General features: G+C 38.1%; 2 protein-coding genes across 8 annotated transcripts in view; both read left to right on the top strand.

Annotated features, from left to right (window-relative positions):
• The window catches only part of LOC129756427 (DCN1-like protein 3), a 4,052-nt gene extending 2,084 nt beyond the window's left edge, over positions 1-1,968 (top strand). Inside the window, exon 4 of one of the 2 annotated variants that reach the window (XM_055753302.1) lies at positions 102-1,968. In XM_055753302.1, the coding sequence (XP_055609277.1) occupies positions 102-817 (716 nt within the window). In that variant the 3' untranslated portion in view covers positions 818-1,968. Of the gene's footprint in view, positions 1-98 lie in introns of both variants that reach the window. The other variant, XM_055753301.1, reaches the window with a different exon arrangement.
• A 31,190-nt stretch (positions 1,969-33,158) lies between these two features.
• LOC129755528 (uncharacterized) lies at positions 33,159-59,043 on the top strand. Of its 6 annotated transcripts, none has more exons than XM_055752069.1 (6): positions 33,159-33,191; positions 34,238-34,780; positions 57,226-57,464; positions 57,536-57,729; positions 57,797-58,186; positions 58,764-59,043. In XM_055752069.1, the coding sequence occupies exons 2-6, from the start codon at positions 34,420-34,422 to the stop codon at positions 59,041-59,043; spliced, it is 1,464 nt and encodes a 487-aa protein (XP_055608044.1). In that variant the 5' UTR covers positions 33,159-33,191; positions 34,238-34,419. The 6 variants fall into 6 exon arrangements, with proteins under 6 accessions (XP_055608044.1, XP_055608040.1, XP_055608042.1 ...); XM_055752065.1 differs by having other exon boundaries at positions 33,164-33,478; XM_055752067.1 differs by having other exon boundaries at positions 33,164-33,478; positions 34,275-34,780.
• The last annotated feature ends 3,543 nt before the right edge of the window (positions 59,044-62,586 follow it).

The raw sequence follows: 62,586 nt of genomic DNA on the forward strand, positions 1-62,586 counted from the left end.
CTTTCTAGTAAATGGGAAGAGGCTAACCATTATGCTATAATTTTAATCGTCTTGATTTTTCAAGTGTTAAACCCGTCGTTTTTTCCTCCTGCTTTCAGCAGCCGGCAAAGACCTAGCAACGCAAATCTCCGATAACGATCTGAACAAGCTGTTTGAGGAGTACAAGGACGGCCAAGAGGACGCGATACTGTCGGAGGGCATCGAAAGGCTGTGCTGTGATCTAGGATATAAGCCAGACGATTTTGCCATCCTGGTGCTGGCCTGGCGCCTCGATGCCTCCCAGATGTGCCAGTTCACTCGAAGCGAGTTCATTCAGGGGCTGCAGCAGATGAACGCCGCCAGCATCGAGGACATCAAGCTTCGGCTCCGACAGAACGTCGAGAAGCTGAAAGCTGCCGATTCGGAAGACTTTAAACAGCTGTACAGATTCACGTTCCGGTTTGGGCTGGAACCGGGCCACCGGATTCTGTCGCTGGACATGGCGATCAGCCTGTGGCGGTTGGTTTTTACCGTGCACACACCAGACATTCTGCCCCGATGGTTGAACTTCCTGGAGCAGCACCAAAACATCCGGGGGGTTCCGAAGGACACCTGGAACATGTTTCTGAATTTTGTGGAAACCTGTGATATCACACAGTACGACGATACGGAGGCGTGGCCAAGTTTATTCGACGATTTCGTCGAGTACGAACAGGAACGGATTAAACAGGTCGAAGCAAAGGCGGCCGCTGCTCTGGAAGCCGCCGGTTCGGACACAGGAGGACCGGTGCTGGCCGTTGGTGGCGAAGACGATAACAACAACGGTTACAACTCATAGTATTCTGCTGTAGTGCTCCGTTTTAAGCGAACACTTGGTTTACTAATTTATTATCCTTCTTACGTGAGAGAAACCTACCACGGGACACTCCAGTAACCTTATCTCTGTGGTTATACGTTGTAACCTAGAAACGTGCGAATTCTCTAAGAAGTACTGCGAACCCCGATATTCTTAAATGTGCATCCTGTAATGTAAACTGTTAGTACTGCGTTCTGCATGATAACGAATTTTTAATCATAAGAATTTAAATTTCGTTTTACACGCGCTCATTTATTATACTATTTCTCTTAATATACACACAACCACACACCCACACATACAAAGTGAAAAACACTGAACAATTATCGGTGAGGAGAAAATCTTTATCGTTTCATCCAATGACATAGTTGCGAAACTCCGGAACCCGTTCTTTGACCCCGACCTCACGATCGCGACCCAAGTTTAGGCAAAACACAAAAGTAAAGAAATTTTTCATATCAGATGAACTGATAGTAGTCAAATAAAACATGGATTCAAAAGCGAAATATAACAAAACAAAAAACCAAACCTTTATGTACAAGCTTTTTCGTTTTGGCTAGCGCATAGTATTTCCCAGTTTCTGCAATGTTCGCGTCGTGGCAGCTGGTGATCCGAATAGTTTTAATCCATTATCACCAGTGAGTGTGGATCTTAACGCATAAGGCAGCAACTCTGGTTACAAATTGGCGTCTGACCAGTAGCAGAGCAGCAGCAGCAGACTTAAACTGTAATAAACTAGGATACCAGATAGCAAAAACAATTCATTTTCAAAGCAGTTTTAGCTCAATATTGAACAATGACTATTGAAAAAAATAATAAAACTGTTGGCAAAAAAGCAGCGCCCTCTAGCCAGTGTTTCAAGTGACATGTGTTATATATATATTTCGAACGTGTGTGCGTAAGTATTTAGATGTTTTAGCTAAAGAGCTGTGCTTTCGGAACATTTATTGGAATGGTGGAAAAAAATTATCAGTTGTAGTAGAGAATGACGGAATCGTTCGGAAAACAAAAAACAAAAATCTATATAGGCTAAATTTGAATTATTGAAACAAAAAAACACAACTAGTAAAGCTCTATTTAAGATAAACCTAGAAAAATCTTAAAAAAATAAAAAGTATAAAATTTTAAAAATATTTCGCTTGAAGATTTGTTGGAAAGAAAGTTTTATTTTTGAATCATAGAAACGAGTTAGTTTGAAATTACAAAAATGTGTACCTCTACCATCGCCCGCTAACTGTTAATGGGAGAGATTATCGAGCACTAGGCTGAAATGGAGCTGGCGCGACTAACCATTATTGGCCGATATCAACTTCAATACAGAGAAATTCCTCGAAAATTTCAACACAGGTCGAGTCCAGGATCTGAAATAATCTCGATAGGCCAGTGGTATTCGAGAATTAAAAAAGAGAATCCCGGCGGAAAAGCTTCAGGTGAGTGCCTCTTTTCAAATCGATACCCAAATGTCCCATTGGTTCAAAACATTACCAACTTTCTACACATTACAACTTTAAATAAAATATTCTTTATTCTTTATTTTCGCATGATGTGGTTGTACGATGACGTGAGCCTGAGCTTGGAGAACTCATTATAATCCCAGAATAAAACAGGGAAGATTCAGACTTTCCATTTCCATTAAAGCTCTTTTGAAAGTTAACAAAGGTTCTAAATTTAAGAATTGGACTCGAGTGATCCACCCGGAGGGAGATAAATTATTGATGTTCTTGGCAATAGTTCTCTAGTACCTCTAGTACATCGAGTCAGACCACTATCTGGTGATAGTGAAGCTGCGCCCAAAACTCTCCGTAGTGATGGTCGCAGCAGACTACGCGCAATCGCTCGAAGAAGCGCGCCGACAGAGGGCGAGCTTGACGAACCCTCTCGAGAACTGTTGGGATACCATCAAGACAGCCATCAACAGTGCTGCGCAGAACGTCATCCGTCATGTGGAACGAACTCGACGGAACGACTGGTTCGACGAGGAGTGTAGGAGGGTGATGGACAACGTTGCCAGATTAAAACCGCTCTAGTCCGTAGATTTGACGGAAATCTAAAAATGTACTGATCTGCCGTGATATGACGAAGTGACGAATAAACCATTTTGTGTTTTCGTCAATAAAAGCGATTTTCTGTTTTAGCTTAACATTCATTACTCCAGGATTTTCAACGAAATATAATCTGTACAATCTGTTCTAAAATGTATCTAAAATATAGCCTTTCGGATTACAACTTCTTATTTTGCATACATAAGTTTTTAAAACACATTAGTCACTTCGGCGTAAAAACGTGAGTTTTGTTTTGGCGATTATACGCCGAAGTGTCTAATGTCCTTCTTACAATGGTAGTTAGTAGGCTTGTGCCAACTTCCGAACCAAAGAAATTGAACAATTTTTGCTATTTCATTAAAAAAGCCAGGGTGTTGGAACTTATTCAAGCATATTCGAGCGAGGAGGTGAGTATTTTTGAAGATATCGGAGAGTTTGAAGAGATGTTGGGAACAATAAATGAGAATTTAAGCTGCAAAAGCGCGATCAAAATATGCCAAGCCGATGAGTCCTCCACTTAACAACAAAGAATTTTGGGAGATGCTCGACGAAAGAATGTATTTTGAAGAATTTTAACTAATTAAAATTGTGGTTTTATTCAATAAACAAATTTATCGTAATGCACAACATTTGATTTTAATTTTAATTTGAGATTTTTTTCTATATGATATCACTATATCGCACGAATAACTTTAACCATTCATTTCCTAATATTATATATTTTCCATAACAAACTCAATAATAAAATAATATTTAAAAAAAAGTATGTAACTTCCCGCATAAATAAAGATTGTAACCAAACGATTTCTTTAATAGTCAAACGATGATTTGAGAAAGCGTAAAAAAACTTTTAGCAAACGATTATGGAAACTGTAAAATACATTGCTGGAATCGTGAATTTCAAAATGATTGTATTTTAAATATGTTGTTAGGTTATGTAACTGTTTAAAACCGTTAAAACATTTATATGGAGGAACTGTTAAACAAACAGTTTAGATAACGTTCAAAAATCGCTCATGTAAACATATTTTGCTCATCAAACTGTTATTGTTGAAGTAATTCTTGAAGTACGTTTGTAACGAGACATTTACGGTTGAAGTCTTGAAACGACTCGTCATAACGTTCAACAACGCTATGCGTACGTTAATTGCAACCGTGCTTGAATAGCTAGAAATTTCGGATTGAGAGAGAAACAAATGGTTCCTGGATACATAGGTTTTATTTACATCCTCATTTTATTTCGTTGCTTTTTATACATAGCTTCGTTTCTCATATTTGAATGCCATCCAGTGTTAAGAACCCTTACGGCTTGGGCTACGTCGGGAGATGGGATAGTAGCTGGCATCCATAACCTGAAAGAAGCAAAAAAAAGTTCTCAATTTCTCATATTTCTATTGAAATTGTAAAATTCTGTTTTGCTACCTTGTTTCATTGGAATTTTGCAGAATTATAAATTACACCTACCTATTGAAAACAGCAATCCGATTCTCCCACGGCAGTCTTGGTGATAAAATTTCCACGAGCATCGTCACTGCCTTAGCCGGATGTTTAGCTAATTTTATGAGCCTCCTGGCAAATTTGCTTCTTTTATTCCATCATTCTTCCATTTTCTGAAAATAAATAAATTTACATATCCAAATTTGATAAAATTAAAAATGATCGCCTTAAAAAGTTTTAAATTATTTTATATGGGACCACCCCCCATTTCCTAAGGTGGGAGGGGTGTCTTTTCTTTTATAATACCATCATGTCAAGATAGGTATATGTACTAAATTTTATGAAAATCGCTTCAAAATTATTAGAACTGCTGAAGTTTTCCGTATCTCTTCCATGGATTAACGGATATTAGTCACATCGGCGTCAAAATGGCATATTCGTCACTTCGTTTTTCTGAATTTACTCGAAAACTATATGGAATATCCAAAAACTTTTCAGAGCATTTGAAAGCTTTTAGAAAACTGTATAAAATGACGTCAAAAAGTAAAAACCGATAAAAATGGATGATCGTCACATCGTCATATCACGGCAGTGATTCCGGCTAAATAAAACTTGATGATCAATTTTTTTTTGGTCGTCAGGTAGAATTTTCATTTCTCCGCAGAATCCCTTGAATTTTTTCGATAATCCGTAGAAAATCTGTAGGAAATGCTCAAAACTCGTAGATTTCGAGCATCGAAGCGTAGCTCCGTAGAAATGACTTGTAAAGTGGCGTGGAATAAAACTCGTGTAGTTTGGTTGAAGTAAAAACTTAGAGTGAGATTTATTAGCTGCCGAGCACGTTTTTATACCCGACAGAAAAACATTTACATGGATACGGGTTTGTTTATCTTGGCAACGGATTCATAGGTTACCATGATTTGTCTAAAACTCAACACTCCTCCTTAACCTATGATTCCAATTAACTTTTTGAAATCTTGATGCTTTATCCGAGCCAAGGGTTTTGTTAATCCATCTGCTGGTTGATGGCTCGTGGGGATGTAGTTGATCTTGATGTCTCCTTTTTCAACGACGTCCTTAACGAAATGATAACGGATGGAAATGTGTTTGGACCGTGGGTTGAAGCCTTCGTTCTTTGCGGTGCAGATTGCAGATTGATTGTCACACCACAATGTAACCACCTTCTTCCCTTCGGTTTCCTCCAAAAGCTGCTGCCACCAGATTCCCTCCTGGGTCGCTTGGGAAAGGGCCATAAATTCAGCTTCGCAGGATGACAATGCCACGCTCGGTTGACGCGTGACCTTCCAGGATATCGCTCCTCCCATCTTCTTGAAGATGTACCCGGTAGTGGATTTCCGAGTATCTGGATCTCCTCCCCAATCGGCATCCGCATATCCCGAGAGTTGTGGATCTGCGTTTTGTGAGTAAACCAGTCGAGCTTCTTTGGTCCCGCGGAGATACCTCATTATGCGCTTGACTGCTGTCCAGTGCTGTTTCCCGGGATTTTGGTTGAACTGACTAACAAAATTGACCGCAAACGCAATATCCGGTCTCGTCGCTTGAGCTGCGTAGAGAAGAGAACCAACCGCTTCTTGATAAGGAATGGTTCTTATCGTCTCCTTTTCTTCGTTGCTGCTTGGACACATAGACTTGTCGAGCTTCATGCTTCCATCGTATGGAGTGGACACTGCTTTGGACTCGTGCATGTCGAACCGTTTCAGTACGCCTTCGATGTACTGCTGCTGATCGAGGTACAGCTTGCCACCCTGACGATCCCGTGTGATACGCAGTCCCAAGCAAAATTGCGCAACTCCTAGGTCCTTCATTTTGAACCGGTTGTTCAAAAATGACTTCAGCCTCTTCTTCAATTCTTGATCGTTGCTAAATATCAAGAAGTCGTCGACGTAAATTGTCATATACGTCATCTTCGCCTCACGGATAATGTAGTACATACAAGGATCCAGCTTCGAACGGATAAGTCCAAAGCTCCGCAACGCTTCGTCCAGCTGGCTGTTCCACACCCTGCTGGATTGTTTCAGGCCATATAACGCACGCTTCAGTCGGCACACCTTCGAAGAACCATCGTTGAACCCTTCCGGTTGTTCCATGTAGATTTCCTCCGAAAGCTTTCCTTGTAAGAAAGCTGTTACTGCGTCCATCTGCTCGATTTCCAAATCGTGTTGTACTGCAAGGGCCATCAAGTAACGGATTGTGCAATACCGGACCACCGGCGCGTATACCTCGCTGTAGTCAATCCCGGGACGCTGGGAGCAACCTTTTACCACCAGCCTCGCTTTGAATCGCCCCGGTCGACCATCGGATTCTCGCTTGATCTTGAAAACCCACTTATTTCGGATCGCCGTCCTACCGGGTGGAAGATCCGTGAGCTCCCAGGTTTCGTTTTCGGCAAGCGCGTTCATCTCTTCCTGCATGGCCATCTTCCAGCAATCGTGATTCGAGCTCCCCATAGCGTCAGTGTAGCTCGTTGGATCGGCCTCGTCACCAAACTGTAAGGAACCAGGACCAGTAACAGGACTAAAACAGATGAAGTCATTATACTTGCCTGGAAAAACGCGCTCCCTACCGCTGTGCCTCGACCCTTGCTGCTTATCAGCTGGTCTTGTTTTTAGTTGCGGCGGGAGCGCCTCGTCAGGCTCCACCACGTCAGGCTCCACCACATCGGGCTCCACCACAATCGATTCAGCTTCCGGTCGGACTTCAACATGTTGTTCGTTCTGCAGAACAACGCTTCGACTATCTGCTCCTGGATTGACCTCTTCCGGCTGCCTTGGAGTCATATTGTAGAACAATTCCGTTAGTTCTACCGATGATTCCTCTGGAATCGATTTAGCCGGTTTCCCTTCGTTGACGAAAATTACTTGTCTGCTGATGACGATCTGCTTGGTAATTGGGTTGTAGATCCGATATCCTTTAGAATTCATCGGATAGCCAACGAAAATGCCTTCTTCCGATTTCGGATCAAACTTCTTTCGCAACTGCTTGGGAGTTTGATACATCGCCTTGCATCCGAAAACTCTCAAGTTTGTCAGGACCGGCTTCTTCTTGGACCACGCCTCTTCCGGTGTCAGGAATTGCAACGACCTGGTTGGACTGCGATTGACGATATAAGCGGCCGTCGACACGGCCTCCGCCCAAAACGCTTTTGGTAAACCAGCATCGCTCATCATGGACCGCGCCTTTTCCACCACCGTTCGAATCATCCTCTCGGCCGTACCATTCTGCTCGGGGGTGTAAGGACAGGATGTTTGATGTACGACTCCGTCTTTCTCCATGCTTGCTTTCATCTTGGCATTGACGAACTCCGTTCCGTTGTCACTACGGAACACCTTCAGCCTTCGACCCGTCTGCCGTTCTGCCATGGACTTGAACCTTTGGTAAACCTCAGGGACCTCAGATTTTCTTTTTAGGCAGTACAGGAACACCATTTTCGTCGCATCATCAACAAAAATCACGAAAAATCGATTGCCTCCAATCGAGCGAACTTCGATCGGACCACAAACATCAGCGTGCACCAAATCAAGGGGACCTTCTGCTCTGGATGTGCTGGAATGAAACGGATCTTTAGCATGCTTACCCTGAATGCATGCAACGCAATCTTCGAGCTTCTCTCGTGGGTTCAGATTCACGCCGTCAACCATCGATACCAACTTGCGCATTCCCTGTTCGTTAAGATGACCTAGGCGCTTGTGCCAAATTTCCATCGTCACGAATGAACTTTCATTCTTTCCTCGATTGAGCCTGTACAACCCATCCGTCTCGGATCCAGAAGCAATCACGTCACCGTCTTCATTCAGGACCTCGCATCGACCGGCTTGGAATACCACCTGCAACCCTTTGTTGCAGATTTTGCTGATTGATAACAGATTGGTTGCAAGATCGGGAACTAGAAGCACACCGCGTACTTCGATGGGACCTTCTTCCAGCACCATGGTGACGTTGCCCCTGGCAACAGATTGCATCGTCTCGTTGTTTGCCGTGCTGATGGAATGCACGAAATTTTCCTCTTTGATGAAACCATCGTCGCACCTGGTCATGTGAGAACTGGCCGCCGAATCAAAAAACCACTCGTCTGAACTTCTCGCCGTCATCACCGCGCATAATGCCTTGCCTTTCTTCGTTCTGTCTGGATTCGAAGAACCTTGTTTACCGGGACAGTTTGCTGCGTAATGGCCAGGTTGATTACAGTTGAAACAAACGCTCTTTCTTCTAGCACCACCAGACCGAGAAGCACCCTTCGAACGCCGAAACTTTTGCTTCGTGTACAGGGCACCTTCATCACCAGAGCTCGTCAATGGCCACCTAACGTCTTGCAGAATTTTCGTTTTGATGGCATCGGACGTCAGCTCCATTCCCGACGCTTGGATGCCCATTATCATCGGGGCATAGTAAGCCGGAAGACCCTTCAGCAACAAAGATGCCAGCCACTGATCGTTAACCTCGAAATCGATTTCACGCAGGCTGTCGGTTGTCGTAACCAACTCATCGACGTAATCCTCCACGCTCTCGAAGTCTTCTAATTTGACCGACGTCAGCTTGTCCAGTAAACCACACCGTCGGCTCAACCCATCGTCCTGGAATGCCCTCTGCAGCTTGTTCCAGGCCTCTTGAGCTGTTTCCGCATTTCGCACCAGACTAAAGTTGCTCTTCTCGATACTCAGGCAAATGGCAGCTAACGCTCGCTCGTCCATTTCCGGATCCACATCGTCGCCGTCTCTCGGTTTGACAGCACGCCACGACCCTTCTCGGATGAGAATCATCTTCATCGAGAAGGACCAAGAAGAGTAGTTGATTCGTCCTTTCAACTTTTCGATAGCCGGCAGGCTCACTGAGCTTCCGTGAGAACGCGCACCGGCCGCTGGTTGCCTTCCGCCGTCACCTTGACCGGATGGGACACCGCCAGTACCGCTTCTGCTGCTGCTTGGGCCTCTGCCGCTATTCTCGTTGCTTCGGGGACCATCATCTCTGGGGAGAACCATCTTGCGAAAACTTTTCTTCACTTCTTCACTTCCAAACTATTCTGGGCCCATAACCACTTGTAAAGTGGCGTGGAATAAAACTCGTGTAGTTTGGTTGAAGTAAAAACTTAGAGTGAGATTTATTAGCTGCCGAGCACGTTTTTATACCCGACAGAAAAACATTTACATGGATACGGGTTTGTTTATCTTGGCAACGGATTCATAGGTTACCATGATTTGTCTAAAACTCAACAAAATGCTTAAAATCTGTAGAACTACGGAGAAATCCGTAGATCTGGCAAGGCTGGTGATGGACGAAGAGAACGCCGCGAGGATGGCAGTAGTTCAAAGAAGCATCCGTCGAAACGAGGAAAATTTCCCACAGCGGGAGAGGCAGTGAGTACGAATTTTCCAGGAGAAAAAGCGCTGCCTGGAGGAAGCTCGAGGAACTGGAGTAGATGCATTGTTCCCAAGAAACACGAAAGTTCTATGAGAAGCTCAACGCATCCCGCAAAGGCTTCGTGCCGCAAGCCGAAATGTGACGGGATAAGAACAGGGCATCCTGACGGACAATCGTGATCAAAAGGTGGAAGCAGCACTTTGATGAACACCTGAACGCCGCTGATTCTGGCGACTAAGACGGGGGGCGGTACATCGCCAACGTAGTCAACGACGAGGTGGAGCCAATACTGATGTTATGAAATCGTTTGGTACATCTTTGTACCTGAAAATAATCACATTTTCGTAGATGATGGAAAGAATTAAAGAAACATGAGCTATCAAAGAACGAAAGAACATAAGCCGTAAATATCATGAATTTTTCGAAAAAGATACAACGGCTCACCGACAGGACTCGAACCTGCAATCTCCGCTTCAGTACAACGGCGCGTTAGCCAATTTCACCACGGTGAACGTGATGAAACCGGCGAACCCGAGCAATCGAGCTCTGCCGATCATCTGCTGGACTTTAATTCTTTCCATCATCTACGAAAATGTGAGGTGGAGCCATTACCAACGATGAGTGAAGTTAAGGAAACCATACGCCAGCTGAATAGCGTTAAATCGGCTGGGAAGGATGGCATCGCAGCTCAACTCATCAAAATGGTCCCGGACAAGTTGGCCGATTTCCTACACGGGTTTATGGTCCGGATCTGGGACACAGAACAGCTACCGAAGGAGTGAAAGGAGGGGGTAACATGCTCCATCTACAAGAATGGCGATAAATTGGACTCCGAGAACAACCGAGCGATCACTGCCCTAATGCTGCCTTCAAAGTGCTATCCCGAATCCTACTCCGCCGTTTAACATAAGCAAACAGAATCCTACTCCGCCGTTTAATATAAGCAAACAGATTCGTGGGAAGTCATCAGGCCGGCTTCATTGAGGGACGGTCTACGACGGACCAGATCTTCACACTACTGCAAATCCTCCAAAAATGCCGTGAACACCAAGTCCCTACGCTTCATCCACTATTGGCATTCAAAGCGGCCTTTTCGGGAAGCTGATCAGGCTGATCAAGGCGACGATGGATGGAACGCAGTGCTGTGTGCGGATTTCGGGTGAATTGTGGAGTTCATTCCAATCGCGCAGGGGACTTCGACAAGGCGATGGTCTATCCTGCATGATGTTGAACGTGGCGCTAGAAGATATTATTCGACGAGCGGTGGGCGAAATGCGGGGCACGATTCTCAACAGATCCAGTCAACTTAACTGCTTTGCCGATGACATTGATATAGTCGGCAGATCATCTGTGGTGGTGGAGGAGATCTACTGCCAACTGACATGCGAAGCATTAAGGATTGTGTTAATGATTAATACGTCTAAGTCGAAGTATATGCTGGCTTGCAGATCTGAGATCGACGGAACTCGCTTGTCCAGTAATAACAAGGTCACGATCGACGGTGACGAGCTGGAGATAGTCGAGACTTTGTCTATATCGGCGCACTGGTGACCGCAGAGGTCGTGCCTACTATTGACTCCTCAAACAACTGCGATCGAGAAGACTTTAGCCCTCGCACAAAGTGTTACCTGTACATGACGCTTATTGGACCGGTTGTCCTTTACGGGCACGAGACGTGGATATTGCACGATTAAGACCTGCGAACACTCGGAGTATTCGAGCGACTAGTGTTCAGAACCATCTTTGGCGGCGTGCAGGAGAACGGAGTGTGGAGGCGAAGGATGAACCACAAACTCGCGCGACACAACGGCGAACCCAGTATCCAAAAGATGGTGAAGGCTGGATGGATACGCTGGACAGGACATGTTACGAGAATGCCGGACGACTGTCTTGCAAAACAGGCAAACGAATCCGGAGCGTGGATCGTGATCTGGCGAATGTGAGATATCCGAGAAATTGGAGAACGGTTGCCATGGATCGAGTGAATCGGAGAAATATTGTTCATCAGGTTATGCCATGAAACGGAAAACCATGTAAATAGAGGCACAGCTACGTTCCTACCCATTTCTCGTAGTCACCGTGGGTGAGTAAGTCGTATTCGGGTGGCGATTTTAGGTGAGAATTGTCGGAATAAGGCGACAGGAGTCGAGAGGGATGGGATGACTCGACTATCGTAGAATAAGGGTCAATATGTCGAAAAATGACCGGGGCCGATTCTTTTTGCTGTAGAATTCTTCTTTTGACCCTTTTTGAGTTATTGGTTAACGTGAATCGGCTCAATGGTCAAAATCTTAGTATCCCGTCGCGTCGGTAAATAAAAAGCTTTAACAAATTTAATAACAAGCAACGTCAAAAAAAAATTTCCATGATTAAGTTAAGTACTTTTAAAAGTACGGGAACTTGTCTTCACCCTGTATTTTATTTGCCGTTACCTACGCTGCACCAGACCGGGATCAACCGTAGACCACATATTTCAACCATCGCAATCTGAAAACTGTGCTGGCTCGAATTCAAATCCAACTTTTTTTTACGAAATACGATTTAATTTGGCAATCCATTGGGTATTGTTTCCAAGGCGGTTTTTTTCTTGGTAACTCTTGAAAGTTATCGATTGGAAATCGTTCTCGAAAAACAATTGACACACAATACCTTTGCTTTATTTCAACTGCAATTGTGAGGCAACAGCGTGACGCTGTCGGTAGCAGTGAATTTCTCGAAACGAAACAATCAATTCGTTACATCCAGCACCGGTTCTGTTCTCAGCTGCAGCGACCTCCAAAGCAATCGTTTCCTCCCCAAAAGTGCTCAACGGCCGTCCACGAAAATCCGTCCGGATCTCGAAAGCACTCATCATAAAGCCGCATTTTAATCAATACTTTACAGTCCCTGTAACCTTACCGATCTGAAATGGAAATGAAATTAACACGACACGACGCTACAGCACACACAAAATTTGTGCGTCATTCGTTGCTGAGCTGTGAGCGGGTGAGAAAAAAAATAAACAACACAATAATCCGAGGAACGATTTTCATTGCCAAAAAGTGTTACAAAAGAGCCTCTTGTACTTCTTCTGAATGAATAGGCCTAGCTAGGAGGGTGACTAGGCTGCTTGGCCAAGTGCAGTGGACCCGTGAACCACTTGGCAGGCGTCGCGCGGCCTCAGTTAGAGCCTCCGGTCGCTCGCTCATTGATGGGTTTATAAATAATAATAATATTATGCTCAAACCAAACCAACATTTCACGGCCATGGTCCAGGGACCTTGTCGCGGAGACAGAGAAGCAGATCAAAAGAAGAGACAAGACAGTTTTGTCCGGTGATCCGAAATAGTAGGTAAGGCTTTCATATCTGACTAGCGCCTCGGCCTGGGCGCCACAGTCTTTGCGCCGAAAATCCGGTCGACAACATCCTATGGCAGTTGGCCGCCAAAGTCAAAATTTTCTTGTTACATATGTTTTCATGCTAACTGAAATTCATGAAGCTTTTAAAATGCTACGTCGGGCAACCTTATTAAATTCCGTCAAAATATTTTAACTACTAGCTTATCCCACACGAACATGGTTTGGCTTGATGTTTCGATTCATTTTCATGAGACTGTCACACAAAAGTTAAACGATTAGGTATTTATAAGAACGACATTTGTTGTGGCGGAGATTAAAAATGATTGTCAAAATTCCGTTTCATAAAAACTCTGTGAAATATTATCTCGACCCGATCTACAACCCTACAGTGTATAAGAAACCTTTTATTCAAAAATCTTAAACTGAGAAATTGTAGAGCTTCTCATTTTAGGAAAAGTAAAAAAAAAATCATGTATCTAGCTTTAACTGTTCCTGATATATCACATTAAGAAGGTACAGTTCGGGTCATATAGAGCCTAATCGCCAAAGAAGGTGCTCGAATATTTAGCAAAAGCAGTGAGTGAAAAAAGTTTGAAAACAACTGCACATTGGGGACTTTCGAACAGAAAAGTTAGCTAAAGGGTGTCCCACACCAAATTGCATCACTTTGCAAACGCTGTAGAAAATCATTCATTGGGCATTTTTACTTGAAAATTTGCACAAAGAAAAGCTGAAAGTGTGATTTTTTTATTTTTTTTCTGTATTTTGTAAAATAAAAAAAAAGAGCCAATCAAAGAGCCATGAGGCAAATTCATTTTGCGCAAATCTTCAGAAAAATACTCAATTATTTAAACGTGACGTTCGAAATCAACTTTTAGTCTCATGTGCTGAAGCTTATGAGCAGTCTTGGATTGAAAATTCAATTACTGGCCTACGATTCACTGGAATCTATTTTTTTATTGATTCACTGTAAAAGTCTTCTTTTAGAGAACATAAATGTGAAAAAAAATTTGATTTGATTGGAAATCAAAAAGGTTATGTTTGGGAGGGGGAGAAAATAGGTGAAAAACATAGACATGGACTATAGAATAATAACATAGGTTTACAATACTATAGTATTGTAAACCTATGTTATTATTCTTGAGTTTGAAGTAGCATATTTGTAACTAATCATATCTATATTTTTTCAATTCAGTCTGGTTTTTATTTCGTTCTAAGCAGATATATTTTTTATCGATGGAGCCTTGAGTGTAAAATTGAACGCATTTCCGCTTGATACCCTCCATCAATGCCTTTACAGTGTCATCCGGTACCAGTTTCTCAGTTTTTTTTCCATTTTCTTAACATGTCCTTCTCGTCTTTGGCTGTCTCCTTGCTCTTCCGAAGTTCCCGCTTCATTATTGCCCCAGTACTGCTCCACCGGGCGCAACTCCGGACAGTTTGGCGGGTTCATGTCCTTTGGAACAAAATGGACAGAATTGGCCTCATACCACTCCAGGACACTTTTAGAATAGTGGTATGAGGCCAAATCTGGCCAAAATAGCGGAGCTTTGTCATGCTGCTGCAAGAACGGCCAAAGGCGCTTTTCGAGGCACTCAGATTTGTAGATCTCGCCATTTACTGTGCCGCTTGTCACGAAAGGCTCACTCCCCAGTCCGCAAGAGCAGATGGCCTGCCAAACGAGATACTGGAGGCGAACTTCGACATTTTCTTCTTCTTAAATTTGTCTTCCACATCGAACTTGCTCTTGCCGGTGAAAAACTCCAACCGCGGAATTTGCCTGCAATCGGCTTTTATATACGTTTCGTCGTTCATCACACAACAGCCATATTTTGTCGGCATCTTCTCGTAGAGCTTCCGTGCACGAGTTTAGCCGTCGATTGTTGCTGCTCGTCGCAGTTTGAGAAGTTCTGTACCTTCTATGTATGTAGTCCAGTCTTTGCATTCTGGACGTAGCTCTGCGACATGCCGATCTTTTTAGCCAAATCACGGCTTGAGATTTGCTTTAATCATTCGCTTCACCTTTCCCTCCGTCTTTTTGTTCTCCGTGTCCGTGTCCCGGTTTTCTTCCAGCTCCTTTGCCGTGGTCCAATAACAATCGCTCCTGGAACCGCTTCAACACTCTGAAGACGGATGAATGGTGAATGTTCAACATTTTTCCCAACTGCCGGTGCGACAGGTCAGCAAATTCCAGGTGTTTGGAAAGAATTTGTTCTCTCGATTAGCGTTGGTTCACCTCCATTTTCGTTGAATCGAAAAACACGACTTCGAGTTTGACAGCATGTAAACAATACACACCAATGAGAAATTGTGCAAAATTTGGTTGATTTTTACCCAATGGTAAAAAAGTTATGCCCAGTTGAATGTGTCGTAATAATTTCGTGTTCGCCCTTTAAAAAAAAGTTTTGTTAACTAACGAAAAAACAGGCATTCTAAGCTATGATTTTCGTTTGTACAAAGTGCATGAAAATCGTAATGTAGTTTAAAAAATGCTATTGACACATTCCACCGTGTAGAGATCTGATTTATCGGATCACCATCAACTTTACCTCGTCAATTCACGTAACATTTTCTACTTCCTTTTCCGCGCCGGTGTCAACAAAACTCCCGTCCACACGCTCGATCATAACTACCCGTTCCCCAGTCTCATCTAACATGTCGCACGGGCTCATATTCTAATAGCTAGTTACAATACGTTTGGGCACGCCTCTACACACCGTGACGCGAAGTCTGAAAACTTTTTATTTGAAAATGACAAAATTGTAGCAAACTTTCTGCAAAATGAAGCAGTGTTTTTAGGCTTCAAGACGTACTAAAAATTTTTCCAAAACAAATTAATCCATATATTTAAAAAAATTATTTTGGAAAAGTTGTCAAAAACACCTTTTTTTTTTTCAACAAAAAATTCGATTTTCAAAATTATATAAAACATGTTAAAAAAAAATCAAAATTATAGACAAGTTTAAATTTTTTTGATACGCTAACGAATAAAAATCACTTTTGGGCGGTACAAGCGCGTGGAATGTGTCTAATGACTTAAAATGCATATTTTGTTGTGGTCTCATTAACAGACTGCTGAAACAAAATCCGGAATGAATTCATATGTTGCGAAAAAAGTTACAAAGTAGGAGCTTACCAGAAAGCTATCAATTATTTTTTAAGGTCATCTGAACTTTGCTCTCAAAGTAACCAAAGAGACTCGAATCGTTATCGTTTTTTTTTTCTTCTAAAGCCCAGCTTTAGTCGCTCAATTTCAGTCGAATACAGATTATTTCGCAGATAGGCTGCCGACAATTAAACCGTGTGTTATTTTTACGGCAAACATCCGTGTCTTTGCAAGCACGGAACCATAACCAAACAAATTAAGCAACAGATACATTTTTTTTTGGAATCTAAATTCGCCAACTCTCATTGCGGGCTTAAATTACGTACAGTGAAAATCTGACGAGCTCAGTCGGAGAACCAAAAACAAACCTATCTGTACACGGCTTAAATGTTTTCCGGTCATCGACGAAGTTTATCCATTGGAAAATTTGCCAGATCGTGACAACCATTATCAGCCAGTTCCGGAGCGAAGTCATTTTTTTTAAACTTAACCTTGGAATGACGTATACAAGTTTTGCAAAAGTTTCACTCAAAGGTCATGTTTATATTTGAAAATGATCATTTGATTGCAAAACCTTTTTATTAATTGTTATCAAGGGTTTTACGGCGTTATTTTTTGCAGTGATTTTATTTATTTCAATCGAACAATAACATCTTTTAAGAGTACCAAATCGTGACAAATTGATTTCCAGGTAAAACATCCTGAATTTGGGATTCCCGAAAAAAAAAATCTAATAACCATTCAATTTAATTAACGGGAGTCGTTGGCAAAAAGTTTCATACTGCCTGAGGATAATGACAAACGAGAAACTTGACCAGAACTAACTTAGCGCGAAACAAATTGTCTTCGACATGAGGAAAAGTACACTCGCGTGCCCGTTTCGAATTGGGTTGGTTCTGTTCCGTGCCGCCCAACAAACGAAGACAAACGACGCGTCGATCAATCAGCGCAAAATTGGAGGCGATCCCTTCACGCGTAGAGACCTCCGTGGGGCCAACCTGAACCTGGAACGGAGAAGGAAATGAACTCGGGATTGCAAATTTGGTATGGTTTTTTTGGTAGAAAAAGTACCTTAAAATGTGACTGAATAGGGGCTTCTCCCAATTTGCGTCATTTCGTCATGATTGATTAACGGAAAGGTTAAAAAACTAATTGTAGCCGATTTCTGAAGAAAGTTGATTCGACTGATTCGCATTGAACCCGAGTAGATTGACGCAAGCGTTTTAGAAAAGAGACAAGCTTTTTTGATAAAGGAACGTTACGCCGCCAAAAATGTGTTTTCTGAACCATGACTGACATAGGATCAATCTCTCGCAAAAGTTACTCGTTTCCACTCCATACAAACATGTCCAGAAAAATTGTCAACGGGAGAATGAGAATCGAAATCATGACTCCATCTCATCATCGTACAACTGGGTGTCCTGCCAACTGCTCTACAGTGAGCGAAATAAGAATAGCACCACCATGTGTTTTGCTTGTTAAAATATGAATGTTTGAAAACCACCAAAACTTTCTTCTATAAATTGTTTTGAATTGTTTAACGGATAAATCAAGCATAAGTTTACTTTTTTTGGACGGTGCAATTGGCGTTGAGGACCAAAACTATGGAAAAAGGGTGCGAAATAAGAATAGAACCACTTGTGTTTTTTCAACAAAAACAATATTATTTCTAAAAAATTACTATGTAAAAGTTAATAATAATACTTCTACGAATTTTTTGAATAGTTTACTGTATTTTAAGGAGTTTTCTAGAATTACAAAGATTTTCGGAGGTTTTAAAATGGTGTTTTCAGAGATGCTCTTCTAGAACTAAGGAATTTGATATTTGAGCTGTAATTCTTTACGAAACTACTTACTTTATTCATTAAAATGACGTGAAATGATGAATCAAACATTTTCGGTTTATTTTAAATCAGAAAAAAAACAGGTTGGTATTCATAAACTAAGATTTTTTTCAATAAACATCACTTTTTTCCAGTTTCAAGTCATAGATGGCAGCACTATCTTGCCGTTAATACCAAATTAAGTCTCAATATTGATTTTTCAGGTTTATTTAGGCCCATTTTCATCATTTCGATGTAGTTTTCCAACACAGTTTTGTTGGAGTTCACGCTGCAGAAATCTTTTCCGGATTTGCAAAAAAAAAAACACCAGTACAAGAATATAACACCGCCAAAATTCTTACACATCTCAACTTCCGATTCAATTTCAAATCATACCAATAATACTGCTATTTATCTGGTTCATCAAGCTCCATTGGAGAATACAAAATTATTCTGATTATCGGTCCGAAAAATTCACTTTCATGGGTTCATGATGAAATTCTTATTTTTTGATATTATGATCTTAGAATTTCCAAGGCGGTCACACGGTACCAAGTACTTATTTCTTGACCAAAATCATCCAGCACACCTGAATTAATCCCAGATATTCGAAAATCGGCATCAATTTGGTTTAATTGCAAGATTGTGCTGCCATCTATGACTTGAAACTAGAGAAATAGCGTTTTACTATTTCAAAACATTAGTGTTTTTGAATTTGAAGCCTGTTTTTTTATTCAAATTCATCATCAAATCTATGTTTTGTCAATTTGCATCATATTTATGAATGATAATGAAGAAATAAAGCGGTTTGATAAAGTATTATAGCTCAAGTATCGAATTCCTAAACGCTAGAGGAGCATCTCTTGAAACCCCCTTTTAACCCCCCTTTGAAAATCTTTGAAATTCTAGAAAACCCCTTAAAATACAGTTATCTATTCAGATAATTCGTAGATGCATTATTATTCACTTTTACACAGTAAATTTTTAGAAATAATATTGTTTTTGTTGAAAAAACACAAGTGGTTCTATTCTTATTTCGCACCCTTTTTCCATAGTTTTGGTCCTCAACGCCAATTGCAACGTCCGAAAAAAGTAAACTTATGCTTGATTTATCCGTTAAACAATTCAAAACAATTTATAGAACAAAGTTTTGGTGATTTTCAATCATTCATATTTTAACAAGCAAAACACATGGTATTCTTATTTCGCTCACTGTATTTGGGATTTTTGGAGATATGGACGTTTATTTGCGTACTGATTCTGTTTGGAAAACTCCTTTGTACGTTAATATTTGAAAAAAAAATGTGATTTAATATCGTAAATATTTTTTTTTTTTTTTTTTTGATTATTCAAAAGTTATGACTCGAAATGAAAAATATGAAACGTCAAAAATAAGTTGGTAGTTAATCGACAACTACAACAACATTCTAGAATTGGCAGTTCATATTCCGAAAACAAATTCTGGGCCGCAAATAAAATGGTTATTAATATCATTTTTATTAACACGTTTCTCATAAAATTATCGAAGGTCATGGCTATCGATTTCCAGTGCATCAATGAGGCACATTACCGGATGCCCAGAAGAATATACATAAAACTGTTTATTCATTTCGACCAACCAACCAATCAAGCAGCTGCAACGTGAAAGGCACGAAAAACTGATCAAGTGGGTAAAATAATCCGTCCCCATCAGCCGGCTTAGCCTCAGCGCACCTTCTTGGCGTGCGTTGGTTGACAAAAATTAAGTGCACCGTATTTATTTTATTCAATAAAATATACAATCATAGTGAGATTGAGTGAGATCTAGAAGTGAAAAAATAAAACACTCATGACCACGACGCCCTTGAAATTTGAACAGTCTCAGCATCGAGTGGTGTACTTGGTAAAATTTGGCTCCAACAAACAAACCCTTTCAAATTTGCCTACCCCATTTTTGGATGGCTGGCTCTGGAATTGGGGGAAAACGGCATTTAGCGGGTGGTTTAATTTTCGGGCTCATATCAAGAGAGCTGCATGTAAGGTGTAGACTAGTCATATATGTTAGTAGTTTTGATTTTATTGTCTTGTTTGCATGTGCTAACTCTCTTACTGGGATAGGTCAAGGATTTTGCTCAAATCTGAAGCCATGGCACAATGTGCCTTCATGATAGGATAATTCTATTATTGTATGTATATAGCAGTGTATTCGTAAAAAATGAAATACTTTGTTTTGTGAATAACTTTTGAATGCATGAATGGAAACTGATGAAATTTTCAGTGAGGCTACCTAGTTGTGTAGGGGAGAGTGGGGATACTTGATCCCTGTTTCTTATTTTATCATATCTTTTTGGAAAAATTTAGCAACTTGCACTCTTTTACATTTTCTGACAGCGTGTAACTTCAAGTTTCTATGCTCTTAAAATTAGAACGATACTTGAACCCGTAGATGAACTAGAAGCATTTTCGTGGGAGTAAAAAAATTGCGATATTTTTGAAGTTGGGAGACTTGATTCTTTATTCAGGAAGCCCTAATCCATGGAAAAAATCAAACAAAACCCCAAGATAGAATGTTAATTGACTATTTTGGTCATGTTTGTTCTCATTTCACAATCTATAATTGTCAGAAAAAAATTCTATAGCTTATTCTCAACCCTTATGACATTGCATACTAACGGGCGCAATTTTAATAAACAAGAGAAAATCAATTATTTTAGCCCTTTTCTTCAGATAATTGATGGATGAATATTAGCTATTGGATAAATATTAGTAATCTCGTAATCAGCAATGACCACGATCCATTGAGAAGAAGAATATACCGGGATCATTTGTACCCATATATTAGGGATCAATTGTACCCAAAATCAACATTTTAGAAAACTTTTTCTGAAAAAATTTGGGAGTTTTCCATCGCTTTGAAAATGTTGTATTTTGAAGTTCATTTTACACTCGAAAGATTGATGTATTGGAATAAATATTTTTGTTATAATATTTCCATGTTAGGAACATTTTAAAATGATGAAAAAAGATCTTCAAGTCACATTTTGTAAAATTTTTCAAACAAAGTTCAATAACCAAAACTTATTTTGTTAAAATTATTTGAGCTTCAAACATTTGATCTTTGTACGACATTCCAGTTTGGAGATATAGCTAAGGAATCAAGTATCCCCAGGGATCAAGTATCCTCATGCTCCCCTATTGCACAGTGGTTTAAAACTCGAAAAACGTGATCATGGGCTTTTTAATGCCTTAGATGTCAAAATAGCTTAATGACATGTTCTACAATGTTTCATTATTTTGAATTGCGCATATTTTGCCATTATTTTTTTTCTGATCGATCCACCTAAAAGTGAAATATTTTTTTTATTTTTTGAATTTGTCGTCCAATCAAAATGATGTGTTCAGAAAACTTGTAGACAATGCAATTTTAAAAAGCTTTGTAGAAGACTTTGAAGCTCTATCTCTCAAAACAAGAGATTTATAGACATTTTTCTAAAAACTAAACTCAAAAAACGAAATTTTCGTTTAACTTTATTCAAAGCGACTTTCGAGTCTTACTTTATATGAGAGAGTTGTAACAATTGTAAAAATACACAACTTTTTTGAAGGTGTCAAGTTTCTATCTTGACGTTAAATGGTACTTTTTGTGTAATTACGTTTTAAAATTGTATATTTTCATTGTTCCATATCTTTAAAAGTTGCAAACTTATGAAAACAAAATTATATGCATTTGAAGGGCACATTCTTAAGCTTTAATTACCATATAATTTTATTTGTATGTATTAGGTTTTACTACTAAAATCATTTATCTGAAAGATGGTAGTTTTGAAGTTTTTGTTAAGCAAGCCTGGCAATCTCTTGCTATTTTGCAAAAGAAAGGATGAAATCTTCTTTTTTTTTCATTCCTACCATTGACAAGTGAAGACGATAGTTCTTAATTTGTTAACATTGAAGAGTTGGCCCTGTCTAGAAGCGTTAGTTCCATTATAGTTAGTAAATCATTTATCTGAAAGATCTGATGGAAATACAAAAAAGGCGTTTTTTTCAAGAATATGAAAAATCTGCAGAAACCACTGGTAATTAAAGAGTTCGTTTTTTTTCTGTACTCACTTTTAATATTTAAGGTATAGATTTGGAAGTTATATAACGATGCGGTGCTATACTGTAGGTTTTGGCTACTGACCAGAAAATAAATGTGGAAAAATTCGAAGATCATAAATATTTATTTTAATATTTCCTTCTAATTTGCTCTCTTACACAACTATTTAACTACAAATAAAAATCTATAAATAAAGAAAAAACTTAAAAAAAAGTCATGAAAATGAAAGGTTACAAAATCATTCATCTATGCCACTTTCGTATTACAGTGGCAACATTAGTAAAGATGTGTGTTGATAAAATACGCAAAATGCCCATTATTTCAAAACTACCTTCTTTCAGATAAATGGCTTACTAACTATAATGGAGCTAACGCTTCTCAAATTAAGAACTATCGTCTTCACTTGTCAATGGTAGGAATAAAAAAAAAGAAGATTTCATCCTTTCTTTTGCTAAATAGCAAGAGATCGCCAGGCTTGCTTAACAAAAACTTCAAAACTACCATCTTTCAGATAAATGATTTTAGTAGTAAAACCTAATACATACAAATGAAATTATATGTTCATTAAAGCTTAAGAATGTGCCTTTCAAATGCATATAATTTTGTTTTCATAAGTTTGCAACTTTTAGAGATATGGAACAATGAAAATATGCAATTTTAAAACGTAATTACACGAAAAGTACCATTTAACGTCAAGATAGAAACTTGACACCTTCAAAAAAGTTGTGTATTTTTACAATTGTTACAACTCTCTCATATAAAGTAAGACTCGAAAGTCGCTTTGAAAAAAGTTAAACGAAAATTTCGTTTTTTGAGTTTAGTTTTTAGAAAAATGTCTATAAATCTCTTGTTTTGAGAGATAGAGCTTCAAAGTCTTCTACAAAGCTTTTTAAAATTGCATTGTCTACAAGTTTTCTGAACACATCATTTTGATTGGACGACAAATTCAAAAAATAAAAAAAAATCTCACTTTTAGGTGGATCGATCAGAGAAAAAATAATGGCAAAATATGCACACTTAATCTTTTCTCCTGTGGTCGGTGTGGTATCCTGAATGAGCGTGCAGAGCAACTGGTAACGGCAGTGTTTGGGTGAACGTGGAAGGAGTAAGTCAGCATCAGTCGGTAGCCGGATATACGAGGTGTTTAGTATAGTATTGGGACAGAATACCATATTGGCGATCCTTGCCAGTTCGTTTTGACTATTGAGGCAGCATTAGGCATGTAAAAATAGTGATTTGCAAGCCAGAAGGACATGGTGATGACAATTTGTTTTTCAGGAGAAGGAGTTCTTTTTGATTTTTGTTTGTGTTGTGTGTATTGGTGAGAATTCGGAATGCAGTGATACCAGTCAACATGATTTTTCAAAATCGTTTTGAACGGTAGAGAGCATAAAGAAAATTACACAAAGTACAGTCTGGTTTTAGCCAATGGCGTACTTTATTCAGAAAGTCTTTTAGCCGAGTCAAGCTCATGGCGAAAGCAATAATTAGTCTGGGTACGGCCCATGGCAAGATATTTGATTAGTCTGGGTTCGGCCCATGGCAACGAAAAAAAAAAAGAAGAAATTGAACTTTTCGAAAAAAAGCTCAAGGCGAAAGTGAAGTACAGTCGGGTTTTGCCCATGGCGTACTTCTAAGGATGAAAAAAAAAAGAACTTTCAGTCGAGAACAGCTCATGACGAGAGTGATGGATAGTCTTGTTCAACCAAGGCAAATTATAGAAACCCGAAAGAAGAACTGACTGGAAAAAAAAGGGAAAGTAAATGTGTTGTAGTTTGAAAACTGTTGAAAATTCGAGTTTACATCGAGTTAGAGTTGAAAGTTGGAAAATGGATACCGGCTAAAAGTAAAAAAAAGAATTGGCAGCTCTGCCATGAATGTAGATGCATCAACATGCATGCTCAATATTATTGTGTATGTGTGTGTGAATGCTGTGTGTTTACAGAATCTGTCTCCAACCGCCAAAGAACCACACTGGAAAAAGTTTTGGGCAGATTAAAATATTGGAAACATGATAATTTGATTGACAAAAAAAATGACTTAACGAAATTGTAGATACTTTTGATGGTCAAATGCAAAGTGAAAAAAAGATATGATTTGTAATTGATCGTGAGGTACAAAGCAAACTTAATAATTCAATGATGATATCTCTTAAAGATTATTGAAAAAAAGTCATTCATCGAGAAATCAGAAAAAAAGTTAAATTTATTATAATTAAAACAAACTACATTTTCTTTGTTATGTCCGTTCATTAAAAAAAAAACACACACGTGATGCTTTAGGACAATTCTTTCAGCTACCACTAACTAAATTGATTGGTTTTACCCCTCAACGCCATTCAAAGAAGGTTGTTTTTTGTTAAATGTATATTTTTCTTCTTGATTATTATGTTCATGGTTTTTTTATTGTTTTAACAAAGGGAGGATGAAGGTATTGAAGTTTTAAAGATCAGCTGATATAATAATAAGTATCTAATAAACTATTGCTAACAAGGCGTGTACGCTTTCAACGACACATGCAAGTTGTCTTATGCTACGCGAATGACACCGGAATTGATGGGGTTGAAACCAGTATTGGTTATGCAAAACACTAGAATGGCGTTGGTCAAGGGTTAGACTTTTTACAAGAAAGAATATTACATTTATTACGGTTTTATTTCAAATTTAGATTACGGTAAAGTATAACGGATACTTGAACTCGAAAGATCTTTGCAAGGGGAGGATGTGGTATCCTGAATGAGCGTGCAGAGCAACTGGTAACGGCAGTGTTTGGGTGAACGTGGAAGGAGTAAGTCAGCATCAGTCGGTAGCCGGATATACGAGGTGTTTAGTATAGTATTGGGACAGAATACCATAGTCGGAACGATTTCGTCCTGTGTTTTCAACAGCTGAAATTACAGGACGATTTCAGGACAGCAAAATAGCTCAGGAAAGTCCTGTAGGCTCGCAACAGCTTTCTCCTGTGATTTGCAGAAAGTTTTCGGTCTATCCTGTAGGCTGAGGACTGTTTTCTTTCGATGTTTACATTGAAATTGGAATGGAATAATGTAGAAAATTAAAAATTTAATAGTTTTCAAATCAATAAACTTTTATTGTTCTTAATGAGAAGCATATTATTAGTAAAAGTTTTGTTAATAAAATAACGACGTCGCTGCTGGTCGCCTGAAAACAAAAAATGGAAAAATGTTAATTCTCAGTCATTTAAGGTTCATTTTTGAAAACTTACCAGCTCAACCACATGTTTGACGGTGGAATCATGCCACGAACTGGGCTGCGAGTTGAACGACGGAGAACCATTCGGCGGGCAGTTGATTTTTTTGGCGTATAACTGCGCTGGAGGATCCTTCGGGGAGAACTGTTCCTCCAGCCCGGACTTCAGCAACTAACCTTTTTCGGGAAGACGGCTATAAATACCTGACGTACGTTGTTTATAGAAGAAAGGAGACAAATTGGAATCATTATTGTTAGATTAAAACAGTTTAAAACCAAAGCCACATACTTTCACTTCCACGATGAAACCAACAGCGAGCAAATAAAGTCTGCAAAAAACACATTTCGAAACCACCACAACTGTCATTTAGCAACGTCGCGAGATACAGGAGACTTCTATCCTGAATTTGTTCGTTTTCCTGAACACTCGAAAGGAAATTTCCTTTGAATTTCAGGATCAAGGGTTTGTCACGTGATTCGGTTAGCTATCTACCCGTGGCCCAGGAAAACACTTGTTTTTGACAGTTCCAAGTGTCATTATGAGCTGTTTTCCTGTAATTCAGAGGATCATGGTCCCGAGCGGAATAATTGCAATCTTAGTGTGTGCGCAATTAAAAATAATGAAACATTGTAGAACATGTCATTAAGCTATTTTGATATCTAAGGCATTAAAAAGCCCATGATCACGTTTTTCGAGTTTTAAACCACTGTGTATTGGTGTGAATCTGTCAAGTGGTTTTTTAGATAGCATCCTATACTAAAAACCGTTGGCGAAATTATTTTTGGGCAGGATCGAGAAAAATACAGGAAGGAGTCCAGGAGTCCCAGAGGAAGACCCAAAAACAGCTAGAAATCAACTATTAGACCAATGTTCACATGGTAAATCGTTCGGAATGTCTCAGAGGATCCAATAGTGTGCTAGAATTCGAATAAAAGTGAAGATGGTTGATTCCACAAGGTTAAGGAATGTGAGAGGTTTTTCAAGCTGAATCTAAAAATATCAATAGAGGAAGTGATAAAAAAGACAATTTGTTAAGACTGATTCGTCTAGCTGATAATAAACAGGCCTTTATTTCTACAGGATAGAAAAGCTGTCCACCGGTAAAATGAACGAAATACGGTGGTCAAATCGTGCGCAAAATATTTGGACTGCTAGTGAGGAAATATTTCAAAAAATTTCGTAATGGACTGCAAAAAGAATTCTTTAGTGGTCACCTGGCAGGTTTCCAGACAGACACTTTCCGTTAACAAGCCTCGCCTGTATTTTCCGGAGATAAACAAGGAAAAAAATTTAAAAAAAAGATGTCTATAGTACTGAAAGAGGCTAACGATCTGTGGCATCTGAAAATCATTCAGTGTTTCGAAGTCACGAAGAAGAATGATGTTTTGCATCCTCTGAAGTTTGTCCCTGTGAGTTTGTGTGCATTACCTCAACGGAGCGGCATAAAAGATCGCGAGTGATACTATTTGTTTGTAGAAGGCCAGTTTGTTACCCATACAGAGGCGGGATCTACGTTCGATCAGTGGATAGAAATAACAAGTCAAGACAGAGCACTTCACCTGGGTCTTCTCAATATGTGAGCGGAAAATCCTTATGCCATTTATAACTACTATGAACGCAAGATAGAGGAGGGATCCGTTTAGGGGGTTTCCTGTGCATGAACAGTATTGTTTGGGTTTTGGAGGCGTTGATATTTATTTCCCACTTGGTGGCGTATTCAACAAAGGCGTTGAAGTTTGTTCGTCATTTCGCGTGGATTTCTTCCCTTGGTGGTAATTGCAGTGTCATCCGCGAACAGATAAAACACACAGCCATCACCGAGAGGGAGATATAGGCTAGACAGCAGACTGCCCTGTGGGACACCAGTCGGGACTGTAAAAGTTCTTGATAGGGAGCTGTTCAGCGATACCCTGAACGTCCTTTGTTGAAAATAACTACGGATGATTTTTATCAGATGTAGGTACTTGAAAATTGAATGAGCAGAGCCTTTATTTAGTCCAAATGATGACTTAAAATCAATTAAAAAAGAGTACTAATTCTAATTACAGGGTTCTCATTACACTTAAAACTTTACTACGGAAAACATCTCTCGAAACGTCGAAGTCGAAGTGCTCAGAAAAACGGTTGAATGTTTTCATAACACCGATGATAGCGCTATTAGCTCCATAATTGTTCAATCGAATAGGAACATACAATCGAAGATCTTGGTTTCTAAGTACACGGGGTCGCACACTTAGAGGAATAGCTTCTAGGAGCGTGGGGCAGTCAATTCGAAATTTCAAGAGATCGGCGATGAAGGAAGCTCGCGCAGCGTTTCTGCAGGTTTGAAGAGTGCCTATGTCTATAAGACGGCATCGATGTTCATAGCTTGGCAAGTAAAACGGGTCTTGCCAAGGCAGGTGTCTAAGGGCGATTCGCAAGAAGCGCCGCTGTATAGCCTCGACCCGTTCGACTCCATTCTGGGAGAAGGGACACCAAACAGCTGATGCATATTCAAGGATAGAGCGAACGATACTGCAATACAAACTTTTCAGGCAATACACATCCTTGAAGTCCATGGCCACACGAAATAGGAATCCAAGACTTCTCGAGGCTTTGTCGACAACTTAGTTTGTGTGTGTCCTGAACTCCAGCTTCCGGTCTAGAATTACGCCCAGATCGTTGATGTGTTCTACGCGTGCGATTGGCTCATCTCCGAGGAAGTACTGATGACTGCACATTTTATATCACACCAGTGTGCGAAGAGGTTGAATTGATTTTGTAGGAAATCAATATCGTCCTGGCCGTTGATGTTATAAAATAGTTTTAGGTCATCAGCACAGCATACCTTTGGGCCGTCGATGAGTGAGAGCGCATCGTTGAAGTAGATCAAGAAGATAATCGGCCCTAAATGGCTTCCCTGAGACACACAAGAAGAAGCAGAGAATTGTCTGGATGAAAAGTCACCCGTCCAAACTGTTAATTTACGTCCAGATAGGTAGCTCCGAAGCCAGTCAAGAAGAGTTCCACCGAAACCCAGACGTTCCAGCTTTCCAATGGCAATATCGTGGTTGACTTTGTCGAATGCCGCAGATAAATCGGTGTAAATAGCGTCGGTTTGATACTTCGAAGCAAAACTTTCATGCACGTAAGAAGTAAACGTTAGAAGGTTAGTTGTCGTGGAGCGCTTGGGCATAAATCCGTGTTGATCGTCGGAAAAAATATTCTTACAGGACAAACAAATCGGATCCAAGACCACCAATTCGAATAGTTTCGCTACTGCGCATAATGCCGAGATTCCCCGGTAGTTGTTGACATCTCTTCTGTTACCTTTTTTATACACCGGAAACATGTAAGCCTCCTTCCACAGTGCGGGGAAAATAGCCCTGTCAAGCGAAGCTTGGAAAATAAGCCTAACAGGAGTCAGCAAAACAGGCATAAAACTTTTAATAAAAGTAGCAGGTATTCCATCCGGATCCGTAGAGAAAGAATTTTTGAGCTTAGCTGCTGCTTTTGAGATGACTGCATCCTCAACCACAATTTTTTTATAGAGAAGCCCAGTGGCGCATTATTCCTGACTGCACTATCCAAATGTTCAGGATACGTCGACGCTGTATTGTAGATAGACGAGAATTTATCAGCAAAGAGATCACAGACTTCACGATCAGAGTTCGCCGTTTTGTCATCCAGAAACATTTGGGTTGGCAGACCAGGTTCATTCCGCTGACTTTTAACATGTTTCCAAAACGATTTTGGTCTGGACTTGAGATCACGCTGAACTCGAGCTATATAGTTTTGGTGACAACGTTTGCTGACTGTTTTGTTAACAGAATTTAGTCTACGATAAATGTCCTGAGTGTAGGAGGATCTCGATTTGTTATAATTTCTAAGGGCACATCTCTTAGCCGTCTTTAGTCGTCGTAGTTCAGTCGTGAACCAAGGAGTCCGTATATTCTTTTCAGTAGTGTGCTTTGGTACGTGACAATCGATAACGTTATTCAAGATGTGCGAGAAGGTTTCGGCCGCAGCGTTGGGATCAGATAAGTCGAGCTCAGATTCCTAGTCGATGGAAGCCAGGGTACGAGAAATCTCGTCAAAGTCAGCTTTCTTGAAGTCAAGATAAAAGGGTGCTAATTTTGCGACAGGAGCAAGTCTAGTGACATCGAGCGAGACCATTCAAGCAGGATGATAATGTACCGCTTTAACGTACGGAGCAGGAGCCAAAACAACGGGCGGAACACGAGTCCCATCGCTGGCAAAGCAGAGATCAAACATACGACCGTTTTCGTTTGTCACGCTGTCAATCTGCCTCAAAGTCACTTTACTCAGGGAATCTAGTATGATGTTCGATAGGGTCGAAAAAGTTGAGCCTACTGGATCCGGGAAGAGAAAGTTACTATGGTTGGAGCACCACTTCAAACCGGGCAAATTGCAGTCACCAATCACTAGAATGTCATCTTCGGGTGCACAGAGAGAGCTTACTTTAGATAAGCAGCGCGAAAAAGTCTCAGCTAGGGTAACATCTCTCGTGCGGTCAGGAGGCAGATACAGTACGCAGTCATAAACTTTACGGTCACCAAGATCAATGCGGATCAACACAAATTCCAGATCACTCCAGGAACTGTCTTTGATGAGCAACGCTGGGAAATCTGACTTAACGGCAATCAACACTCCGCCACCGATGGTCTTTTTGTCGCAACGAAACACTAAATAGTCCGGTCCAAATATCTGGCTCGAAAGAGTACGGTCGTTCAGCCATGTTTCCGTGAAGGCGACAATGTCGTAACAGCAACATAGGCTTGCGAGCAGATAATCTGCTAGACACGAGTTCATACCTCCGACGTTCTGGTAGTACAATGTTATTGAGTCAAAAGTTTCCTAGGCAGAGCTAGATCCCTGAACACTGGAAAAGAGAGTACTATCAGGCGGAAGAAACCGGTCGGGAGTACCATACTTGCCTGATTGCGCAGGCTGGAGAACCCCTGCGCCACAGACGAACTCAGGGCCGGAACGACTGAAGACGCGGGAAACAGCGCGACTGAGTCGAAGAGCAAAGGGGTCTCCGTTAGGCCTTTTACAAGTTGCTACATTTTCGAGGTTCGGAAAAGAGCGTGTCGAAGAACTAGTGAGCGTAACACGTTGATAGGCTCGCAGTGCACTGGAAAGGGAGAGTCCATCACGAGGAGGAAGGCCAGCAAAAAATGTAGTTGCAGGCTGGTGAACCCCGTCACCAAAATCGAACATAGCGCCGGGACGACTGATGACGCAGGCGGGAATCAGCGCGACTGAGTCGATGGGCTCAGGGGTCTCCCAAGTGCTTTGGTCGTTGCGTCTCGGTGAAGGAGCCCATGAAGAAGCTGTAGTACGATCGTACACGAAGGCAGGCAGCAGGTGATTCAGGACATGTCTGAGTAGCTGGAAACTAAAATTTCGTCACGCAATGGGAAGGTTCTAAAACAACGTTTGTACTTGCCTAAGAATGCAGGCTGGAGAACCTCATCACAACAATCGAACTCAGGGCCGGGACGACTGATGACGCTGGCCGGAATCAGCGCAACTGAGTCGAAGTGCTCCGAGGTCTCCAAAATGCCCAATCCGTTGTGTCCCGGTGAAGAACCATTGTCAGATGTAGGGTCGTTGTCGTGTCGAAGCGGGGTTGGGTGAACTGAGGATCCATCGCTAACAGAAGCTGGGGTTAAAACCCCGGAGTACCGGTTCCCACAGTAGGAGTAAATCGACTGGGTGCAGCTGTCGCTGTAGCTTGGCGGTCAGTTTGGAAATGGCGGTCTTGGAAAGATTGCCTGAACAGGTTTTTTGAGTCAGAATCCTCGAACTCTCGGAATAGCACTCCAGCAGGCCATGTGCTAGCGTCTAATGCCGCGGGTTTAAGGCTTAAATCAACGCCGACTTTAAAAGAGATCGACTTGAGTTGGGATAAGTCGGAGGTACATCATATATTTTCTAGAACGAAGGAAATCGGTCAAGTAACAGCAAAGTTATTAAACATTTGTTTTTTAACTACATAAAATTGAGTTTACAGCAAAATTTCATACTAAGTACACTTAAGTATAATAAATAATGCATCAAATCGCCCTGAAATTCTTCAAGCAACTCAAATATGATGTTTGTTCGATTATATAGAGTCACTGGAAAAAGTTTTTATAACTAAGTATGGCAAATTTCAAAGTTTGATAAAAAATTGTTATTGAAATTTGATATACCTCTGAGGTACATCAGTTTTCGGAAAAAAGTATGTTTTTTGTTTTTTAAAAAGGCGAGATCCTGAAATCGAACCGTCTATTCAGCGGGACAATCGCATAGTTCTATAACTTTGAAACTATTGAGGTACGTTCAATACTGAGAGAAGGTACGCATATGTGCCTTTTTGGTACATGCCGAAAACATGATTTCAGGTCGAAATTCGAAAATTGTCCCGCTGAATGGATTGACGTCCGATGCATTTTTTCAACAATAAACAAAACATCAACTGTTTGAAATCGCCTCTGAGAGGTTTTTCGGAGGCCAAAAAAACGTTTTAAAATCTGTCTATAAGTTTTGATACAAAAAAAATTAATCAATGTGCCCGGATATTTCCCGGATTTATGGTTGTGAATTTTGAAATCAAATTCCCGAATTCTTGCGTGTTTTTCATAAAATTGCCCGGATTTGTTCGGCTCGGATACGTGCTGAAGAAATTCTGACAACCTTAACGTAAACATAATTTGTCGATTTTTTTTTCATTATTTTCCCCACCCTTTATATTTCATCACTTCTACCTTCTACCTTTTTCTCAACAACATATTTTCAGATAGATTTTTTTCTGATTTTTCGATTTTTAAAGCTTTTTTTAGCTGTAGCTTTTGACAACTGCTTGTTAAACAGTTGTCATTAGTATAAATTATTACAGCCTACGTTGGCTACGAGATTTGCACTAACTGCTGTTATCTTGTTCTTTTATCTATTCAGTGGTCCATCAGTTTTGCCCGAGTTTTGAACCAAAACGCAAGCGTTGACAACCCGTAGAGGTTGTCAGTGTTGTGGGTAAACCTTTGAGTGAGTAGTGCAACCATATATTTACATCGTCCTGGGTGACGATCTTGTTTATTTATGGAGTAAACGTTTGCTACTGTGCCAGTGCAAAAAAAAAAACGAAAACTCCAGTAAATTACTTAGGTAACACATTTTGCAAAAATTGTGCGCGAAAAGAAAATGAAAATATCCCAAACATGTTAACAAGTTTTATTTTTCCCATGCTTATTTGGGACACTCTAATCTTTACCCTACCATTACCTAATATGCTGAAATCCTGTTTTTTTTTTTAAATTTTATTCAGCCTGGATTTGTTTTTTTTGTTGCATTTTTGGGCAATAATTTTACATTTTAACCTAGAGGTAGGATAATTCCTCCCTCGAATTGTTTCCCCTTCAACAATAGACCGTGCGTCCCCTTCGATGTCATTAGTCCGTTTGAAAGGGTGGGTCTCTCCCGAAATTTTCCAGAAAGCTTATACGATTCCAAGAGAGAGCGACGATTATCACGTCGGGAGAGAGAAGTTAACGCAAAGCTTTTCAGAGTCGCTCTCCTCGTTCGCAATGTTAAAAGCTCCGTACGCTCTCACTTTTCTATGGGCGCGCAAAACCTACGCTCACTAAACACGTGCTCCCGCCCGCGCACCCAATTCGTTACAATTTCCACCATGTACGATCAATGGAGACCGGCTTTTCGCTACCAGCTCAGCTGAGTGCAGCATCCACTTTTCGAAGGAAAGAACGAAAATAAAAACAAATTGCCTTGACGAACGGGGGATCAGCAGAGCCGTTGTTGCTTGTCAGAGTTCGCTCGTTGTCAATCTTAATGGTTAACAACAAAAAAAACCACCGAACCACGGACCAGATCTCCCGATCGTTGCGTGTTTGGTGGTCAGTTCTTCGTTGCCCGTCAATCGGAGTGGTTCACCGCGGATTCAAAGGTTTCTTCTTTGCTCTGTCTGCTCTCTTCTTCCTCGGGGTGGTGCAGAGTGTTTAATGCGACAGTTCATCACAGTGATTGCGGGTGCGCGTTCGGGTACTCTCTGTCGTGTCTCTATTGGAGGAAATAAAACAATATAACAACGATTTTCAGCGCGACGCAATCGCTCATTCGAAGTTGCGCGTCGGGATCGAGTGGACGTTCGGGTCTTTTTTGTTTGTTGAGTTGCCGCACAGAAGAGGGGTTGCAAAATTTGCTCTCTTTTTCCGAGGAAATTATTTTTAAAAGGTTCAAGGTTACTGGTTTTGGGGGAGTGGCCCGGATAAACGGTTCTGAAGTTTATTTTTATCAAATTTGGGTTGGATGACAATTCGTGCAACCGAACTGAAGTAGTTGAGCCACCCAGAGAGAAAAGTTTTCGAAATTTTAATGAAAAAATAACCACACCACAAAGTGCAGCAAAACTCGGTACAAAAACGTAAAATCACGCGTGTATGTCTCTCATTGACCAACATATATTTTGGCTCCCCCCGTTATGTTGTTGATCTTCATATTTTTTTCTCCTCGTGTTGTGTTGTGAGCTTGACCGCCTTCATCATTTCATTTCGTGTGGATCAGAGTCCGTCGTCCGTCAAGCCCCAGACACACCGAGAAACTTGAAGCTGTGCTCTGCGCCTGGCCTGAGCTGTGTGTTGTCTTGTCGGCTTGGTGAAGTGATAATAAATGTTACGCAACAAAATAAGCCAAATTTCAGTCGGCTGGCAAAATTGGCTGCAGAAGTAATCGAAGGCAGCCACAGCTGAAGAACAACGCGCAAGAAGAGATCGAAGCCGAAGAAAAGCTAAAGAAGAAGCCAAAGGCTCGCACAGCAAGTAAGGCAACATTACTCAATGAAACCTGAGCCTGTTCCGGCTGCCCAGAGTTCGAATTCAAGTTCGGCGATCGGCAAGTGATCTTTATCGCAGGGGTAGTAGTATCTTGTCATCGATCGATTTTTTTGTTATTATTTTTCTTGTTGTTTTTTACTGTCCAACTGGCGTCCGGCAGAAATGTGCAATCGTTATCGTGTGTTTTAAGAGAGCAGTGATTCATCTCAGCGCGCTTCATTGTGTCAGTAGGTGAATTGAGCAAAAGTAGGTGAACGATCTTTTGCTCGAAGGCCAAGTTATCGATCGAAAACCGAAAAAAAGTGTCCATCTTGTTCTGGAACGAACAGAAAAAAAAGCAAAATGTCCCCTCGAGTCCTGCTTCTTGCCTTAGCCCTATTCCTAGTTCCGATTCTTGGAACCGTGGCAGGATCTCGATCACTTAATGCCACAACCAATAGCGGTAAAGTTCATCATCGGCAGCAGCTTCGCAATGAAACCTGTCCGGGAAAGTTCTGTAACGTGGCCGATCGTGCCACAGAAACCGATCGGCTGATCGTCGGATCGAATCGGGCCCTTCGACAGCAGGAAATCCTTCGGCACACTTCGGTCGTGTATGGGCTGATCTCGATGGCCGAACCGGAAGAACTGTCGCAGCGATGCTACGATCAGATGCAGCAGATCTATGAGGGCATCCAGCAGAAGGAGATTTGGGCGATGAAGAGTAAGTGTTGTTCGCGGATATAACACGTTCGTCTCCATGGCACCCATATATGGGTGACGGGTGTGTTTCTTGAAGGGCCCCGTCGCACGCAAGACGGGTGACATTGTCTCAATTTGACCGGAATCCGCCAAATCTAGCGTCTTAAATCTTAATAACTTTTGAACCAATTTTTACAATCTTTACTTCACTTGAAATCTCAAAAATATTAAACAAAATAATTTAAAAACATTTATTTGGATATCAATTCAAATCAAAAACTTAAAAAAAAAATCTTACATAAACATTTTGGAAAACTGACTGCTAACTTCGCATTGTCTTTGCGCGGTCATATTTCATTTAAAAAATCATAAAACCTCCACGAAATTTATATTGGTGTAAACTACAGATGTGTAAGAGCAAGTTCACTCGTGTTGGAAGAAAGTAGTAGGAATTTTGGCCCTTGTAACTTTACAATGCAAAACATTTTTTAAGATCTGCTGCCGTGAAATTTCTTTACAACGTGTCTATTTTAGGCGTATCTGATATAGGTCCAGTTATTTCTGCATCACATCATGTAAAAATAGACATCGTGTCGTAGAGAAAAATGACGGCCGCAGATCTTGAAAAAAAATTGACATTGTAAAATTTTCAAAATGTGCTTGAAGTGTCAAAATTTCGACCACTTCCTTCCAACACGAGTGCACTTGCTCTAAGAATACAGTGGTATGAAATTTATATTATTTATTTATTTATATATGAATGATCAAATATCTGCATCATAAAAGCTGGTTTTCTAAACAATGCTCTTGAATGAAAATATACAAAGATCAAAAAGGGAAATGCTAAACTCTGTTATTTTAAAATATTATATCACTAACGGAAGATTTAGAAAAATATGTATAGTGCAGTGATCGAAAACATGCGGGTTCAGCTCCATGCGTGAAAATTATGAAAATCAAAAAATATTTAAATAAAGTGCTTTTGTTCCCACGTTGCTAGAAGCGCTTGCTAACTATGTGAGTGCAATTGTTCGACCATGGCTTGTTTTCGACTTTAGTGTTATTATTTCTTTCATAACTCTTGAAGGAGTTGTTGGGTCACTTTTGTGTCTTCAGATGAAAGTGGCATCATAAATTTGGCTATACAATGATAATTTTTGCAGAATATTCGGACAGTTCTATTTAGGCATGGGAAAGCCAATACGATCTTAAATATCTTGTAAGACAACTAAGTTATCGTCAAATCAAATTTGCATGTTTTTTGCAAACTGCTAACTTTGCAGCTAACTTTGGTGAAAATTATCAAAATATGATCAAGCATTAGCTAAAATTTTAATGAGGTTAATCTTCAAAAATATTTTAACCAAATATCCATGAAGCAAGTTCAACTCATTAGCTTCCAAATCAGCTTACCAGATAAACAATACGTTGTTTGATAACAGAGATATGCGTGAAATAAAAATGCATGTTTTGTTTTTGCCAAATTTTTGGCCGTTACACCATACTACGGGGTGATCCCAAACTTTTGGATGATGACTTAAGTAGCTATTAATTTAACCAAACATATTTTAATAAGTATGAAAAAAAAGGATTCGAATGTAACTCGAATTTTGGATTTTTTTCCATTCCACCCTGAGATGATTAGGTTTGAATTTTTAGCTCAGTTTTTGAAAAAAAAAAGCCCCAACTTTAAGCTAAACTTAAGTCATATAAACTCAATTTACATTTGTCAAAAACACACAAAGAAGGTTTGGTTCCAATCTCTTGAATGAGATCAAAAGAATTCCAAAATGTCATTAGATGGCTGAGATATGGCTGATCGAAATTTTCATGTTTTTTAGGGGGTGATCCCAAACTTTTGGCTGGCTTTGAAACATGGTTTTATATCATTTACAAAAAAATCAAACCGAATCCAGCTCGAAAAACGAAAATGTTAGAAATATAGAAAGAAGTCGTAATAACGAATCAAATTTTCAATTTTGCAAAAGATCTGAAGACCCCCGGCGCAAACCCGTCATATAATAAAAAAAATCCTCTTAAGCAAACGGTAAAATGGTAAAGTAATGTTTCAAATCATAATTTTTACGAGCCACTTATCAAAAATAAAGAATATATTTTTTCATTATCTTGAGATAAATTCCGAATTTTGACAGTTTTGAAACTAAGTACGGGGCTTGATCCAGAGATTTCAAAAATCTGATAACAAGTAACCAAATAATACGGTCTTTTATTTTTCAAATTCATATCTGCCAACATTCGATATCCAACTTTTTAAGTAGGGGAGATGAGTGCATAACGAGCACCCAGGGCATAATGAGCACTCCTTTTTTCTACATAAGTACGTATTTTCTTAAACAAATTTTCATAAGGACTTGTTTCGTACTACCCATAGTATTAATTTTTCACCAAAAAAGAAATATCCTTTTCATCTTTACAGAAATATTGAATAATAACCAGCTAGGTTCTCAAGTGACGAAAATTTATAATTTTTGAGCACCACCAAATAAGCTTTTATGACCTTTAAATCATCTTGATCTCAATTTTCAACATCATAAAAATTTTTATTTTTCACTTTAATCAATTTTAAAACGATTTTTACTTTAATTTGTTCACTAGAGGCGAACAGAGCACTATCAATGAAGGCATAATGAGCATTTTCTGCCGGGGAATCTAGCAGCGAATTCAATTCGATGAAGTCAACTGAATAAAAGAGCTACAGCTTGGCTTGTTTCGTCTGTCGATTTGGCCTATTGGTAAAGTGTCGGAGAGGTAATCAGTAGACTCGAGTTCGATTCCTGTTCGAGGGGATTTTTTTTTGCACATACCATTCATGATTGATTTTTTTACATTATACGGCTAATAACATCAAAGCATCATCCGTCAAACAAAACACCAGAAACATATTGTATGAGCATGTGTTAATTCTTTGAATTCTACAAACAGACCTAGATTATTTTGTTAGTTTTGTTATTGCTTCGTTTGATGAATCTACGCCTCACCGTTAAGTGCAATCATGATCATGAATGATAAACGAAAAAAAAATCACCTCGACCAGGAATCGAACTCGGGCCTACTGATTACCTCTCCGACATCTAACCAATAGGCCAAATCGTCAAACGATACAAGTCAAGCTGTAGCTCTATTAGTCAGTTGACTTCATCGAGTCGAATTTACTGCTAGAATTCCCGGCAGAAAACGCTCATTATGCCTTCATTAATGGTGCTCATACTGCCTCGGGGGGTTTCTCATTATGCCTCTACAGTTACTGGTTTTCAGCTTTCGGCAAAATTTTTTAAAATGCATTTTTAAACGTTTTTATCTTCTTTTTCAAGTTTCATCCAATTAGGCAAAAGACTATTTGAGTGTCTAAACACGAAACAATGATGTAATTCACATATTACAGCTGTTCTCTATGGTTAAATAAGCGTTTTCCTTAAGGTGGCCATTATGCCCCCATCTCCCCTAGTAGTTTGCAGAGCTGTACATAGTTGTTTAGAACGACAAATTTTTGACAAAAACATAACAGAAAAAGAGAATAAATAAAACGAGTTCATGTACTTGCGTATTTTTTTTCAAATTTAAGGTGATTGAATAGGTTTATCACTAAATCTTGACCGTTTGAACTAAAATCTGAATGTATCGAGTTTACAAGAGTTGAAAATAAATCCGATTTGAACCTCAAACAAGTTTTTCTTTGAAATGAAGCCTTCAAGATCCATCATTTATTTTTAAAGCTTAAAAAAAACTTATTTGCGAAAGTAATGATTTTAAATTAATGACAATTAATATAAAAGAACTAAGGCCCGAATAATGAGATACTCTTAGTATTATTTTTTTACTATTATTTATGTATGCATTTTTCAACCACGATGTACAGGAAGAATTTTGTCATCAAACCCCGCCAGCCCCCCTCCTCCCATGAGGCAGTTCTTCCTACGGCCCTGGCTACATTTATTCGCTATGAGAGCAACTCTCTACAAAAATGGGGTCTTTCCGATGGGTCTTTCCATGCAATAAATTATATCATAATACCTAAATTTATTTACGAGTACAAATACCTATGTTTGAAACGAATTTTGAAGATAATCATTTCAAAATGATTAAGAATCTCTCTTTCAGATTTTATGTTAAAGAAGCAATTATATAAACCATCTCATTACATATCAACTTTATTGTGTACGGAATTTTATCAAAACCACTTGCAAATTGTTAGAATTTTTGTCAGATTTTCTATTCAAAATCAGTTCTCAGCTATCAAAATCGCGTTCTTACACCTTTGAGCAGTCCACAAAAACGAAATGAAATACTGAACTAAGCCGTTACATATCTTAGATGTCGTGACTTGACAATGTTTTTTTTCGCAAACAAACTGCATCCGCAACTTTTCGTCTAACGGAACCCCATCGACATGCACTCGGTTGCACTTGAAAGCTTCGAATCACGACGCATTTCAAAATTGACTTACTTCGACTGGACTCGCAGAACAAGTCAGGCGATAAATATGTATGATCTAAATTTTAATCCAAATCAAGGACAAAGTAACGTTACGGTTCTTGTAGGTAAACCGGATTACGTCCAGGGACAACTTTGCCAAAGTTCTAATTACATCATGTTATATGGTTTTTCAATATAGTTCTTGTAGATAAGTTGCGGACTGGTCTTAAGGATTGAGCTGAATAACTTGACATTCGTCTGAACTGGTTTCATGGCACAACATTTTCAATGTCATTTTCAAAAACCACAAGATACATTCGCCATCAGTGACTATCAGTTCGGTGCCGTTTTAATCACATTACTTTACAGCATTTTTGAACTAAGTAAACTAAAGATCACTTTTAATGTGAAACCGGGCGCTGAATCTGAAAATGAAACAGCACTTCAGTGGCAGCCCTTAACTTTGAGTTTGACTGGGCAATCGCAAAACTAAGTTCAACAACCGAATTCCAATTTGAACTTTTTTTTATGTCTTTATTCGGAGCTACGCGAAATGCGGTTCGGCAAAAATGGCTCGAATGTGATTAGTTTTAAGTTTGCAGTTTGAACTTCGTTTTAAACTATCGCAAAGAGGAAAAAGGAAATTAACTTTTAGTTCATAGAATCGAACTATGTTTTGAACCTCGGTCAAACCTAATTTTGGGCTTGAAAAATGGAACGTGCAGGAAGAGAAGTTTAAAAAAGTAATATTAATAATAAATTTCAGTTTATTATTCATAGAGGCTTATAAGACAGATGAATTGACGTCATCTCAGCAGAAACAATAAAGATCGCAACAGGATGTCTCAAATTATCGTTGCAAGAATTTAAACGATACAAACGCTATACATTGACATATTTTACCCTTTATAGAAGTGCCGACTTTCCATTAGCTGGCAAACGAGTTCAGTTCAGAATACTTTAGAGATTATCAATTTATTTCTTCTCCCCAATTTACAAACTTCGGATAACGAAAGCATGAAAGAACTCTGCCACCCATTCTGAATGCTAATGTCCGTACCACGAATTCTCGCATTGCCAATAATTTGAAGCATTTCTTTTGCGTCACATTTTTGTGTTTCTTTTTTTTTTTGTGAGGATCAAACTGTCGAATTGATTCGATTCATTTCATCGGAGAGTTGAAAACAACACATAAAAAAAACAATTCTATACTCAAAATAAAGGAATGCAGTTTGCGTCATTGACCTGGTACTGTTGCAAAAAAAATCGATAAAAAAATCTAAACATTAACGAATAAAAGACAGTAATAATCTTGGCACAATCAAGGAATGAGAATATTATTTTTTTTTAATTTTCGTTTCTAAAAAAATTAATCATCTTTTTATTCTGAAGTCTTCTCTAGAATCCTAAAAACCAGAGAAGCTTAACAATTATGTTGCTAAGACTTGTTTTTTTTTAACTACTAAGTCGTAAACTGGTTTTTTTTATTGATGTCATCGTCTATATCCTTACCATATCAGTTTCAGGAAACAAGATGATTGGAGAAAAAATACCGGAAATGTTTAACCTAAGCATCTTTTTTATAAGTGTTACAAAATGTCAAGAGTTTTTTTTTATTGTACCAATAGCTGGATGTAGTTTTTTTTTGCTTCGCATTCGCAAACCTCTACGTATCATTCATAAGGTATCAAGAACCGTAGTCAAGCACAAAAAAAGGATTGAATTAAATCGAGCTTCAAAATGCTCGTGGTGTTCGACCGGTGAAATCATTTATCATATTGTATTTGTTTCTTTTTTTTTAGCACGGTATTCATCTGCTGGCTCAAACTTGAATGATTTTTTTTTCAATCAACCAACTCAAACCTGTCGGATTCACGGCCGAATTCACGAGTATCGTTTTTTTCTCTTCTGTTCTCCACCCAAAAGTGGCGAAACTCGAATCCTGTTTAGCGAAAAATCGTTTGACGGATGTTTGCAAATTTGACCGATATTTGTTTCTCGGTTTTGATTGGCGTTTGAGCGATTGAATACGGTTCGATTATTTGTCAAACGATTTTTGGCAAGAATGTTCGAAAATTTGCAATTCAATTTTGTTTTCTTTTTATTTTATTTTTATTCGTTTCCGTTACACAACCGGCAAACCGGCTAATTCTCGTTGACGTTGAGTCATCCGTTCTGATGTCGTTTGAAATTTTTCATTTTATAAACATGATTTCGTAATAAATTTGGATTTTCTCGAAACGTATGAGAAGAAATAGACATTCGGAACTCCCTAAAAGTTAATCGATGGATGTCAGTGGTTGTTAGCGACACCAAATAGACGTCAAGAAATGTCCTATTCAAATTCCAATCTTTACGAAAGCAACCTGGACGATGGAAACAGTCAATAATTTCGATGACATCCAGTAGACGCCAACGCTTGTTGACGTTTTCAATATTATACAACAAACCGTCTAAGGAATTTGGTTGGGTGTTCCCCGGGCAGGTCAAATGACACATTGAATACTCCCGGTGGAAGTTGAATAACTCGTTACAAGTTGAGGTATTTTGGCCTCAATCATATAAATCAAAAGTGACTCCCGGAACCTACCTTTTGCTTCTAGAGGACGTGAGCCCATTTCTCTTTTAGCACTATAAAGACCGCACCAGTCAAAATGATTGGTTTGACACTTTGTTTGTTTATACACTTCATTTTAAAAATTCGCAAAAATATGACTTTTCATGAATTTTGAATCTGTGTATTTAATTATTTTTTATAAGCGCAATAAATTTCGCCATGGACACTCGGACTATGATAAAAACTATAACTCAACAAAGAAAAATATTTCTTTGATTATTTGAGACCCCTCCCTCTTCCGAGTAGGTAGATAGAAAGCGGCGGAGGCGTCTTTTATAATTATTTAGATAGCTCCGAAACTAATTAAGCAAGAGGAACCAAAATTGGCATAGGAGGATATTTTGATAAGAGAAATGTTCTAATCATTATTTGAGACCCCTTCCTCATCAGAATGCACAGTGGTCCAGAAATGAAATGGTACACAGTAAACGAAAATTACCGAGTTCGGTAATTTTTTTACCGAAATCCTAACATGTGTAAATCGTTAAACTGTTCGGTAATTTTTTCGGTAAAAAATAAACGAACATCGGTAAATCGATTCTTCATTTACCGATGTTCGTTTATTTTTTACCGAAAAAATTACCGAACAGCTTAACGATTTACACATGTTAGGATTTCGGTAAAAAAATTACCGAACTCGGTAATTTTCGGGATCCTATTCAAGAATGCCAATCAAATTAAGATATAACCAAGATTCAAGAAAGTAAGAGACGAAAGTTTTGAGAACAATATTCTAACTGAAAAAGATATAGATATCTCTTTGAAATAAGTTTAAGTTCTTATTTTGATATGTTCTCCTGATCGGGTGAGCAACAATTTGTTTTTGTTTTGAAGTTATGAGGCAATATGTGTTGCAAAAATGACTCTTTTAAAGCTTCAATAGCTCCAAATGGAGTAAGTCGAAAATTTTATCGTTGAATGCATTTGAAAGTGCAAGTTACAATCTTCACAATATCAAAAAACAGGAGATATGTTTTCTGTTTGATTAATGCGTTTAATCGTTGTATGAAATTTACAAAAACCGTCAAAATATCTATACAAATAGGGAGAATTTGTTCATTTGTTCTTCAAGAACTCAGAAACTACTGAACCGATTGATGTGAAATTCGGCATGGAGTAGATTTTTTTAGTAAAGAATGATATCTGCGGAGTTTCGAGTCGGTCGAACTCAAGAGCGAGAGGGCTCCCATACAAAATAATCGTCAAATACGATAAAAAGCGGTAAAATTCAATCTATTGGTAAGTGAATCTCATCAAATGTTGTGAAAATGCTTACATTTACATGTTCAGACATTTTTTAGTACACAAAGGCCCCTCATGCCAAAGAAAAGTGGGGTCCCCATCCAATATAAAGAAAACACGAGAAAAACCTTATTAGGCTTTTAATCGTATTTCAAATTATTTTGTATGGGAGCTCTCTCTCTCTTGAGTGCGACCGTCTCAAAATTCGACAGATATCATTCTTTACTCAAAAAACTACTCCTGTTGGGCCATGAACAACCTTTAGTGGACGTGGGGCGGCGCTTGGAAAACAACCACCGATGGGACTCATTCCCCTCGTGGAAGTGAGTCTCTCCCAGACAACCTCAGTTGTTGTCTCACCGGTGGAGGCAAGTCCTCGGACTGTACCTGGGCGGGCCAAGGCCGGGTCGATCACTGTCTCCCACAGTGATCGCAAACTCTTTCTATAGATGGCTCTGAAAAGAGCCGATTGGTTGTGGAATCGGAGCAAGAGCAGGAGTGAAGCAAAAGAGAACTCGTTGCTTAATAATGCTTCATTGTTTATTTTCTCTAAGTAGCTATTCACACTAATTTACTATCACTTCTTCCACTTCTTAATCGACGAGCAACGCTGGTTACTGCTTCCTTCTGGTGGCCTTGATGCAGCCCACTGCTGGCTGGTTCTCTTTCTGAGCCGCTCTCGGCTCTCTCGGGACGATGTTGCTCGCGCGACGGTTGGATCAAAACTCACCCGACAGGAGCGCGACCGCTTGTATTTATAGCTCTCGCTACTTGGGCGTCGCGCAACGGGTTTTCTCCGCTCTCTCGGTTTCTCCCATTCTTCAGTCCGCTTCAGGGTTGTCAACTATTTTTCAGAAAAGTCTGGAAGATTTTTAAAAAATGTCTGGAAATATGTGGAAATGTCTGGACATCTTAGCTTTGAAGGTGGCCACCCTTTTTTTTTTGGTCCCCAGATCTCAATGTTGCAATACTATTTTTCTGTCACCATATCAGTCACGTGTTCTGTCTTGTATGTATGTATGTATGTATGTATGTAGGTAATCACCAAACCTTATCAGTCACGTATTATGTCTTAAATTGCCAATATTGATAGGTTTCGAACACTTATGAATTCATAATTCATAAAATCTAATCATTTCCTGCCATATTACACCATGACCAAATTGAATTTTCATAGTTTCTTAGGGGCCGTTCAGATACCACGTGGACAGAAAAATGAGATTTTTGACACTCCCCTCCCCCTCCGTGGACAAGCGTGGACATTTGGCAAACCCCTACCCCCCTCCCCGGATGTCCACGTGGACAGACTTGAAAATGTTTTTTTTGTTAATCTCTTTTGACAGTTAGAAAACACTACTTTTTGCCTATTTGTTATTGGAATGGCTGATTTAAACAAAAAAAAAAAAAAAGAAATAGGATTACCTGATATAAAATAATTTAAAAAAATAAATTTAAAAATTATCATATTTATCACTTGCTTTCAAGTGGTTATTAATTGTTTAAACTTAAACTGAAAAGCTATGTAATTTTAAGATTCAAACATCTTAATATTTATTCACCCTTAGAAAAAATTTTGGGAAGAAAGTATGTCCACGTGGACATGACCCAAACCCCTACCCCCCTCTCCGTGGACAAGCATGGACATTTCCATATACCCCCCCCCCCCCTCCCCCTAAGTTGTCCACGTGGTATGTGAACGGCCCCTTAGAGCAATTTATGTCCAAACCCAAAAGTCTGGAATTGTCTGGAAGAATTGTCAATAGTCTGGAAGTCTGAAAACCTGAAAAAACGTCTGGTAAAAGTCCAAAAAGTCTGGAAGATCCAGACAAAATCTGGAAGGTTGACATCACTGGTCCGCTTGGTGGACTGAACAACTCCTTACCGAATTTCTGTAATAGTTTCTGAGTTCTTGAAGAACAAATGTACAAACTCTCCCTACTTGTATAGAGATTTTGAAGATTTTTGAAAATTTCATAAAACGATTAAACGCATTATTCAAAAAACATATCTCCTGTTTTTTATATTGTGAAGATTGTTATGCGCTGCCGGCTAAAATTGATCCTAGAGGCCTAATGCAAGGTCTCATGCTAAATTTGGGCCAGATCGGATCACAGGAAGGGGTCGCTCAACGAGCCTGGAGTTTGTATGGGACTTTGAGACATTTTGTTCGGGAGAAACATGAAAAATCAGTTCTTCGTGGATAAATTTGGTTTCCTTCGGCCGATTTCTCCGGATTTTCTTAAAGCCCGGCCAAGTTTTCTTAAAGCCCAAATTATGACAAATATTTTATCCGAAGACTGCAAATCGATTCGAGTTAAAATAAAAAAGTTATTAGGCTTCAAAAAATTTCATCATTGTTAATGAGTCGGGACGTTCGAACATTTCGACGCAGCATTAACCGTGATGAATACCACCCTTAAAAAAGTAAGCCCATTTTTGAAGCCTAGTAACTTTTTTATTTTAACTCGAATCCATTTGCAATCTTCGGATAAAATATTTGACATAGTTTGGGCTTCAAGAAAACCCGGTTTTAAATCGGCCGAAGGATACCAAAAATATCCATGAAAAGCTGGTTTTTCATGTTTCTCTCGAACAAAATGTTTTAAAAATCCCATACAAACTTTAGGCTCGTTGAGCGAGCCCTTCCCGTGATCCGATCTGGCCCAAATTTGGCATGAGATCTTGCACTAGTCCTAGCCTAGTTTAGCCTACAGCACTTAACTTTTTCATAAGTCGGGTCATTTGGGGAAGTCTACCCTCCATTCTTCCATTGGGGATACAGGAAGCGGTGGTATAATTCTTTGCACAACTCGAGAACTTATCAAAGAAATAGAATTAAATTTCATGTAGAAAAGGATTAAGGCATGGATGATTGTTTTTTTATTTGAGGGCTTAAATGAGTACGATGATGGGAGGGGCCCTTATACAATTTTGTTGGCATAACTTAATAATAATCAAGCAAATGGAATCTAATTTGGAATGGCAAGGATTTTGGGTACTAGATATGTTACTAAGATTGCTAAAAAAACCTTCTGGCTTTCAGAAAGGAGAGGGAAGGAGGGGGTTCCATATAATTTTGATGTATCGCTTAAGAACTTATCATCCAATGGAACCAAATTTTATATGAGGGGGTTTTTTTGAACGAAAAAATGGTAATGATTATAAAAAACGCCTGCCTCCTTCAAGAAGTGGGGGCGGGAAGAAAAAGGGCATATTTTAGCATTGATCGAGCACTTATCAATCAAAAGCGACCATACTGTATGAGAGAGGCTGTTTGCATACGAATAAATTCAGGGCGAAGTAGGATAGGACGATACGTATTCTATACTCCGGACGGGCTCTATCCTACTTCTCCTAAATAATATATGTTGCGGGGTAAAGTATGGTAAATTTTCTCCTCACTTTTCCATCCATCTTTTTCAATTTTCAATTCTGATATTCTTACTTCAAGAATAGAAATTTTCACCGATATGCCGAAAATAAAATTTACATATTTTCATAATTATTTGAAATATTCAATTTGTGGCATTCTCGCAATTGTCAACTATGCGAAAATCAGGTGATTCCGTGCACCCATGGTGGAAAAATATATTCATGTATAACGAAAACATTCTCGAATAAGTTATAAAACGACACAGAAGAAAAAAGTTAGAAATATTGTGTTATAAAAAATTTCCCCTTTACCAGTCATTTTGACTGACCGCCGCACAAAGGGGTTAAACATAAAAAAGGCGATCATACTATTTTCTGCTGTAACTAAGCGTTTTAGACCTGTATTGTCTTCAGGACAAATAACCAACATTACAAGGGCCATAAAATGAACTTTTTGAAAAATTGATAAAACCACCTAGCCGTGAGATAAGCAAAATATTTTTTTTTACATCTTATTAAATGCTATAACGTCTGAGAAAAGTTTTTGGCTTATGCCAATTCAAGCAACTTTGTAAAAAAGGCTGTGTGCGCCGGTCCGAATAGGTATTTTCTATTTTCCGATCCTTCTAGTGTCTAGTTCTAGTTTTAAAAAACACAACAAGAAGAACAGGTAAGAAAAACGGAATTCATACGGAAATTGATCCATGCCATTCTTTGCAATATTGTCACAATTTAAAATAATACTGTGTTTAACATAGCACTGAATAGTATTTTGATAAATCAGAGGGTCAGACTAAAGATTTAAAACGAAATACTACACGATTCCACTAAATAACTCCGACTAACGATTTAACCACTATTTACTAGTGGACGACCTCCCGCGCATGTAGATGGATCATAATAACCGCAGACCAACCGGCTTTTCGAGCCGAGTCTATATAGTGATAAATACATCAAAACCTAACTAGACTGCGTTGATAAAATTAACATAATCTGTGCGCAAACAAATCAACGCACCCTCCTCGTCTGATGCGTAACGCATGGGGACACACTACCACTGGAGGGCTTGTTTTTATCACATTTTTTGATGTGATGGGAGTGGCATCGATCGCTGCCATGTGTTTTATTTATTTTCAATAAATTCAAAAAAAGCATTTTCTTTTGCGAAGAAGGTTTTTGGAGTTTTTGAACTAGGGAGATGACAAAAAATTTCTACAAATTGCCACCGTACTTTCTGGTGTTTGTAAATACAGCCTAACTATAAGAATTCGTTGAACAAAACTTATCAGTAGTTCGGTAAATGTCAATTTTAAGAGAGTTTAAATTTTTGGCAGCTACATTTCGGTAAAAATCTCCGATATATTAAACTGACACCTGTCATTTTTTGACATTTATTATAATAATAGTCCACACAGTAGAATAACCAAACTTAGCTTAGCTAGCTTAGCTTGATTGACTACTCACATCCACCTTTCATTGTTGAATCTGAAATGCTTCTTTTTTTTTAAACCAATCTCTGAATAGTTTCGTGAAAGCTTTATTCTACACAGTAGAATAACCAAACTTCTGAAAAACTCTGTATTACGGAAAAATTTTGAACAACCATTGTGTTCCTGAAGCCTGTTTAAAAACAAACAATATCTTCGTTTAATCTCATTTTAAATAATCATGTTCAAAAATAGTCATACATCACGTTTTGCTGTTCCCAAATCTTGATTTACTCGACGACGGACGCTCAGTCAGTGACGAAATCTACCCACTTTGGCGGAAAACCTGAAACCGATCAATCCGGGTGCTGGTGATTGCGACAGCAAAAATCAAAACACAAAACCACGCGCAAACCACCTTGACGGAAGAAGGGCAAACCCCATGTACCCGATCGATCATGATGCTAAGAATATGGAAACAAAAACAAAACAACCAAATCTTAAATAGAAAGTGACCAGACGTGGTGCCCGACTGCGGGCAGCCGGATTCTCGACACCTTGAACCAACCTAACGGATCGGATATGGGCGTAACGGAGAGGGCTTTTATAGTTTTAGTACACAATATACCTAGTAGTCGGAGTCGAGTCGATCGGATCAAATTATAGATAAGTAAGTCCCATCCGGTGAGGGAGCGGCGCGCTCGGATTTCAATCGAAACGCGTCGACGAGACGCGTTGCTGATTAGCGGGATCATGTTAAACTGGTTTTTCGGAAGCGAACGCGTGTGAGGAACTGCATATTTGCCGAAGAGCATCCATCATCAACTTTCGGAAACTGGAAATTGATGCATTTGCGGGGCCCTATCATGGTGCCCGTGGGTAACTTGCTAACTAGCTGCCCCTGGACGAATGGCCGCGAGGGGGGAATTGTTTTGAAGTGTTATGCAGGAACTGACTCAATTAGCGTAACTCAATTAAGTCGAACGCGACAAATAGGTTCGTACCTACAGGTTTCCAGCGTTAACAGCTGGAAACATCTGGTTTATTGAAGGTTCCGAGAAAGTGTTTGAAAGTTTAGCTAAAGGCATGTTTGGTTTGGTGTTCAAATTTGCTTCCGTTGCTTCTTGAAGTAATTCATACTAATTTTCGTGAAACTTTTTTGTTCCAAGATAATGTTAGCTTATACAAATTGAGTATTAGCAGAAAACGAGCATGACTGAAGATTTACGTAAAATACATTGACGTTTGCCCTTAAAGCGGCAGATGGACATAAATTTCTGCAAAATCTAGTAGGATAGGGGGAACTTGTCTACTACCGGACACTTAAGGTTTTTAAGCAATAACTTAAAAAATACATTTTTGTTAATATTACTTCCTCTACTGATTTGAAGAGTATCAATAGTATGATCACTAAACTAAATTAAAAAGAAATTTATTTACAACATATTCATGTGGTAAGAGAAATCATTATATATTAGTTTTCACTCATTTCCAAAAGTGGTGTCTATAACCGAACACTACGAATTACTTTACCAAAGTTGTCACCAATGGCACAAAAACGTAGCAAAATGACACAAATTACTTGCACAGGTCTTGTGAGGACGTATTTTTCAATACTGAACATTCTATATAGTCATTCATATTTTTTTTGACAACAATTTATTAAAAAAAAAACTAGAGAAAAATTGTCTATGACCGGACAGCAAAATTTAAAGATTCTCTGAGGAACAATATATTTTCGTTTTTGAATCCTTATCATCTGCTAACCATTTCAGGGTGCTATAGAGATGAAAAAAAATAAAAGTTTCAAGTTGAAATCATGTTTAATTATGAATATTTTCTTGTCTGGTCATCGACAACAATATGGTGTCCTGTCATAGACAAATCGACTTTTTTTTTTTATTTTCATGATATTTTGTTTGAACTTCCGTTTTGTTATCTTACATCTACTGTAGTCCAGGGGTGAGCAACCTTTTGAACCAACGGGCCAATTTAAATTTTAAATCTTGTCGGCGGGCCGCACTTAAACTAATTTATTTTTCAATAACTAGCAAAGTGTTATTTAAATTTTTAATATTTTTTTTGGCGAGAACAAATCGGAAAAAGGAAAGGTAAAACCAATTCACGTGTTTAAAAACAGAAATTCATCACAACTTTTTAAATACTCGATATTGAAAAGGTTCATCACTAAATCTTTGTAATTTTTTAATTATCTCAATTTTTAAATTGTACTTCTTGATATACATTCGTTATTACATCATTCTTGTTAAAACTAACGGTAGTATTTGACATCATTTCCATTTAAAAATCTTCTGAGGCTTATCACAGTGATAACTAATAGAGTGAAAAAATATATTCAAAGAAATCACCATCTTCTTAGCGTTGGACATTGAATTGATAATTAACTTTCTGTGGTTTTTTCCTCAATTATTTTTTTTTTTGTTTCGATTATAGTCGTTTTACCATCTTTATGGCATTCGCGACTTTATCAACGGTGCAGTTGGCGGATCGTTATTGAAAAACTTATCCGGTACAACTATGTTCGATGTTTGCTCTTGGGCTCGAACTCGCGGACATCGGCTCAGGAGACAACAGACTTGCCAATTGAGCTATATCACAAGCCCATTCCTCAATTATAACTGTTCCTCAAAGCCTAGATTTTTTTTCTTAAAAACGGCAAAAACTCCGTTTTTTAAATTAAAGTTCTGTATTGGATCATTGCATTGATATGTTGAGCAAGGTTGTCGAAATCACATAAAAATATTAAAATTCACATATTTTTAAGCATCTATCTTTAAAACTATATTCTTCATTCTAGAATTTTTATCCAGATTTTTATCATTTTTAATCTTATTTAGATATCAGTGGGATAGGATATCTAAAGCTATATTATGACTTTGGTAATGTGGAATGCGAATTATAAGTGAAATAACTCAATTCATTGATGTTTCTATAAATTTTCAATCAAATTTCTGAAAAAAAACATCCCAGATAATCATCGAAGACCTTTTGAATCGAACCATAAAATTTCAGATATCTATTGTTTTATCATGAAATAATAACATGGCCAACATGGCTGATCATGTTGATAAAAAATCTAAAATCGTTCACCCAAGCTTATTATAAAACTTCCTCAATTTTGTAAATATTCATAAATAAAAAATAGTTCACAAATTTAATTTTTTTTTTTTTGCCAGTATTTAAATGCCCTCAGAACAAGCCTCTGGAGCTTATTTAGTATTTAAAAAAATATCAGCAGAAAATATTTTTTAATAAATAATAACTTGACAAAAGGACTTCGAAATTCCTTTAATCATTTTTAGCTCCGATTTTTGGCTGCTCTTCCGACTCACTTTAATCGATTTTACTTTTCAAAAGTAATGCGTTATTCAAAAGTTAAGGCACTTTAATCGATTTTGCCTTTCAAAGTGGTAGAAGTCAAAAAAAGTGGAAAAATATATCCTGATTCCTGAATATAAAAAACTCCAATATGTCAATGACAATGTGTTATGTGTTATGTCAATAAACAATATTGCCTCTCTGCCTTGAACAGAACATAATAAATGCTTAATGCCAAAAAAACAATTTAAAATCTGAAGGATTTTGCAAATGCAGATAAGTGCATATTTGATCAAGTCATATAAATTTTCCTTACAATCCACTGTAGAAAAAAGTTAAGGCTTTAAAATTTGAAAAAAGCTTCGCGGGCCGCACAAAAGGGTCTCGAGGGCCACATGCGGCCTGCGGGCCGCGGGTTGCTCATCCCTGCTGTAGTCGAAAGATAACCAACTAACGATGACGTTTATGTGCAACTCACATTTGACAAGCCGTAAAAACTGACCACAATATAAATGCTAAGTTTAGGCGATCCTCTCCGAACTACTAGGCGAAAGCTTTAAATGCATATCATTGGTTTACCTTTTCAGATTGGATTACCATACTTCTAACACCATATCAGGCTGCTATTTATTTTATTTCCATGGTGTTAAAACATTACAGTAGTTTCTCGATTTTATCACTATTCGATTTTATCAATACTCGCCAAATTCACGCTCGATTTTATCACGGTTATTGTTTCGATTTTATCACGCTTTTTAAGAAATCATTCAGAAACCATTTCCAGGTCCTTAATTTTCATTCAAAAGCATAGAGCGTCTTTGTTTATGATATTTTTTATGGTTTATGTTATAGTATATAGGTATCCAATAATATGAAAATGCCATTGGAATGCTTATTTTATCTGTATAGTGTTTAATAGTGTTCCAAATCGTCATTTGGATTTTAAAAACGCTTGTAATAATCGACACAAGTATTTTAACGTCACGCTGATGCTAGTGTTGTTACTTCTGTGGTTAGTCGCTTTAAAAAATTTTACTTTTTAGGTTATGCGAATCATATAAAAATGTGGGTGAATTTAAGCGTTTTTGAAAAGAGATAAGTGTCTCTGGTTTCTTTGTTGAACTTGTTTATTTTAAAGGATGGCGTGCGTAATCCTTATTGGATAGCCTTTAGTATTGTCTGAATGGATAATTTTGGAAGACCAAAATGAAATTCTGCTAGCTTTGTCTGAAAATATGACTAAGATTTCTGTTTTTCTACATATAAAGACAAAACATTATCTGCCCATAAAGCAAATTTCTACACTGTAAAAGTCTAAGTTGAGCAAATTTTAAAATATGTTTCGAATAAATATACGTTTTAGTTCATCAAAGGTGTATAGATTAAAATATTGAAATTTGAAATTAGCAGAAAAAATTTTTTGGATGTTAATTTCTATGAATTTTTTTCCAAAATCGAAATAAGAGATCCTAACGACTGTTAAATTTCCATCAAAACAAAATGACTCACTTTAATTAGATGTAGACTATCAAATGGATATACAACATGGTTTTATTTTAAGAAAAAACCTAAAAAATTTCTTTAGAGAAGAATAATTTGAACTGAAAACGATCCTTTTTTTTTAGTAATCTTTGATAATTACGCCTTATGATCAAAATTTATTGATACAAAACGTTTCCACTACTGAAAACATTATAAATTATTGATTAAAGATAGTAAAAATACTTTTTTCTACTTCAATTTTTAGTTTCGCCAAATTCACGGTTTCGCCATATTCACGGTGAAATTTTTTTTGACCGTGATAAAATCGAAAAACTACTGTACTAGGATATTGCGTTTTCGAAAAATCAGTGTTGTTCGGCCATAGACGGGTTCCCCCTTTGTATATTTGATAAGAAATAAAATAAAATGAGGATGTTACTTCTTTAAATAGAATCTAACGATAAAAAATGATGTTCTCCTTGATGACATAATTAGCATAAGGAGATTAATGGCAACTGTGCATTAGAGTGGTCCAAACAACAATGGGTATGCTTTCGATTTCTAATCTGGGGGTTTTATCTAATTGTTCCTTGGCCTTGCCTAGCTAAAGATTAGTATGATGCCTTTTGGTAGGCCAAGGAACAATTAGAGACCCAAAGGTTGGAAATCGGAACCATACCCATTTTTTGGACCACCCTTCTTAAGATTTAAACCATTTGTACTCTTTTTTTTAACGACTTTCAAACCATAAAAAAATAAACTACAGTTTTATTTGGTTTTTAAATTTTTTTTACGACACTTTACCATTTCTGTACTAGACTAGTTTACTTTTCGGCTTTTACGCAAATCAAAGCCGGACTCATATGGGTTGATCCTCATGCATTTTCAAGTATTTCTGCCAACTTTGAGATCAATTGAACTAATCTCTGTTCTGCGCAATGAGTTTTTGTGTCTCCACTTATGAGGTATGCAGTTCTTCTAATTTTGAGATCAATTGAACTAATCTCTGTTCTGCGCAATGAGTTTTTGTGGAAAAAGTCAATTTTTCTTGAAAATTTTCTTATGAGAGTTCTAGCAAGCTGGTTGATACTATTAGTATTCTTATAGATTTGTTTTAGATTTTCGTTCAAAACAACATGCATCTTAAAATTATCGTTTTATATAAACAGAGGTTTGCTAGAACTCTCACAATAAAATTTTATAGAAAAATTGACTTTTTTCACAAAAACGCATTGGGCAGTACAGAGATTAGCTTAATTGATCTCAAATTTGGCAAAAACACTTTAAAATGCATGAGGAACAACCCTTATAAGTCCGGCTTTGATCTGCGAAAAAATCCGAAAAGCGAACTAGTCTACTCTGAGCACAGTAAATTTTTGTCTCTATTTCCAGCAAAAAAAATGCTGGAAAAGTCCAACAATCCAAATTTTGGTGGTGTTTTAGTAAGCAGAACTTTGAACAAAATTAGTCTTCCTTAAATTTCTCGTTTGTTACGAATCATGTGTTGAGATGAGATTTTATAATCCAGATTTTACAAAACATTCAGATTTCCGAACAGGAATTCATTTGAAAAGCTTGCTTAGATTTCAAATTCACATTAAAAAACAAAATTTAGATCTCAAATTAAATTTAAAGTCTTACAAAAAGTAGTGCATATGCAATTTGTATATTCGATAAATAGAGTTGAGTCCACCTATCATATTTTTGTGAAACATTGCAGAGCAAATATAATTACTTCACTAGAATTGGTATGAAACATCCTTTCTTGTGAAAATACCGTTGTTGCCAAAATACTGCGTATGTGTCAAGGGGGCATCCATTAATTACGTAACGCTCCTAGGGGGAGGGGAGGGGAATAAGCTCGAGCGTTACGGATTGTGACATAGGGGAGGGGGAAGGTATGCTCATCGTTACGTAACGATTTTATCCTCCAAAATTTCAGTTTAATCGCAGCTATTTTGATGTCATGCAATTTTTGCAAAATGATAAGCAATCCAAAATCAGCTTAAAATTTGTAAGCTTCAATATGATTGAAACTGGTTTGTAACCTTTCCTCTTTAAAGATTCTGAGACAGACTCCTTAAAATGTGAAGTAGATATCCATGAAATTACCGTTTGAAAACCGAATATTAGGCACATTTATGAAAACAAACACAAACACATACAGGCTCTCAATGAAACTTGATGTTTCCTCGAAGAGATTCCTTTTTCTTAACTCTATGCGTACATGTTTTGAGGATATGTTGGCTAGCATCTTACAAATGCTAAAACCACCAACCCACAGAAAGTGTACCATGTATGCCGTCGTGACCGGGATTCGATGTCATACACGTTGGCTTAGAAGACTTGAAGGCTATCCTCTACGCCACGGGCTGCGGCTTGGCGCTAGCCCCAAGAACTCAATGTAACCTTGAGACGGAAATTTTACTATTTTTTCTCAATTGATTTAAAAATCAAAAATTATCAGCGTTACTTAATTTTCATATGAGGGTAAGTCGAAGCGTTACGATTTGTGACATACGGGGGGATGGGGGTCAAAAAAGTGCATATTTTGCGTTACGTAATTTATGGATGCCGCAAAAGTAAATTTAGACGTTAGAATATACATATTGACAAAACGTTAAAAAAACACCTACCTATCTTTGAAAATTAATCAAACAACGTTGCTTCGTATTTTGAAACTCTAATGATACAAAGATGTCTAAAATTACTTAAACTTTCTAATCCTCTGTTCATTTTTTCTGCAGTGACTGAAACAATTCTGGTGGATGATCGATTGAAAAGAACGTCCTTTACATCCATTTTTTTTACTTTTTTCGTAACCATAATCTTGAAAAAAAATAGAAGAAAAACATCCATAAGTCCAACATAAGAACTGTATGTAACGCCAGCATACTTAGGCATTAAACAATTGATAAGTGGTCTAGCTAGAGCCTTTTTCCGAAGCAATTAAAAAATGTTTTTCTTCGACCTTGAATAACATTAGAACGATTGGTTGAAGCTGAATATTGTCGTATAGTATCATATTTGAGTAACGTTTGAGAAACGAGCGAAATACAGCGATTTTAGGCGAAGAGACTTGACCTGATTGACAATCAGATTCCTTAGGGGTGTTTCTTTTGGCAGGGCTTTCAGGGAGCTTTTCATGAATTCATGGGCGATTAGAAATGAGTTTTTGTTATTTTGCGCCTGAAGAAAGTTACAAACCTCCAAACATACAATAGTGAGGCTTATTCTGCGACACGAGTGACGTGACTCACGAAATTTCACTTCTTTGTCTTGATTTCTGAAAAAAAAATTGTTTATCGATGATCTCTGAAGACCAATAACAACTCATCCGAACAAAAATTTCGAGGCTAGAGAGGCTATTTAAGCCAGCAAAGCGATATGAAATTCCGTAAGTCACGTCACTCGAGTCGCAGAATAAGCCCCAGTGTCATATTGTACATATATGTACATAATTCTGTTTATTGAAAAAAATAAATAAAGTTTATTGAAACATATAGTTTTTCAAGAAAATTTCTAAATCAGACAAAATCAGGCTTATTTCCAAAAATCAGGAAAAAACGGAGGCTTACCAGGTTATCAGGATGGGACTCAAGGAATCAGACAAATCCTGAAAAATCAGGCACATTGGCAATCCTGACCACCACCTATCGACTCGGGATTAAGCCGAGCGCGCACCTGGTCGATTGCTACGGGTTTGCCACAACTTAAGGTCATATGTCTTCCTTCATATGACCGTAAGTGGCAATCAGTGCTGCTCAAGGTTCAGAGCAGATCAGCAGACTGTTCTGAGTATCAGCAAATTATAAAACTTTTGAAGGTGATAAGCCTTAAATATCATGAATTTTTCGAAAAAAAATACAATGGAAGCAATCGACCATGAGTGGTGATAGATCAACAAGAGATCTCAACCATACATGGATTCGTATGTAGGAGAGGGTTAAAAATATTAGGTAACAAATATTCTCGTGAGTTGATTACAATGAAAAAAGTTGTTATAAAACTTTTTTATCCATATAAATAAAAACCTTAAAAATATAATTTTGAAAAAAAAAGTTGAACGTTTAATAAATGCAATACTATTTGTTCTTCCCTTCCTAAAATCATCAGTGAATTCGTACGCCCTGTCGCTCTGTAAGTTAGGCACTTTCAGGAGCAGAAGCTCAGATTGCGAGCATTATGTCATAAGTTTGAAGACTTTCATCAGACAATTAACATATTGCAGACCAAATACGAGATATCACGGATTTCGCTCCCCGCAAGTGTGCTTAACTTAGAAGCATAACTCAAATGGTTCAAATTTCATAATGAAACTGAATATATTCGGCTATATTGAACACAACACTTTTGGTTACTCACAGATACTGACTTTGTAGAATTTTGTCCAGTGCATTCTGAGATATAGTAAATATGCCGGATTTTAGTGTTTCCCAGCTTAGATTCTTTTGCGGTCCATAATGTGTTAAGACGAGGGCTACAATTGCTCTTAGTTTTTAAATGTTGTTGTTTGAGTAAGTTTTTACATGTTCTCTCTTCTCTTACTTTCAGTTCTCGACGCATCCGGGACCCCGGAGCCGGGTTTTATGTGGGGCCACAACCACTGGATCGGTTCCGAGAAGGGCTGCGAATCGGCCCGGTCGCCCCTCTCGATAACCCGCTCGGATCGATACCAGCGGCACATGAATCCGAACCTAATCGCGGCATTAGCCCCGTTCGAAGTGGACTTCCGGATAGTCCATGCCCGGCACCAGTCCGCGTGGCAGGTCGAGATGAAGTTCATGAGCGAGGTAAGTGCGTGGATTTTCTTTAAGAGTTTGTTCCAACGACCTCTTTCCTTGTGTCATTGTGTCGCTACCAGAACATTCTGCACATTGGATTGTGCGTCCCGAGATCCTGTTCCAACGGGGAACTGCACAATCTGACCGCGCGGTACTTTGACGAGGGCGTCATCCAGGCTCAGGATATCTTCGAGTTCAAACCTGATGTGCTGCAGGTGAAGGACATGCAGCTGCCGGACCATTTCTGGACCAAGCCAAGTGTTTTTATCATTGGGTACGTGGAATGATCATCTTTTTTGGAACGATATTTTGCTCCAATATTGAGTAACAATCTTCCTCAGAATTTCCTTTATTGTGACTGGGTTGATGGTTCTGCTAGCCTACAACCGGGATCAGAAGGAGTTGGAATACGAACGTTCTTGTAAAAATTTGAACTGCCCGAAGCAACCAACGACCACGAATGGAGTCAATCCGGGCACCTACTCGTTGGCACCGAAACATACCGAAGCAACGACAGCCAATGGAGCAGTAGCTCCGAACGACGACGAACGAATGAAGGAAACTCCAGCCAATACCCCGGCATCGGCACCGGTGACAAAAAATGGTGCCGCCCCAAGGCCAACTTCTTTCGCCGCCAAGGTCATCGACAGCTTCAACGTGCGCAAAAATCTGATCGCCGTCTTCGAAACTGACATTGGCCCACAGTCGCTGCCGGTGATCTGCGGAATCAAGTAATTATGATTCAACCCAAAACTGGACCCGTCGTGGGTTTGTGTTTGTTGTTTGGGTTGGTGCTTGTGTAAGTCAGGGTCGGATTAGGGGGGCTTGGGCATTTTTTTCTCAGGTGGTAGTATTATAGTATCTTTTCGTAGTAGAATTGAGGACGCCAAAATCTTCTAAAATGAGTTATTAAAACAAAAGCATCAAACTTCTGTTCCTTTATGTAATTAGAGCTTGAATCTTAGGGGCTGAAGGAAGATACCCGTAATAATCTCTCGAACTCTCGATATTTTAAATATACAAATTTTAAGACTCCCTCAAATCCGACCCTGACTGCTAGTGAACAGATTGGCAGTGACCTTGAACGGTCTGGTGGCCACTTGCCTTGCTCGAATTTTTCGAGGCAACGACGAAATGCTCAATGATATAACGTTTGTTTCTTTTTTATCTCTTCTCCTTTCACTTTTCTCTCACGTTTTACAACCCCGCGAAAACGTGAATCGCGTTTATTTTACTCTACTTCGTCGGGGTGCGTATTTTTTTTGCTTTTTTTTCTCTCTTTTCCGCAACAAAAACAACAACCTCCAGGTCCATCTGCTGCTTTCTGATCCTCTGCTTCCACATGCAGTGGTACACTTTTTTCACCATCAACAATTCCGGGGTCATGTTTCACTACGCGGAGCAGATTCGCTACCAGCTGGTTACAAATGCGCCGCTTCTGGTCGATGGCTTTTTCGCGATCAGCGGCTTTCTGGTGACGTACAACTTCATCCGCAACCGGGGAAAGCTGGACGAGATCAGGGCCAACGGTATCTGGGCCAATGCCAAGATGTACTGGAAGATGGTGCTGCACCGATATCTGAGGTAAGTTTATTTATGACTAACTGAAGGAATCAGCTGGAGGCTCATTAGACTACATTAGCTACAAGTTGCTCTGGAAAGTGGACGCTGATCGAAACGATTAGGATAAGTTATCCGTCGTTGAGGAAATCAATCATTATAATTTTCCCTGAAGGGAACACGGTAAAGGGAAACCAATATTCAAATGGAAAGTGATGAATTTTATATTTTTATTATTACATTTTGCGCCGTCAAAGTTGCTCTATTTTCGATACATTTTTTAATGTTCATAGATTTTTTTCTTTGAAAAATGTAGGTGTAAGTCAAAAAAATTGTTAAAAAACTGATTATACCAGACAAAGGTCTAGATTCTTCACCGTTTGGTGTGCTAAACTTCAAATCGACGATTTTGACATTTGCTTTCCTTCGATCCCTTGGCTGAAGACATTTCGATCTACGACACTATTCGACGTTCATGAATTTAAACCAACTTTGATTCTAAATTTCAATTTGCAATTCAATCAATCTTTTGTATTGAAACTTAAAACTTAACATACAAAAACACTACTTCGTCTTGAGAATGGGTTTTTATTAAGAAGTGTAATTAAATAAGAACAGAGTTTGAAACGAACCATTTTTTGTTTTAAATCGTTTATGTCATTACAAATGTTATACTGATATGAAATATTCTTCAAGAAACCAATTTCAGACTCAATTTTATTTCTTCTTCTAAATATTCAACACAATAGGTTTTAATAATTTTAACAAGACCACAAAATTTACATTTTTCTGAGGTGCAATGAATTTAAAAGATAATTTCGACTATTTTGGTTACCCTGAATCTAAATATGCAATATTTCTATCAGCTATCAGTTGACTTTTGAAAAGAAATAAAAAGCATTTGAGAAATTTCTACACTTTTGTTTTACAATTCTGAATTCAAAAACATATCATATCATTTTTTTTATAATCGAAACAAAAAAAAAACATATCAATCATTTAAAAATAAAAAATTTAAATGAATTATCAACTTTTCTCAAGCCTTCAAGTAATTTTGAGTTCTGCGAAAAAAGTTATAGAAGTTTAATGTTTTTTTTTTACTTTTCCTCACTCATCAAATTTTTAAGAAGTTTTAAACCAAACTGAATTTTACATGTTTTTACAGGTTTTAACAAATATGTTAAATTAAATCTTTTTTTTAACTTTCTGTAGTAATGTCACAAATACTTGTATTTAATGATGTTTTTCCATTTTTTTAACTGCTGAATTTTATTTTTTTTAGATCATGCATTATTTATATCATAATATCATTCCTGAATTGGATTAAGTATGATAAACAGGATCGGAATTAGATTTTTTCATAAATGTATCTTTGTTAGTTAATTTGTTATCAATGTTTGATTTCACTTAAAACTGATACATTTTAAACTCCTTATAAACAAATCTAAATGTGTGCGACCAAATTTGACAAAAGGTTTGGTGAGCACCAAAATGCTGTTGCCTTGAGTTTTAAATCAAATTATGTAAATGGTTATGCTGAAACGTGATTATTAAAAAAACCTTCTGAAATGTTTTTAAAAACTTTACTTTTTCCTTTTCATATTTTGTTTTAAGTTTCAAATAAATTTACCGAATTTTAAAGTGCAATTTTTTTTTCAATTTTATTATCAGTTTGCCGAATTTTATAGTCAAACTATTTTAATTTAAAAATGTTTTTAACAAATTTGTCTTTGTTTCTAATTCTGAGTTTTTGTGTTCTTGACACACAGGCCCTGAAATCTAAATTTTTAACAGGAGAAACATAGTTTCAATCATCTGTTCTTTCCAGGACCTATTATTTCAATAAAAAATGACAAAAGCTTGTAAATTTAAACTTTTATACCTGCGATTGAAAATTTTAAAACTTTTTTTAATTTTTTTTGTATAAAATCATGTCTTATGAATCGATCCTGATTTAAAAATTATTTCTAAAAAGTTGATTCGATGAAACATCTTTAAAACTAAATTTTAATGCGCAATGTTAACTATTTTTGTATTTGCTATGTGGAACACTTTCTTTTTAATTTTCTATCAGTTTCTATTGATCATTCACGAAATACATTTCCGTATCAGTATAGTTGTACACGAAGTAATTATTTTGAACATTAAAAATGAACTTTTGAGGCTGTATGTTTTGATAACAGAAGGATTTTTTTTTATAAAAAATGTTTTTTCTCTGACTTTTATCACTGGCACTTTTGAAATCATAATAAATATATTCTTTTTTTTTTTCAAATCAAATTAAACCATCATCCATTAACCATTTAATAAAATGGATTTTTTCAGTTATCCAAAATTCACATTTCAAATCGCGAATAAATAATTTTTGTTCAAATTCGAAATACTGCAGCGGAATTTTTCAATCAACCCTTCAGTTGAAAATGAAGAATTTTCCTAACAACTAATCATAATTAGTTTTGTTCCAGATTGGATTTTCATTTTAGAATTCAGATTTGTTTTAAACTTTATGTTTTGGAAACGTTTTTTTTTAAATTTGCTTAAAAATTCTTTTGAAACAAACTTTCTAGTTAAGAATAATCAATCAATCAGAGCATCATTTTCAAAAAAAAAATCAATGACTTACCGAAAATTTAAACTTTCTTTGTGAAATATATTAAAAACTTGTTTTTTTCAGTCTATATTTTCATTAGTTTGTGCGGTAATCATGAATGAGAAACGGTGTTAGAAATCCCTTCCCTTGTCTATTTTTTTTTTATATATTGTTATTATTCTTAGCTAAATTTGAATTTTAAAACACTCCCCCCCCCCCCTCCCTCCCCCCCTTGGACGGGTCTTTCGCACGGGCCTGACTCGCTCATTTTCACCATCTTTCATTTCATCTAACCTTCTATCCATGTATAAAAAAATAAAATAAAAAGAAAAAAAACTTTATAATCTTTAGTGGGTGGCCAACATTTTCAACAGGCGGGCCAAATTTCAGAAATGAGATTGACTAGCGGGCCAAAAAAATCAAAATGTTCTGGAGTATTGAAAAAAAAAACAGATTTTTGAAAACGCTATAAAAACATTTTCCTAGGTCACATTGAGATTAAGCTTGCCAGATGGCCCGGTTTTATCCGGATATTTAACACAAAATTTGGGAAAAGTCTGGTCCGGTTCGGTTGCCCGGGTTTAATTGAAAAATGCTCGGATTGTTCATTTTTTTTGCAAAATCGTACAAAAAAAAATATTTATGCATCCAAACAAAGTTTTGAGTAAGTTTTATAAAAATAATCATGAATGGTTTTTGCAAGCCTAAAATACGATTTAAAATAAATAAAAATCGAGTCTTTTTTTTTATTATATCGAGTCTTTATTTTATTATTGATTTACTATTGATATTGCCTGGAGTTTTGGTTGACAATTTAAAAATCAAATGCCCGGATTTCTCCAAGTTTTTAGATGAGAAAGGCCCGGATACATGCTGAAAAAATTTTGGCAACTTCAGTATAGATTCATCATAACTAGTCGTTATTTTTACTTGTATATTTTTACAAATGTTGCTCCATTTGAAAAATAGTACATATAAATA

Source organism: Uranotaenia lowii, chromosome 3 (genome assembly GCF_029784155.1).
Source record: "Uranotaenia lowii strain MFRU-FL chromosome 3, ASM2978415v1, whole genome shotgun sequence".
In the NCBI taxonomy this organism is placed as follows: Eukaryota; Metazoa; Arthropoda; class Insecta; order Diptera; family Culicidae; genus Uranotaenia; species Uranotaenia lowii.

Excerpts from the sequence above, each read along its gene's own strand:
- LOC129755528 (XM_055752069.1), top strand. The coding sequence starts at position 34,420 with ATGTCCCCTCGAGTCCTGCTTCTTGCCTTAGCCCTATTCCTAGTTCCG. Across the intron at positions 34,781-57,225 it reads GGAGATTTGGGCGATGAAGA|TTCTCGACGCATCCGGGACC; the intron begins GTAAGTGTTGTT and ends TCTTACTTTCAG. Across the intron at positions 58,187-58,763 it reads CCGGTGATCTGCGGAATCAA|GTCCATCTGCTGCTTTCTGA; the intron begins GTAATTATGATT and ends AACAACCTCCAG.